The sequence below is a fragment of the Peromyscus eremicus genome, unplaced genomic scaffold, assembly GCF_949786415.1.
Source record: "Peromyscus eremicus unplaced genomic scaffold, PerEre_H2_v1 PerEre#2#unplaced_291, whole genome shotgun sequence".
NCBI lineage: Eukaryota > Metazoa > Chordata > Mammalia > Rodentia > Cricetidae > Peromyscus > Peromyscus eremicus.
Genome location: NW_026734527.1, coordinates 197861 through 269949, shown reverse-complemented (window position 1 = coordinate 269949; position 72089 = coordinate 197861). Strand labels below are relative to the sequence as shown.

Below are 72089 nucleotides of genomic sequence, written 5' to 3'. Positions count from 1 at the left end.
CCAGAACCTGGAAACAACCCCGATACCCTTCAACTGAAGAATGGATAAAGAAACTATGGTACATATACACAATGGATTACTACTCAGCAGAGAAAAACAATGACATCATGAGGTTTGCAGGCAAATGGATGGAACTAGAAAAATCATCCTGAGTGAGGTAACCCAGACTCAGAAAGACAAACATGGTATGAACTCACTCATAAATAGATAGTAGATGTAAAGAAAAGGATAATCAGACTGCAATTCACAGCTCTAGGGAGGCTAGCTAGTAAAGAGTTCTCTAGGAAAGACACAGGGATTGCTAAGCGAGAGAGAAATGGATGAGATCTACATAAGCAAACTCAGGGTGAGGGGAGGTAATGGAGGGCAAGGGTCGTGGGGAGAGAGCTTAGGAGAGCAGGAGGTTCTAGCTGGATCAAGAACAGAGTGGGAGAACAAGGAAAGAGATACCATGATAAATGAAGACACCATGGGAATAGGAAGAATCAGAGTGCTAGAGAGGTCTCCAGAAATTCACAAAGCTGACTCCATTATAGACTACCGGCAATGGTTGAGAGGGTGCCTGAGATGACCTACCCTGGTGATTGGATGGCCAAACACCCTAACTGTCATGATAGAAGCCTCATTCATGACTGATGGAAGCAGATGCAGAGATCCATGACCAAGAACCAGGCAGAGCTCCAGGAGTCCAGTCGATGAGAGAGGAGATGGATCATATGAGCAAGAGATATGGAGACCATGATTGGAAAAAGTACAGAGACAACTAGCCAAACTAGTGGAAACACATGAACTGTGAACCAATAGCTGAGGAGCCCCCATGGAACTGGACTAGGCCCTCTGGATAAGTGAGACAGCTGTTTAGCTTGAATTGTTTAGGGGGCCCCCAGGAAGTGAGACTGGGACCTGTCCTTAGTGCATGAACCAGCTTTCTGGAACCTAGTGCCAGTACTGAGACACTTTGCTCAGCCTTGGTGCAGGGAGGAGGGGATTGGACCTGCCTCAACTGGATGTACCAGGCTCTGCTGACTCCCCAGGGGAGACCTTGCCTTGGAGGAGGTGGGAATGGGGGTGGTTTGGAAGGGAAAGGCTGGAGAGTGGGAAGAGAGAGAATAGAGAATCCGTGGTTGATATGTAAAACGAATACAAAAATCTCTTAATAAAAAGAAAAATAAGTGACATTGTGAAATTTGCAGGCAATCTGAAAACAAAACTGATCTTGAAAAAAAAATCATTCTGATGAGGCAATCAAGACCCAGACAGAATAACATGGTATTTACTCACTTATAAGTGGATATTAGTTGTAACATAAAAAATAATCAGGCTACCATCCACAGACCCATAGATGCTAAGTAACATAGTGAAATTAATGAGGACACAAGGATCTCCCTGTAAAGGGAAAATAGAATAGATTTCACATATTTACTGGCAGTGGGTAGCGTTGGGATCAGTAGTGATCAAGTTGTGGGGAGGAAGGGAGAAAAATGGGAGAAACTACTAGAATTGGGGGCACATTTCAGAAATACTAATACAGTGCCACGAAAACACAATTGAATCTACCAGGGTAATCCTAACAACAACAAACCTGGTGCAATAAGCTGAACATCATGGAAGTAACTAACAATTTCATGAAGAACTCAAGGTTCACTTCCCACGATGGAACCCATGTATTAAGGTATTAACAGGGACGAGAATATGTGGCTAGGGGGTGCATAGACCCAGTGGTAAAACCACTGTATAAATACAAAGACCATCAGTATAATGATATTTGCCTGAATTTTGTGAATGTTGTTGCTTTTATTGGTTAGGTTTTTTCATGGCAGGGTTTCTCTCTGTAGCCTTGGCTGTCCTGGGACTCCCTCTGAAGACAAGGCTGGCTTCAAACTCAAAGGCATCTACCTGACTCTGCCTGCTAAGTGCTGGGATTAAAAGCAAGCACCAGCAAATGCCCAGCCATAATTTTGATCCAATTAAGCAAGTTTTTCTTGTGAGCACAGCAAAGCTGGTCCAGCAGCTGTGTCCCATAATGTGGGGCTTGGGAGAACAGCCACAATACAAATTTCTAGACTCCTTTTATATGGGAAAATCATAATCTTAGGGTTGCCTGAGGAATATGGCAACATAGGAACCTTGAATGCAAAAATATATGAGCAGATAACAGTTTAAAATTAATTGGCAGAACATCTTGATGTTTGGGAAAGGATAGAGGTCAAAATAAAGTCAGAGTGCAGAACAAGTCAAATTCCAGAAACTAGAGAGTTGTATTTTACAGTAAAGAGAAATGAATGTATTTTGATGTATTTTGACATTGCAACAAGATGGCCACCAAAATTAAGATAGAGTCAGGCTGGCTCAGCATGTGGGAAGAACCTAAGACTTATTTAGCTTAAAGGACATAGTAATACTGGTCACTAAACTTTTCTTTATGATGATCAATCAGTATATTTCTCAACCCTCATTAGAGAAGCTTCTTTTTACAGTCTGTACAGAGTGACACAGAGACCCACATTATGCAAGGTACTGAGAATAAGATATGCTGAAGTGTCCAGCTAAAAATAGGACATCTATACAAAACCTCTTCCTAAAAGAGTTAAGGATCATTATGAAAGAAGAGGCAGAAAGCAGGTTAAAGCCTTTCTGGTGATAGAAGATTATGAGGAAACTGGTTTTGTCCAGACAGAACAAAGATCTTACACTTGTTAATTTACTTGTTAGGACCCCATGCACAAAGCCTGTACAAATTAATCTATAAAAATCCCAGTAGAGTGGAGATGTTCAGGAAATCTCACTCTTAGCTGAAAAGCTAATGGTCACAGATGGTTTCTGAGAGAGGATGCGTCAGATTTCTAATTATTAGGGACTACTCATGATTCCATAGATGCCACTCTACTAGACACATAGTACTGTCACTAAGTAGACTTGGTGATTTTTAATTTTTGAGTCTTTTTTCCTTGTGTTAAGGAGCACATGAAAATTGAAAGGAATTGTGTCGTGTGGATAAAAAAGAAACTGGAAGGAGATAGTCATTTGTGGACTTGACTAACAACATATACATGTACAAAACACTCAAATGTTCTAAGTCATAAGTGATATAAATACTCTAAAATTAACTGTGTTGGTTTGTGTTGGAAGAAGTCAGTGAAGTGTGGAATCCATAGAGACACAGAGACTCTAACTTTCTCATGAATCTGAACTCAAAGTTTCTTGCACCTTCCCCAGGTGCCCTGGTCAGCCTTCAGGGATCATGAAAACTCAGTGCCTCTTCAAAACACTTTATCACTTTGGATAAAAATCACTAGGAAATCTAAAGGGCCTTTGCTAATTAACAACCGAAACTTTTTCATAAATGATCTAGATTCCCAAAGCGAGCTCTGTCACTGTCATTGCCAACGCAGTTGAAATGAAAATTGCAGTTCTGGAGGGAGGTGAGGTCACAAAGTCACAGGCCTCTACATCTGCCTTGTTATAACTCTCCCACAATGATGCTTATTAATGAGACTAGATCTGCCAATGAACCCACCATCCTGCAGAGACAAGAAGCTACGTGAGTGCCTTGTATTTCAGTCTGAGTGGCAGAGTCAGCAAAGAAGGAAGGCCTGAGTAAGTGTTCCTGTCCGGTAAGGGGCTGGAGATAGAAACAGATCCATGGAATAGACAAAGAAGGCATAAGAATAATTGCATAGTAAAAGATGAATTAGAAAGATTCAAGCATTCCTAACCATGTCTCTATTTATTTTCTTAATGTAATATAAGTCCCCAACCATGGGTGACTTTGGGTAACAACAGGATAATGCAGCCCATCTGTGAATGTGCTGAAAGTTTGTGGTAATAAGACAATGTGATAATTTGTGGTGGTACTGTGTTCCCCAAAATATTGTGTACCCTAATAAATTTACCTGGGGTCAGAGAACAGAAAAGCCACCAGATACTTAAGATAGGCAGTGATAGCACACGCCTTTAATCCTAGCATTCCAGATGCAGAAATCCATGTGTTCAAGGATACAGCCAAGCATGGTGACTCATCACGCCTTTAATCCCAGAAAGCAAGCCTTTAATCCCAGGGAGTGGTGGTAGAAAGCAGAAAGGTATATAAGGCATGAGGACCAGAGACTAGAAGCATTTGGCTGGTTAAGCATTCAGGCTTTTGAGCAACAATTCAGCTGAGACCCATTCTGGATGAGGACTCAGTGCCCTCCAGTCTGAGGAGACAAGACCAGCTGAGGATCTGGTGAGGTGAGGTAGATGTGGCTTGTTCTGGTTCTCTGATCTTCCAGTTCACCCCAATACCTGGCTCAGGTTTGATTTTATTAATAAGAACTTTTAAGACTCCTGCTACAATAATTCACCTCAGCTAACATGATGTGTAGAATCTCTTTTCAGTATTTTTATTTTACCTGAATTACCTTGGTTTCATGTAAACTTTAGAACGGAAATATAAGAAGCATACATCCCTGGGAAGTGCAGGATATGACTAAGATTGTGAAGTAAAAAGTTTATATGTGGCACTAAATTTATGATCTGGTTATAGAAGCAATAACTGAATCTGTATTGAATGGCCATTGTTAAAATGACTGATTTGAAGACTCTACCTCTTGAATTTGAAAAAGGAAAATGGAAGAGAAGGTCCATTATGAATATCAGACGAAAGCAGCCAGTACAATGTTTATCTTGAGTTATTGCCCCTGGTTTCATCATACTCTATTTTTAATCACAATCCGATGGCATGCCTTCACTCACTGTTTTTTTCATGCTAAAGGAAGACAGAGCCTTGTGTGTGATGTTCCAGGGTTCTGTCAACTAAATTGGCACTAACATTTAGTATGCTATATCTCACTGGCCAATATTTAAGGTTTCATATTATTCAGATTGTACTTTATTATCTCACATGCCACTCCTCTCTTTGAATGCACTATAAATTTTATTGCAATAGATTCATCAATATAAGAATAAGCAAATAAGCCAGACATGTGGTGAAAACCTTTCATCCCAGGGCTTGGGAGGCAGAGGAAGGCATATCTCTGTGAATTTGAACCCAACAGGATTTACATAGTGAGTCTGAGGACAGCCATAGCTATATAGTAATACCCAGCCATGAAAAATTATAAAAAAAAATCAGCAAGTGCATGCTCACATTTAAAAGAAATGTTTAGGAACTTAATGTTCTTCTCATGCTATTATTTGTTAATTACATATTAGTATTTCTTGTCATATTTTGTACAGATTAATAGTGATAGTAATTCCTCTATATTACCTACTAAAGCCTTTACCTGTGTGATGACAAAAATTCATCTGTCTTGTAACATCATAAACAACATGTCTATCTTGTGCTTCTGACATCAAACTGGACTTAGGACAGTTTCCTGTCAGGTCAGACTGTACTGAGAACACTGCACTTTACTCAAAGCTCAGAAGCACTGGAACTTGACATGTCCTATGAGATAAACATTTACGTCAAAGTGAAAAGTTATGCCTGATAAGATTTATATGTCTATCTTTATTTTGTGTGCATGTATGTTTTTGCCTTCATGTAACTGAGCTCTTTGGGTATGCAGTGCCTGCAGAGGCTAGTAGAGCGTGAGGGAACCCCATGGAATTGGAGTTACAGGCACTTGTAAGGCACCATGTAGGTTCAGGGACCCAAAAAAAGAAGCCTTACAGTGACAGCACAGTTTCCTTACCACGGAGCAACCTCTATTCCCCTCAAATGAAAACATATTAAAGCCAAAACATACAACAGAATACCAATATAGTGAAAAAAAATCAATCACATGAGGAACACAAACTGCACAGAATTCTGGAACAGGTTTGAGACCTTGTGGTTCGTTCTTGGCCTTATCCGCACACTTGGTTCAGACAGAGCTGACAGATTCAGGAAGTCTCTCTCTCTTGTCCAGATGGGAGCTCTCTTGTCCAAATTGGAAGTCCGGGGCAGGATGGGAGCTGTGCTCCAGAAGGGAAGTCCAGGGCAAGATGGGAGCTGGGGGCTGGCCTCTAAGTCTCAGGAAGAGGCTTGGGACTCCGGCGGATGGGCATGGGGGCAGGGCGTGGAGACTGCAGGGTCTGCCAGGGGTCTTGGAGAAGGGGATCCTTCCCGGTGGGGCTAGAAGGGAACCTGCCTGGTGGCCAGAACCTGGGGCCAAGTTGGGCAGGTCTTCCCCGGAGTGGCTGGTGCCCAGGGATGGGGTCGGGGCAAGCTAGGGCACTCATCTGTGCTCCAGAAGGGAAGTCCTGGGCAAGATCGAGGCAGGGTTTTTAAAGCAAAAGAGGCTTGGTGGTCTACAGACTACATAGGAACAGACTCAGGATGGTTTATGTGAGTGGCAATCATGTTAGTAATTTTTAAATGGCTAGGGTTAATTGGGGGTTACAGTTATCATTGTTGGACAGCCTTGTGCTGTCCTGTGCTACTGTGGAGGCTGGCTGGCCTTGCATGTACTGACTGTGGGGGCTGACTCAGTGGCCCAGCCTCTGTCCTTGACTCATGCACATAGCTCTAAGTTGGTGAAGGTTCCCAGTCAGTAAACAATTGGCTTCACCTTGAGCAGTCAGAGCAAGTGCAGAAAAGGAGCTACGGCAAAGACTATGTCTTTTGTTGATGGCCCTCTCAGAAACTGCTTGCTCAAGTCTCAGGAAACTGACATTGAGCCTGATCTCTGAGAGAAGACTGAGCAGGCTGTTATGGTGTCTCCTTGGTCCTATCAATTTTTTCCTTAGGAATAGCAACTCAACACTTGCAAACACAGTGTGAATAGTGACTTAGGAAGAGAACCTGGGAATGCCAGGATGACATCTTTAGAGATGAGGGATAGACGGATAAACCAGCCCACACTCTGGGGATCCTGTGCAAGCAGGTTGAAGGCAGTTTTTCTGTCTTCCATAGATTCATTGACAATGGTCATCTGATCTCCTCTAGAGTTCCGTTTCTCCATGCAGTAACAGGAAGCTTGTAATTGTTTTTTCCCTTTACTCTTTGGGGGCCCAGCACCCAGCTCCCAAATAAATACATGGAGACTTATTCTTACTTAAGAATGCTCGGCCTTAGTGTGGCTTGTATTGAGAAGGTTTTCTAACTTAAATTATCCCATTTCTCTTTAACTACGTTGTGCTTCTGGGATTTTTACTTTTCTTTATTCTATATATTTTGCTTTTCTTCTTACTCCCTGGCTGGCTGTGTGACTGTGTGGCTGACCCCTGGAATCCTCCTCTCCATTTCCTTTTCTTGCTCCTCATTCTTCTCTTCTATCAAGCCTGGATTTTCCCTCCTATTTATTCTCTCTGCCTGGCAGCTATGCTTACCCCTCTTCTGCTTAGCTACCTTCTGTTCAGCTCCTTATTAGACTAAGTGAGTGTTTTAGACAGGCAAAGCAAAACAGCTTTACAGAGTTAAACAAATGCAACATAAAAGAGTGCAACATATCTTTGCATCATTAAACAAATATTTCACAGCATAAAGGAATGGAACACATCTTAAACTAATATTCCACAAAAGAAGCCGCTTTTCCCAGAACATGTCCTCAAACAAGTCAAGAGGCCTTTGAAACAAAAGAAATCAGCAACAACTCTAGCACAAGAGAATGCAAGGACACTCTTGCACATCCCACAAGATACATTCTTGGCAATGTTCAGTCGGGAACCTGGACGGCAGAGGGGTGTCTTGTGGGGTTCCCTTCCCAAACACAGTTTCTTAGGCTCTCTTATTTCCACAGGGCATGAAAACAGAGACTATGGCCACAACTCTCTCTGCAATGCTGAAGGAAATGGCTGTGTTAGTAGTCTCATAAATGAGATGGATTCCCTTCTTGTTATCTAGAGAGGGCATTATCCTAAGCCTGAAAATGTGGGTGTTTCTTTTGGAATCCCTCAGGAAGTCAGAAGAGCATGTCAAAATACATCCAGCTGTAAGAAGAGTCCTACTGGGACCATGTATACCAAAATCATGAGATAATATCCACATATGCAGGTCAAAGGTCAATAATCCAGCAAAACCTCAAAACTACAAATTTGAGGAATGTCCCGAAATCTTCAAATATCCCTGTAACCTTTCGGCTCACCACAGAAGACACGGCAATGAGAGGCTATTTGTCACTCCCATTTGTCAGAAAGGCTTCTATCCAGTCTCAGACTTCCGAGTTCATGAGGTCTGACATAACCAGAGAACCCACAAGATCAACCTGAAGGATCACGAGAGGATTCACACAGGAGAGAAGCCCTACATCTGATCCCTGTGTAACTAGAGCTTCCACCAACCATCCACATCCACTGTCAAATGAGGAATTGCCACCAGTCAGACTGAACCATGTACTTCCTCACCAGAGGTTAGCAGGGCTCCAGTTCAGTGTCTCATCTGCACATGAAGAAGCGTGTAGTTTCCAAACAGCAAACAGATGTGACATGTTAACTTCTGGATTGTTCTCTCTATGTGTTGTCACATTCCAGTGCCATGTATAAGTAAAGAAGACGAGTCATTTGTGTGTTCACTAACATTTTTTAACTGTCTTAAGGTATCTTATAATTTGTGCCAGAGATGTATTAAATAAATGGATGGAACTGTAATAGAATTGCCTCTTATGTACATTTTGTGTGGTGTGTATTTGCGATTTTGTGAGTTTTTTTCTGCATTCTTGCAGAATGAGTGGCCAATGGAGGACTTAGTTGTCAGTTTTTTATTTTTGAGACAGGGTCCTTCTTATTTGGAGCTTTGTACACCAGCATATCTGGTACTTCAGATTCCAAACATTCTCTGGTTTCCAGCTCTCATCAGTACAGGGGTTCATGTCAGTGCCCTGCCATTCTATCTGACTCTTTTCTACCCTGTTATGGCCACAAATCCAAGTCTTAGGCCTACATGGTAAATGCATCACTCTTTCAGCCATTTCCAATCCTGTGAGTGCTTACAGTTCAAGAATATACCCCCACCTGTGTGGACAGGGTTCCAAAGTAGTATAAAAATATTCATTCGATTGCAGTGGTTCAGAGCAGTCTACCATACTTACACCATTAACACTATACTCTTCATGAACTCTTCAGAACACCTAGAAATTAGGGAGTAGAGGTGGTTGTATGGAAGCTGGCCAGAGAAGATGATAAATAGATTACAAAATGCAGAGGTTGTCCATGAATAAACACCAAAAACTGCAGTCAAGGAAGGAAAAGGGAATAATAGCTCTATTGAGAAACTGGAACTGTGTACATATTTGAACCCAGCATGCATAGGGTCACTGAGTTGATGGCACCTTAATGTGGACGATTTCATTGAGGAAGCTGAACTGAGTTCCAGTGTCATGTAGAAATGTTGAGGTTGAATTATGACTTTCCCCTGATGTCCCCGGTTCAGCCTTAGAGTAGTAAACCAGGAGGCTTCAATTGTTAAAATCCAGAATTTCCTCAGTTGACATAAATTCCAACAGAATTTATACATTTTCACATTGAAGTTTTTTTACTGTTGGGGTACTTATGGCTGATTTCTCCCCCAGCATTTGCCTTCAAACCCTCTGCCTATGGTGGTGTGTTCTCTAGTCTTTCTTTCCCTGTGAGACTTTGTAAGTTGGGTGATTTAGGCTGCAAGATTTCAACAGTAAAGTTTCATAGGTTGTGGTTGTATGAATATTTTAGTCTTTATAATCTTTTAAGATTCTAGCCTTTTGGTGATTACAGAATTTTGGATTAGGATCATAATGTACCTTATGATTCCAAATAAAGTCACAGCCTAAAGACGGTGGTTAAGTCCTGTACACCTGAACACCAGAGGCCAGAACTCAGCTGATAGCAATGAGGTATCCTGACGGCATGAAGCACTCCCGCCATCTCAGCACTGTTGCTGGAGAATTTCTCTCCAGCTCCCGCCACCAAGTCCCGCCAGTCCCAGAGCCCCACTTATAAAATAAACACACAGACTCTTACATTATTTAAACTGCTTGGCCATTAGCTCAGGCCTGTTATTGTCTAGCTCTTACTCTTATATTTAGCCCATTTCTATTAATCTTTACTTTGCCACATGGCTCGTGGCTTACCGGGATCTTCCCATGCGGCTTGTCATGATGGCGGCTGGCAGTGTCTCTCCCTCAGCCTTCCACTTCCCAGAATTCTTTTCCTTGTCCCGCCTATACTTCCTGCCTAGTCAATGGCCAATCAGTGATTTATTTACTGACCAATCAGCAACACACTTGACATACAGACCATCCCACAGCACTTCCCCTTTTCTTTTCTTAAAAAGGAAGGTTTTAACTTTAACATAGTAAAATTACATATAACAAAACAATTATCAAGCAAGAATTACAGTTACAATATTAAAGAAGAGATCCTATCTATCTTATATTTGTAAGTTTAAGGTTTTATATCTAACTTATCTTTTATTATAACTAAGGAAAATTGTAAGTATCTAGTCTTTAACCACATCAAAGACCTCAGAAGGATATACTACTACCTGAGAAATGGAGAAGGATATAAGCAACTTTTAGGAGTCTTGTAGGGTAGACAGAGACAGCTGGCAGCCTGGACAGTCATTCAAAGTTCTCTTGTAAGGTTGGGGCATCTGTCTTCAGCCCACAGGCCTAGAGTCTCTTATTCACTTTTCTCTGTGTCCTGTAGAATGTCTGGCAGTTTTCTCTGCAAAGCAGGAACCTGAAGGACCATTTTGTCAAGCAAAGTTCAGTGGTCACCTTTGTATGGGTCCTGCATGTCCAGTTGATCAGGCAGTCCAGGCAAGAACAGTTTCTTGCCCAAATGGCTATTTTTGTCAAGGTGAAGATAAACTCCGTATGGAGTGTCTTCGATGCCCATCCTCCTCTCTGAAGTAAATCGGTGCTGTCAGGAGCAGACATGTCTCACTGTCCAGAAAGTCTAAATTTTTAAAACATTTTAAATGCCATATTCTGTAGGTCTTTGAAGTGTTTGAAGACTACCTATCTATCTGAAATATAACTATGTATACCTAGAAGACTTAACTAACATGGCTACAAATATGATTATCATAGATGACTGTGTTAATCTATTTTTTAATTATCCATTATAATTTTAAATGAGTTACATAAACATAATACCTCAAACAAGAATAGAAATATATATACAGTATAACAAAATTAAGTTTAAACTTGTATCAATAAACTAAAATCTATAGCAATGTAAAACATTTTAAACAAGTTGTTACTCTTTAAAAGTAGGTTCATTATTCTACCCTTTCATCCTATCATATCTAAACTATCCCCCTTTTTGTTTTAGAAAGAGATTGTATTTATAATCAACCTGATTTAAATAAAAATATTGTTTTTTCTCTGTCCCACACCAGAGGGCTCTTCTGATTTGGGACACAAGAATCTCTTAACCATTTTTTTTTGAGCAATATGTCTGGGTTTAGAGGGGGAGTGAGCCAATTCCATCTCTAAAGCCAGCTTGGTATATTTGGGAATTTGGGCGTAGCTTCTCTTACTACTTCCTGCTGGAGGGGGGCGCTGTATCTTCTGGAGACAGAAAGAAAATTTTAGGATCATGGAGTAGTCCGTGAGGCTGTATATCTGAGCCAGTTGACTTGAAACCATTCTGGATGTTGAATCATCTGGGCCATGGTGTCATTGGAGACCTTTCAGGGGGTCTTGGCTGGTCAAACCTGATGTATCTTAATCTGGAACAAATCCATAGTCTCTGGCTTTCTGTGGAAACAAGAGCAGAGACTCTTTTCCAAAGCAACATATCCTTATATCCAAATTTTGAAGTCAAGGTATCTTTAAAATATACATTTTGGCATAACTCAACAGCTTTTACAATCAAATGTTTTTCTGCAGTTATGAATATCAAAGAGAACGTAATCCAGATTCTCTGTGTGGTAGTCATCTTTACGTGGCTTATTTTTTTATATTAGCTTGAGCCTATTCCTTTTAAACTGCAGCCTTCTAAGCCTGAAACGGCGCAGTGGCTGCTGGCTCCGCCCACTTCAGCTTCCCAACATGGCGGCGGTCCGCTTTCCGCCAGCTCTGGGAGCCATAACTCTCAGAAATAGTGGGTCTACACTTTTACCAAAGTAGCGTGTAGCCCAGAAACTTCTTTTTTTTGTTTTGTACTAGCAAAGGCTAAATCCACCACATAGCTTAATGTGTTACTTGCAGAGGCCTCATTCCTACCATACTGCAGGTCGAGAGTGCACACTAGGAACCCGCCAGTAGCTCAAACCGGCAGCTGCCGCTTATTTGAGAGAGACAATTAGGAAGCTGTTTTTAGGTCCGTTTTAGAATCTTTTTTCTAAGTTTTTAGGTGGAAACTCTTGCCACCACGTTGGACGCCATTTGTTGCTGGAGAATTTCTCTCCAGCTCCCGCCACCAAGTCCCGCCAGTCCCAGAGCCCACTTATAAAATAAACACACAGACTCTTACATTATTTAAACTGCTTGGCCATTAGCTCAGGCCTGTTATTGTCTAGCTCTTACTCTTATATTTAGCCCATTTCTATTAATCTTTACTTTGTCATGATGGCGGCTGGCAGTGTCTCTCCCTCAGCCTTCCACTTCCCAGAATTCTTTTCCTTGTCCCGCCTATACTTCCTGCCTAGCCAATGGCCAATCAGTGATTTATTTACTGACCAATCAGCAACACACTTGACATACAGACCATCCCACAGCACAGCACCTGGGAAGTGTGAGCTGAGGGATCAGATATTCAACCATTCTCTGCTACAAAGTGTGTCCAAGGCAACCCTGGCCTACCTTAGGGCATTTCTAGAGAACAACAAAATGTGGTTGGTTACTAAAGTAGAGGATGTGCAGTCGCAAGGGCTTGGGAATGTGAGGGTGGATTTAGAGGACTTCAAAGGACAAGTAAATGGTGAACATATTAAAAGTGCATTGTATTCACATATGGTACTCTCAAAGATTTCATTAAAATGCTTTGTTAAAAAACTATAACAATAATCATTATTCTCCCTTAGTGTGTGCAGAGAAACATGCAGACAAACAATTAATTTAAAGGAACTTCAGAGCAAAATAAGCCTAAATAAAGAGCCATGCATTGCCTATCTATATAAATTACTTCATTCGTGAAATAGAGTACAGCATAGTTCAAAAGTGATGAATGACATTTGCATAGAGAAATTAATCTAACTTTTAGCAAAAGTCTCTTGAAGAGAGATTTCTCATAATCTTTATGAGATAATCTCATAAAGATAATCCACTGCCTCTCCTTCCTTTACACCTATTCGTTCAGTTGTTTTTCAGAGTTTAAAATTATCTGTTAAGGATGTCTGGGCATTAGAAAAGGATCTCAACTCATCCTATTGAAAAGACCAAGCAGATGCCATAGTGGGCTGCTCAGTCTTCTGTAGCAGGAATCTTAAATGTTCTCGCCAGTTCCTTTGCTGATCCTGTTTCCTCAGACTGGAAGCCTAGGAGTCCTCATATCAGAATGGCTCTTAGTTGAACCGTGCTGCTCCGAAACCTGAAAGCTTAACCAGCCCGATGCTTCTAGTTTCTGGTCCTCACACCTTATATACATTTCTGCTTTCTGCCATTACTCCCTGGGATTAAAGGTTCACTTTCTGGGATTAAAGGTGTGTGTCAACATGCTTGGCTGTATCCTTGAACACATGGATTTCTGTCTCTGGAATGCTAGGATTAAAGGTGTGTGCTACCACTGCCTATCCTAAGTATCTAGTGGCTTTTCTGTTATCTGACCCCAGATATGTTTATTAGGGTACACAATATTTTGAGGAACACAATACCACCATAGTCTTCTCTCAGAGATCAGGCCTCAATGTCAGTTTCATGAACTGAGCTATTAGTTTCTGGGAGGGCCATGAAAAAAGACAGTTAATCACTGATGCCCCTGCCAGCAGGACCAGGAGATAGGACACACCAAGTCTGTGCCACTGAGCCAGCCCCTACAGTCAGCACTTGCTAGGCCAGCCAGTCTCCACAGCAGCTCAGGGACAAAACATGGGACTGGTCATGTCTGCTCAGAAATGGGTAACTGTAACCCCAAACTAACCCTAGCCAATTAAAGTTACTAGCATAACTGTCCCTCACATAAACCAATCCCAAGTCTGTTCCTATGTAGTCTGAAGACCAGAAGAACCCCTTGCTTTACCCCTATGAAAACCCTGCCCTATTGCTACTCTGGGTCTCTCCTGCTCTGCTACATCAGACAGACAGTGACGCCAGGGTATACCCAACAACAGTAAAAAGACTTTGCTTTCTTTTTTATTTTTTATCAGATTTGGTCTCTTGGTGGTCTTTGGGGATTCTGGGTACAACACTACATTCAGCAACTTCATATTCTTCACATTGGCTCTTTGCATGTTCTGCATCCCTTGAGAAACTGCTGACTCACAGAGATGTTTTCTCCCAAAGTCCTCCTAATTGCTTCACTGGATTTGCTCTTTTGATTTGTACACATTTGAACTGACACCTAATTGGTGGAGAGTCATTTAAAATTTCCTCATTTCTTTATGTACATGATATTATGGATTCACAGTTGAGTTGAAATCCACTTCTGTAGTAGGAGAGGGGACCAGGGAATAAGAAAGCGATAAATCAGGGCCAGAGTGTCATCTCAACACAGGACAGACTCAGCGGTTCAGCTCAGCAATTGCTACTGTGGCATCCCACAGTATGCAGGTAAGAATTACTTTCATATGTACATATAGATAAAGATAAACTTGAGATTTTTCAGGGTAGGGTGAATTGACTATATTGCTGTGATTGGAGTTGAGTTTAAAAATGTTTTAACAGGAACTGTCTGGTATTTACTACTAGATGTAGAATGAACTGTATCCATCCTTTCTGGTGAAAATCTAATTATTCCCACCAGATCCCAAAGGTAATCCTTAATACCTTTGCACCTTAAAGTACAATCTTCTAATCTTCTCTTCATTTGTTCTTTGTTTTTTTTTTATTTATTTAATCCTTCATTCTTCCTTCCATTTTCAATATACTTTTGATAGATTTGTTAAATTTCCATGAGTAACCAAGGAGCTATTTGTGAGTGATTGTTGCCAGTAGAGGTCAAATCAATTGTCTTCAATCTAGTGGACCATTGGCACTGGAATGAGACAGAGGGCAGGAGGCAAGCAGGAGAGTCTGAGACACAACATAGAAAAACCAGAGGCTGAAGCAGGTTCATTTCTGTTGGGAGAGAGTGGCATATATTTTCTCTTTGGAAAACATGAAATTGATAGACATGAGATGAAGACTGTGATCTGCGGAGGAATTGAAATTGGGTGGCCCAAAAGAGCAAGGTGATTTTTGGTCTCTCTTCATTTTTCATTTGATTACTTTTTTCTTTCCTTTGTTTAATTTTCTATCTTTGATTTTGTTGTTGCAATATGTTTACTTTCAGTCCACTCTTCTTATACATTCACAAAGTCATTGTGAATGGCCATTCACTACAATTCTATGGCTTCTACTCCTCGGATCTGGGGTTGAATATTGCCTCCCTCCTTCAGGCATCCTTTTTGTTTGTTTTTCTCTTTAATTCTGGTTTGCAAGACTTTCTATCTCTGAAACCCCAGCTAGAATTCACTCTGCAGTCTGAGATGGCCTCAACTCAGATATGCACCTGCTTGTGTTTATTTAGTGCTGGGATTAAAGGTGTGTGTAGAGATTAAAGGCACCTGACTTTCTCCAAGCATTGGAATTGTAAGGCTGAATTGTGTCCCCTGCAATTCTCATGAGGGAAGTGAATAGTGAAACACAGGGGTATGTTTATGATTCTCTGGGAACAAATGTTTTCATAGGAGTGTTTCTTCTGGCCAACATTGCTTTAATTACTTAAAACCCAGAATATTATCAACAAGCTGAAGATTCAATCATATTCACAAGTTTTGGTTAATCAATTTGCAAACTTTGATCATTTTTTCCTATTATGTGGATTTTTTTATTCTCCCAGAAGAACTGAGGCTTGAGGTTTAAACATTCACAATTTTAGTATTATGGTTTTAAAGGACTTCAGAAATATTACTCACTGAGCTTTAAGGCTTCTTTGGGATAATTGCATTTGGGGTTCTGTCAATTTGTTGGGATTCAGCACATTTTAATATAAGGCTACAGTCTTTGGGCATAAGACCTCAACAATTTGTTGAATTGTTTCCCCTGAGGAAACAATTCAACTTCTACTTCTAAGTCTGAGTCCAGTCAAAAATAAATCTTTAAGGGTAACAAATAAATGATCATACCTTAAAAAACTAAAACAAACAAACAAACAAACAAACAAAAAACATCAGAACAGCAGCAACAACAAGACAGTATAGAACAGACAAAAAACCAAAATGGATTCTTGAAGTAGTGAGACAGCTCTGGGCCCCCAGCACTGAGTACTTTGAAGCCATAGAATTGTAGTGCAAAATCATTGTCTACAACCTAATGATTTTGTGAGTAGACCTGGCTAACAAGGCAGCCATTTGCAAAAACAAGCAAACACCAACAAATTAGAAAAGCAAAGAAAAAAAGACAGGAAAATGTAGACAAATTTCTAAACAGTCTTAATAAATAAGAAACACAGAGCCAAATACTGGGGTAATAACCGAAGAGATCAGAGAATTAGTGAAGAACCACTGACTACCCTTTAGCTTACCATCAAGTTGTAGTTTCCTACACCAGAGAGCTTCATCCTGCCTAACCTGAGCTTGTATTACTTTCCTATTCTGCCTTCTCATTGACTCTAAGACCAGCCACATGTCTTCCTAGTCACTGCCTGTCTATACAGACATCCAGGTCTCTATGGTTGATACTGGGATTAAAGGCTTGTGTCACCAGGCTTGACTGTGTCCTTGACCACACAAAGACTCTGCCTGCCATGTCATCGGATTAAAGGCTTGGTCTACTACTGCCTGATTTCTGTTCCAGGTTCCCTATAACCTCTGATCTCCATGCAAACTTTATCTATTAACATACAAATAAAATCACTTTTCAGCACAATTAAAATATCACCATAGGAAAATATTCATTTTGTATATACATTTTAATTCCACCCTAAACTACAATCCTCCTCACATACCTATGGTACATCATGTAAAACAAATCAAACACCTTCACTTTGTCCCTAGAGATGAGCCCAAAAAAGGCTCTCTTTTCTTTGTTGTGCTTCAGACACCTCATAGGCTCTTCTCCCTGTGTGTCTCATTCTACTGCCAAGGCTTTACCTTGTTCACTACACCATTTGAATTCCAAACCCTCTGGATATCAGAAATTTTTAACCAGTTTGGAATGATCTGTATGTCAGAAGTCATAGTAGGTGAATGACAATCTTTATAATTCCTTTCAGCGTGTTACTGTCTCCTTTCACTGTAGTGACTGACTATGCTTGCTTTGGATGTGTTCTCCTTCCATGGCATAATCCATGATTGCATAGAGATGCAGAGCTGGGGGTTGAGGGAGGATTCCATGTGTAATTCAATCAGAGGGGCAAGTGTCTTTCCCATTTGGTTAGCTTGTTTTTTTTCTGCTCCAGTGAGGCTTTTCACTGGTCTTCATATACTACCAGGCTGTTCTGGGACTGGAGACCCTTCAGTCCACTTACTGAATGCTAGGATGAAAGTGTTGACTGCCACACCCACAAGCAGGAGGTGTGGTCCAATCTTATTATCAAATGATTGGCATCTCAGATTGAATCACTGAAGCCAGGCACTATAAAAGGAAGTCAACTTGAACAGAACCTCAGATGAAGAAGAGCAGTGACCTGGAGACACATCGGCTCCTAGTGCCAGCTGGAATCACTGGAGAAATTCACTGTAGAGACAAGTAACTGTAGAATAGGAACATTTGACTTCTTTGTTGCTTGAGTATGTGTGTTTTGTGAATATTTGTGGGGTTTGCGAGATGCTGCTTCACAATTTTGGGAGATCTCAAAGATGTAGTGTGGTCCTTTCGACCTTTCTGATTAAGGGTTTAACCATTAAAATTCTGAAGGATAGCAATATGCTTTTTTTATAGACTTGTCTTGGCTGTCCTGTGAGTTAAAGGTTGTTAGTCATTCAGTTTCAAAGTTTTTCTTATGAAAGTTTAGCTTTGTGGCTCTTTAGAATGGGAGACAAGGGTGAATCTTAATATTTGAAGTTCAGCAACTACAACTTCACCTTTTTTTTATTAATTTTTATTTTGCAATACAATTCAGTTCTACATATCAGCCACAGATTCCCTTGTTCTCCCCCCTCCCTCCCCTCACCTTCCCCCCAGACCGCCCCCCCCCATTCCAATCTCCTCCAGGGCAAAGCCTTCCCCACAGACTGAGATCAACCTGGTGGACTCAGTCCAGGTAGGTCCAGTCCCCTCCTCCCAGGCCGAGCCAAGGGACCCTGCATAGGCCCCAGGTTTCAAACAGCTGACTCATGCAGTGAGCACAGGACCCGGTGCCACTGCCTGGATGCCTCCCAAACAGATCAGGCCAATCAACTGTCTCACCCACTCAGAGGGCCTGATCCAGTTGGTGACCCCTCAGCCATTGGTTCATATTTCATGTGTTTCCGTTTGTTTGGCTATTTGTCTCTGTGCTTTATCCGACCTTGGTCTCAACAATTCTCGCTCATATAAACCCTCCTCATTCTCGCTAATTGGACTCCCAGAGATCCACCTGGGGCCTAGTCATGGATCTACTCATATCACCAGGCAGGCTACCTGGAAAACAAGACCCCAAGAAAGACACAGGGATCGCCCAATTACAGAGAAATGGAATGAGATCTACATGAGCAGCCTGGACATGAGTAGGGGTAGTGAAGGGCGAGGGTCGAGGCAAAGAGAGCTTGGGTGAGTGGGAGATCTCAGCTGGATCAACAACAGAGAGGGAGAACAAGGAATAGGAGACCATGGTAAATGAAGCCCACATGAGAATAGGAAGAAGCAAAGTGCTAGAGAGGTCCACAGAAATCCACAAAGATACCCCCACAACAGACTGCTGGCAATGGTCGAGAGACAGCCCGAACTGACCTACTCTGGTGATGGGATGGCCAAACACCCTAATTGTTGTGCTAGAAACCTCATCCAACTACTGAGGGATCTGGATGCAGAGATCAACTTCACGTTTTATAGGGAAGGAACAGATAGCCCTGTGCTACTGAACACCTTGCTGTTCTCTTCCTTCAGGTCATCCCATCTTCAACCCAGGTTGTTTCTCTCTGATGAGTCATGGACTGTTACACTCACATCTACATCTCTTTGTTCTGGTCTCTAGAATAAATTGTGTAGGACTCTGTTGAAGTATTTAGTGTCAAGAAATAATGGAACTGTGGTTATTGGAATGTATCTGGGACCCATAAACTCATAGGGAGTGGCACTCTTAGGAGGTGTGGCCTTGTTGTAGAAGACTGAATGAAACACGCCTTTAATCCAGACCGTGATGTGGAGGGCACACCTTTAGTGTGGACCACACCATCTGGAGTAATTGAGTCACTATTGAGGTTGGATTTGAGGTCTTTTTCTCAAGCTTCAATCAATGTGTAAGAGTGTATCTGTTGATGTACTGTGTATCAGTCTCAGCTCTAGCACCACCTCTGACTTTCTGAGGCCATGCTCCCCAAAATGAGGGACTGAACCTCTTAACTGTAAGTGAGCCACCAAAATGAAATATTTCCTTTATTAGAGTTGCTGTGGTTATGGTGTCTTTCACAGCAATAGTAAATCCTCAATAAGATAGAAACCATCTGTGATAAGACTCTTAGTTGTTGTTATTTAATTATGTCAAGTTTAATTTATAGCTTTAACATATTCACAACTTTCTTAAATAGATCATCAAGTCACAAGAGAGATACTTGACTGAGAAAGTTGAATTTTTTGAGGAGTCTCAACAGAATGGCTTCCCAGCACAACAACTCCTTTAAACCCCAGTCACCAGAAAGTGGCCTTGTATTAGACAACAGGAACTTCCTTCCAAGCCAGGATACTTCTCTACAGTGGGAAGAAGATATCTGTAACTTCTCAACTGCTCAGCTCAACTTTCCCACAAATGACAATGGTTACTGTGCAAAGCAGGAACTGCAAGCAATGTGGAAGTGGTTTACCTCCTGGTTGAAGCCAGAAAAGCATAGCAAGGAGCAGATGATTTCTCAGCTGGTCTTGGCTGAGTTTCTCAAAACTGGGCACTACAAGGACAAGACTGTCTTGAAAGAGAAGTGGAAATCAAATGGCAGAAACCTGGGGAGATTCATGGAGGATCTGACTGATGAGTGCTTGAAGCCTCCCATCATGGTGAGTACCTTGGTTGAGAGATGGTTAAGTTATCAATCAAGACAGTCATTTATATTTGGTGAAAAGTAAGAAGATGTAGTTATTTTATATGTGAGTCTGTCTCACTCCAACAATTATTTACAATGGAGATTATTTACTACTGTAAATGTGATATAAATTTAATGAGAATTTAAGTTTAAGAAGCTCATGGCTCTTTTGACTGATACAATTATATTTAGATTCTTTACATGGTGATAGAGAGACTGGGAGATGATATTTGAGCAAAGCTTGTAAGGGTTTAGAATAGAGACCCTGGCTGGGATTGGAAGATGGCTCATTTAGGTAGGTGATTTTATATTGGAATTATGAGTATTTAGTTGGAATTGCAGCACACACTTAAAATTCTGGCTCTCAGACCTAGTATGTTATTCCAGGACCTGGGCTGTGGAAACTGGGGATCTAATTGGCTTAATGGTTTTCTAAATTGTCTACTACATGCTATTAAGTTCCTATGTAAAAAACTGAATGTGCAGGAATGTAGAATATGATTTCTGATGCTGAAATGTGGCTATTAAATGAGCATTCAACACCAACACACCCCTAAGAAAAGTCCTGATGAATAATAAAGGGCTGCAATTCAAAGTTTTAGAACTGAAATTCTTAATTTGGATGAAACTACATTGAAACTTCTTTAAATGTCTAGGTTTGCATAATTCTCAGTTATTCTCAGAAATGGTCAATGTGGTGACATTTTTCAATCATTCCATACATCCATTTCTTTTTTTTTTTTTTTGTTTTGTTTTTCGAGACAGGGTTTCTCTGTGTAGCTTTGCGCCTTTCCTGGAACTCACTTGGTAGTCCAGGCTGGCCTCGAACTCACAGAGATTCACCTGGCTCTGCCTCCCGAGTGCTGGGATTAAAGGCGTGCGCCACCACCGCCCGGCCCATACATCCATTTCTAAATGTCATGGTTGAAATAACTTCTTATTGCCTTAAACTTTTAAATTTGGATATTAGTTGGCTTGTTTCGTTGCTTCTTTAGGTTTTTTTTTTTCCCATTTGGGACTGACTTTTGTTCAACTGGCTTGAGTAGGATTCAGAGGAATTATGTTTTCCCAGCACTTCAAGTACTGGATTAAAGCTGTCCACCACCACACCCTGATTTTTATTTCAGGTTTTTACTCTAAGCACAAGTTGTCATTTCAGTTTGTTTTATCCCACATTTCACTCCTTTGATTTTGTTTTAAACTGATCATTTCATGAATGAAACTGAATTCCAAATAAAATGCTGGCAGCTTCCTAACAGCAGAGACAGCATGTTTAGGTGGAGACAATATATGTGTTACAAGGGTTTCAGTCAGATGTGTGTTGTACTAAGGACTTAATAATAGAAAAAAACACCCCTTAGAAATAGAGCTATGGTACTAGGGGCATCATCAACCAAGGGTTTTTATCTAGAGTTAGTAGTTAAATTTAGCAACCAAAAATATAGGTATTGGAAATACAACCCACTCCCACAGCAAAGTGAAGTGACAGTGGAAGAGATAGGGACCACTGACAGACTAATGGCCGGAAGTGGGGGATGGGAAATCCTCAGCTATCTGGGAATGAAAATGTCAGAGTCATGCGCATGAAAGCAGAAAGTTACAATTGCCAATATGACACCAGGACACCAAAAGGACATCAATTACACAGTTACTGTAGACATCCTAAGAATTTCAGAAAAAAAACTAACTATTACTAATCAAAGGCTGAATAAGGAGCTTCTAGCATAGCAGCCATCTTTCAGACAAAGAATACAGAAATGTTAAGGGTTCTGGGCACTGATTAATAACTATAGATCCTGGGTGCAAGAGAAGGAGAAAAAATAAGGAGCTACAAATTAAGGAGACACAGAGAAACAATAGCCATACAACTCTTTGTTAAACAAAAAAAATTATTAGAACAGATAACACCCATCAATTAACAGAAGAGGCCCTAGAGGTGCAAGGCCCACAGGCAAGTCTATGTCAGAATTTTTACAGGCTCCTTTGGGTCTTCTCGATCTCCAGACTACCTCCCTCCTTGATATGTCCTACCTAGCCTTGGTGTCTTCTCAGTAAACCAGCTATTTCATTATAGTTGCCCTAGATTGGGTGGAATGGGGACAGTCCTTGGAAAAAAATGAGAAGCCTTTTTTGATGGAGTAAGTCTCTATTTTCTGGATTGGAACAGGAATACCTTTCCTTGTTCAATGCATTGACCAGGTGAAGAATATGTTGTGGCTAGACATTGCAGAACCCTAACCTTACCTTTTCCCTTGGTACAGTGACTCAACACTTGCAAATACATTGTGAATAAGGACTTTAGAGAACATAACTTGTGAATGACAGAATAACACCATTAGAGATGAGAGATAGACAAATGACCTAACTCATAGTTCAGTGATCCCGTGCAATCAGGTAGAGGACAGGTTTTCACTCATCCACAAATCCACAGATTCATTGGCAATGGTCCTCTGGCTTTGTTTATAGGTTCACACCTCCATGCAGGGGCAGGAAGCCCTCTTTTCTAAGAACATGTCTTTAGAAGAAACCATCAACCTTCTGAAAGAGCAGCAATCAGCAAGAAGTTCAATACAAGAGAGTGCAAAGACACCCTTGCCAATCCCCGAAGACATGTTATTGACAACAGGTAAGTGTCAGGAAGCTGCACAGAGGAAGGGTGTTGTGTCGGGATCTTTTCTTGGGCACATTTTCATAGACTGTCTTATTTCCACAGGACATGAAGACTGGGAAGATAGCCAAAACAATGGCTGGAGCAATAGTGATGTAAATGATGGGGATAGTAGTCCTGGAAATGAGATGGACTCCCTTTCCCTTATCCAACATTTTGATTTTAATGAACCTAAAGACAGAAGTGTTTCTGATGGAAATCCTCTGGATTTAAGCAGAACAAGTCAAGTCACCTCTAGGTACCAGGAAGAATTTCATAGAGGAACTTCTTCTGAAGATGTCCCTATGGAGGTACAACCAGAGATTACTTCCAGTCCAGAGCAGACAGAAGACTGCCAGAATCCTGATGCAAGCTCCACACGTGTGGGTCGTCAAAAGAGACCCCTCAGAGACTCAAAGACATACAAATGAGAGGAATGTCCCAGAACCTTTAAATATCCCAGTAGACTTGCTGCCCACCAGAGAATACACAAGAAGCAAAAGTTATTTGTCTGTAAAACATGTCATAAGGGCTTCTATACTCGCTCAGACCTGAGAGTACATAAGGTCATACACCAGGAAAATAAACCTTTCGAATGTAGTACATGTGGAAAGTCTTTCAGCAATTAAACCAATCTGAAAGCTCATGAGAGGATTCACACAGGAGAGAAGCCCTACACCTGCTCCCTGTGTAACCGTAGCTTCCGCCAGTCATCCACATACCACCATCACCGGAGGAATTGCCACAAAGCAGACTGAACTGAGTACCTTCCTCACCAGATAATAGCAGGGCTCCAGCTTACTGTTTCATATGTAGATGAAGAAGCATGTAGCTTCTAAACAGCAAGTATCCTTTGAAGACATGATTTGTAACTTCTGGATTGTTCCATCTGTCTATTTGGATAAAGAAGATGAGTCTGTTTTATGTTAAGTAATATTTTTATAAAGCCTTAAATAGCTTATAATTTCTGCCTGATATATATTAAATAAATGAATGGAAATGTAATACGATTGCCTCTCATGTATATTTTGTGTGGCCTGTGCTTGTGATTTTGTGAGTTTTTAATCTGCTTTTTTTCTTTTTTGCCTCAGGTCCACAGCACAGCTGTACAATAGAGGACTGTGTTGTCAGTTCTTTCTTTTTGCCTTGTTTGAGACTGTGTCTATCTTGTTAGGAGCTTTGTACATAAGTATGTCTGGTACTACAGATTCCAAACATTCTCTGCTCTGCAGCCCTTATCTCTACAGGTTCATGTCAGTGCCCTGCCATTCTCTCTGACTTTGGTACCCCATTAAAGTTTCAATCCCAAGTCTCAGGCTTGCAATATAAATGCATTGCCCTCTCAGCCATCTCCCATGCTATGAGTGATTACTGCTTAACGTTCAAGAATGTGCCCCCACAGGTTGGACAGGGTCCTGATGTAGAGTAAAAAGCTTCAGTTGCTAACAGTGGCTCAAACGAGCCATCTTTATCAGTTCCCTTATAGTCCCACTGTAATCTTCATAGCTCTATCCACAGGTCCCTAGAAACTTATGGAATAAAGGAGGCTGTGTATGCTGACCTCATATAATGACAAATAGAAGGCAATTGGCAAATGTTTTCAACGAATGAACTCTAAAAAATACCTTACAGAAAGGAAAAAGGACTAATATGTATATTGTAAAACAGGATTCTGTGCAGAGTTGAAGACAAGCACAGGCTGATTGAGATGTTGGCATCTGTGTATGTGTTGGTGATTTCCAGGTTGAAGCCTAGCTGAGTTCAAGTAACCTGTAGACATGTTGTGGCAAACCATGATATCCCCCTGATGTACGTAGTACAGCCTTACAGCTAGCCACCAGGAGCCTTCAATTTATAAAATACAGAATGAGCTGACATGAATACCAATATAGTTTATACATTTTGTTATTGAAGTTCTTTTTTTTTGTTTTTATTTTTTCAAGACAGGGTTTCTCCATGTAGTTTTTGTGCCTGTCCTGGATCTTGCTCTGTAGACCAGGCTGGACTCAAACTCAAAGGGATTTGCCTGGCTCTGCCTCCCGCTGTGCTGGGATTAAAGGGGTATGCCATCTCCACCTGTCCACTTTGAAGTTCTTATTTTTGGCACACCTTGTGGCTGATCCTTTCCCCAGCATTTGGCTTTCTGATCCCTTTCCTTATGATATGTTCCCCAGTCTTTTTATTTTCCTCATGAGACTTGTAGATTGGGGGGATTTAGTCTCTCAAGATTTTAGTATTGAAGATTCCTGGATTGTGATGGTGGGGATTTCTTAGCCTTTTCATCTTTAGAGATTGTAGCCTTTGAGGGATTAGAGAATTTTGGAATAGAACCACAGTTTTCCATATGTTTCTAAACAAGGTCATATCCTAGGTTTGGGGGTTAAGACCTGTACACGTGAGTGTCAGAAAACAGAATTCAGCTAATAACAATGAGATATCTTGATGGCATGGAGCATTCCTGCATCATAGCACCTGGGAGATGTGGTCAGGAGGATCATAAGTTCAGTCCTTCTTTGGTAGATAGTGTGTTCCATGCCACCCTTGCCTACATGAGAGCTTTTCTAAAGACAACAAAATGAAAAAATCACACACACCAAGTAAAATCAAAGGTTCAGTTTTTGATGCCCATGGTGGCATATGTGTGCAATCCAACATTAAAATGCACTTGTTCTCAACCTGTGGGTCTCAACTGCTTTGGAGGCCAAGCGACCCGTACACAGACATCCTATATCCTGCAATAAGCTATTTATATTACAATTCATCAAAGTATCAAAATTACAATTATGAAGATGCAACAAAAATAATTTTATGTTTGGCTGTCCCCACAACATGAGTAATTGCAATAGCAAATTAGTGTATTATGAGTAAGATAGAGAATCAGTGTTCAAGCAGTTTAGGCAGAAGAATCCAAATCACAGTGCTAGTGGGGACACATGCCCTAATCCTGTGTAATTAAACAAACAATAATGTTTGTCAAGAAATATACAGGTGGACAATAAGACTATCTCAGAAAGACCTTTTTAGGGTGAAAAATCAAACTCATTAATCTGGCCACGTTTTTCTTCCATAAGTTCTTGTAATCATAAAACATTTACAGGGATACATATGTAAAAATTTTTAAGGACAAATCACACAAGAACTTCTTTGTAACATAAAGTATATCAGAAAAACCATGCTGATTCCACAAACTGGGATTCAGAAGGAAGACTTAGTTCATTTTTAAGAAAATCTTAACTCTCATAGACATGAAGTATCAAATATTGATGAAATCCCATTGGATCTCAGAAAGCAAGGTGTTTATTGTTCCAACCTGTAGTTTATTGCCTCTCATAGGTAAACACTGCAATTCAAGTGACATGACTGGTTTGACAATGTTGTGAAATCATGGATGGAAAAGGGTCACCTGAAGAAAACAGTCAGCCCCACACAGGAAAATATTACATTTTATTTCACGTGAAATCAAGGAACAACGAGGAATCAGAATAAAATATGAACTACTAAGTGTAGGAAAAGAAAAAAAGAGAAGGAGAGGGGTACATAGATGAGATTATGAAGGATAAATATGACACAAGCACATAACACACCGGTATGAAAGTATCACAGTGCAACACCTTAGTTTGCACTATAAATATAAGTTTTAAATAAAAAGTGATTAAAAGTTGTCAGCACAGCCCTTTAGCCCATTTGTTTCATTTTACTACCATGACTGTCTCCATGACTCCAGCTCCTACATTCCATGTCTGTATCATCTATTTTCTAGAAGGTTCATCAGAATACCTTCATTATGTAATATTATGTTCTTTACGTATATTCATATCCTTTTTCCTGAGTGGTTATATTAATAACATACCTAATTTGTGATAACTTTTCCTAGGAGTTAATTTCTCTTTTTTGTACAAAGAAGAGCACAGTTTTGTCTGGGGTCCTCAGGTCTCCTAGAGGATGCACACCCCAATAACCCAGAATTCCCATTGATCAGCTAGTAGCTCCATCCTCTCCTGGATGAGGGGAAACAAGTTCACAGATGTAACTTCATGAGGAGACCTTCAAATTCTTACTTTAGTGCCATTTTTAATTTATTCATTTGTTTATTTAATAATTTATTTTTCCAGCCTTATCACAGATTTTCTCCATATCTCCTCTCCTCCCAGTCCTTTCCCCCAAACTCCCCTCTCCCTCCCAATCCACTTCTCCTCCTTTTTTCTCTTCCAGAAAGCTTTAGTGAGATTCTGAAGAAACATTGATATATTGTTTTCTAAATGACAACATAAAACCATGAGTACCATCATCGAATCTGCTTAGAGGGTCTGTATCTACACTTTTAAATTTGTTCATTTTAATATCTCATTTGTAGTTTTACTTCCACATGTACATTTCACAAAAAGCATAGTTTTCCTTATTGTTGTTTTTATGGAGCTGAATCTTGTTTTAAATCTCTTCTGATATACTTTTTAGACTCTGGTCTAATGCATTATCTGTGAGCTTTCTATGCATATTACAGAAATTATGACTTGGTCCTCCAGTTCCAGAACATCCGAGAATTTTATTTTCATTTTGTTGTTTATTCTGGTGGGTAGTTCGTCTTATCTTATTACTGTGTCTTATTTCCTTAAATTACAATTTGGAAGTATACATGCTATAAAAAGGAAGGTTGATAAATGCTACAGGTAGTCTTGGCTTAGATTTTTCACGAGAAGGCTTAGTTTGCTTTTGGCATTTGTGATTATTGGGGAAATGTGAAAGGTGCTAAGAAATGAGATAATGTCATCACATAGATATAAATATTCTGGGTTTGACAAGGCAACTGTGGTTACATGGTGTAATGCTATTTCTGGTAGAAAATGCATAGTAAGTTTTTTGTGTGGCATATGCTGTAAACCATACTAGGTATGAATCCTAGGAAACTGCATTTGAGGCAAGCATTCTGCCTCCAGAATGTCCCCACAGCCAAAACCAGTTTTATCTAGCATGGGAATATGAGTAAAACTGGATGGGAAAACTCTTATTAACTTTTCCAATTTTCCAATGGGCTTGAAATCATCTCATACCTTAATATCTTTTAAAATTCAACTATATAGAAAAAATAATAAATCTTCTCTATTTTTGTTCCATACAAAATACTGAAATACTGCTACAAATTTAGAGGAAGCGTTTTCAAAAGGAGGAATGGTATAAAAGCTTTCTGGAAGACACACACACACACACACACACACACACACACACACACACACACACACACTACTCCATATCCTAGAAAGCAGCAAAGGCATATGAATCTAGAAACAAGGGAAAGCATTCAATAGATGTGTTATTTCTCTTTTTTGTTACTGTGGCAAAATGCCCAACAAAGGCAACTCAAATAAGGAAAGGTTTGTTCACAACACATTCTGAAGGCACAGTCCATCATGGGAAGGGAGTAGCAGTGAGGGCAGACGGAGTTGTGATGAGAGAGCATAAGGTGTATGTTAAAGCTGAGTTTACAGTCAGCAATAGGGATGAGTGTTTGTACTCAGTTTTGTTTTTTCCTTTGGCCCATTTAATTATGACTTTACATCAGCCTGTGGGATGGTATCACCCAGATCTAGAGTGAGTCTTCTGCCCTCAGTTGGAGCACTCTGAAACACCCTTACAGTCATATCAACAGTGAAGTGTAATGATAAGAGGTCCATATTACCCAGGGGAGACCTTGCCTTGGAGGAGGTGGGGATGTGGGATGGATTGGGGGGGAGTCCTGGGGGTGGGAGGGGAGAGGATGGGGGAATCTGTGGCTGATATGTGAAATTAAGTTAATTATAAAATAAAAAAATACATAAGAAATCTTTAAAAAAGAAGTCCATATTACCAATTTTTAAATTGGATTGTTTGGTATTTTGATGTGTAGTTTCTTGAATTCTTTATATATTTTGGAGATCAGTCCTCTGTCAGATGTGGGGTTGGTGAAGATCTTTTCCCATTCTGTAGGCTGTCGTTTTGTGTTATTTACATTGTCCTTTGCCTTATAGAAGCTTCTCAGTTTCAGGAGGTCCCATTTATTAATAGCTGCTCCCAGTCTGTGCTACTGGTCTTACATTTAAGAAGTGGTCTCCTGTGCAAATGAGTTCAAGACTACTTCTTACTTTCTCTTCTATCAGGTTCAGTGTAACTGGATTTATGTTGAGGTCTTTGATTCACTTGGACTTGAGCTTTGTGCATGGACACAGGCATCAATCTATTTGCAGTATTCTACATGTTGACATCCACTTATGTTAGCACCATTTGTTAAAGATGCATTTTTTTCCATTGTACAGTTTTGGCTACTTTGTCAAAACTCAGGTGTTCATAGGTATGTGAATTAATATCACTGTCTTCAATTTGATTTCATTAATACACATGTCGGTTTTTATGCCAGTACCAAGCTGTTTTTATTACTCTAGTTATACAGTAGAGCTTGAAGTCAGGGATGGTGATGTCTCCTGAGGTTGCTTTATTGTATAGGATTGTTTTCGCTATCCTAGGATTTTTGGTTTTCCATATGAAGTTGAGTATTGTTCTTTCCAAGTCTGTGAAAAATTGTGTTGAGATTTTGATGGGGATTTCATTGAATCTGTAGATTGCTTTTGGTAAGATTGTCATTTATACTATGTTAATCCTAGATATTCATGAGTGTGAGAGATCTTTCCATTTTCTGATATCTTCTTCAACTTCTTTCTTCAGACCCTTAAAGTTCTTGTCATACAGGTCTTTAACTTGCTTAGTTAGTGTTACCTCAAGGTATATTTATTATTTGTGGCTATTATAAAGAGTGATGTTTCTTTGATTTCTTTCTCAGTCTGTTTATCATTTGTATATAGGAGAGACGCTTATTTTTTTAAGTTAATCTTATATCCTGTCACATTACTGAAAGTGTTTATCAGCTGTAGGATTTTCCTGGTAGAATTTTTGGGATCACTTATGTATACTGTCATATCATCTGAAAATAGTGAAAGTTTGGTTTCTTCCTTTCCAATGTGTATCTCCTTGATCTCCTTTTGTTGTCTTATTGCTCCAGCTAGAACTTCAACTACTATATTGAATAAATATGGGAAGAGTGGACAGCCTTGTCTTATTCCTGATTAATTTGATGTTGGCTATCAGCTTGCAACAAATTGCCTTTATTATGTTTAGGTGCGTTCCTTGTATTCCTGATCTCTCTATGACCTTATCATGAAGAGTTGTTGGATTTTGTCAAAGGCTATTTCAGTGTCTAATGAGATGATCATGTGTTTTTTTTTGTTTGTTTTCAGTTTGTGTGGTGTATTTATCGCATTGACAGATTTTCATATTTTGAACCATCCTTGCATCTCTGGGATGAAGCCTGCTTGGTCATGGTGGATAATTGTTTTGATGTGTTCTTGGAGTCTGTTTACCAATATTTTATTGAATATTTTTGCATCAATGTTTATGAATGAGATTGTTCTGTAGTTGTCTTTCTTTGTTGCATCTTTGTATGGTTTGTGTGTCAGGCTAACTTGTAACAAAAAAAGAGTTTAGTAATGTTCCTTCTGTTTCTATTGTGTGGGACAATTTGAAGAGTATTGGTATTAGCTCTTCTTTGAAATTGTGGTAGAATTCTGCACTGAAACCATCTGGTCCTGGGCTTTTTTTTGGGGGGGGGGAGACTTTTAATGACTGTTTCTATTTCCTTAGGGGTTATAGGTCTATTTAAATTGTTTATCTAGTCTTGATTTAATTTTAGTATGTTGTTAACTATCCAGAAAATTGTACATTTCTTTTAGATTTTTCAATTTTATGGAGTACAGGTTTTTGAAGTATGGCATGATGATTCTTTGGCGTTCTTCATTGTCTTTTGTTATGTCTGCCTTTTCATTTCTGATTTTGTTAATTTGGATGTTCTCTCTCTGTTTTTTGGTTAATTTGTATAAGGGCTTATTTAGCTTGTTGATCTTCTCAAAGAACCAACCCTTTGTTTCATTGATTCTTTGTATTGTTATTTTTCTTTCTTTCTTTTTTTTTTTTAGTTCATCATGCTGTTTAATCTAGCACATTGCCTAGAAAGGCTTGTACAAATACTCCTCCAGCATGTCTCCTAGAGACCATTTCACCCACTGCTCTGTTTGGCCGCTAGCCTCTCGTCCCTCTCTTCAGCAATGGTGAGGCGGATTCCTTTTCCTCGGGGAAGAGAAATCCATGGTTTGTTGCCCTTGCCAGTAACAAAAATGTTGGAAAGCCGGGTGGCAAAGCTGTTGCCATTGGCATCTTTCACATGACCCACATCAAAAGAGCCGGTATGTCTTTCTCTGTTTGTGATCACACCAATTCTTCCCAAGTTAGCACCTCCAGTCACCATACACAGGTTACCGGTGTCGAACTTGATGAAGTCGGTTATTTTGCCTGTATCCAAATCAATCTGAATGGTGTCATTCACCTTGATGAGGGGATCAGGGTAGTGAATAGTGAGAGCATCATGGGTCACCAGATGTGGGATTCTTTTTGTGCCCACAAAGATCTTTCTCACTTTGCATAACTTGTACTTGGCCTCCTCAGGTGTTATACGACGAACAGCAAATCGACCCTTGGTGTCATAGGTCAGACGGAAGTTCTCTCCAGTCTTGTCAATGGTGATGACATCCATAAACCCAGCAGGGTAGGTTCTATCAGTCCTGACTTTGCCATCAGTCTTAATGAAGCGCTGCATGCAAATCTTTTTCACTTCATCTCCAGTCAGGGCATACTTAAGTCTGTTGCTTAGAAAAATGATCAGAGGCAGACATTCCCTCAACTTGTGAGAGCCAGTGGATGGACGAGGAGCAAACACGCCGGTCAATTTATCCAGCATCCAATGTTTTGGAGCTGCTACATGCTTCAGATGTTTCTTGGGACCAAAAGCCATGGCTGCGCTGGGAACGGAAAGAGCGTTATCTTTATTTCTATTGTATTGATTTTAGCCCCCAATTTGATTATTGCCTGGCATCTATTCCTTTCACATGATAATAGGCACCTCAACAATTTTTTGAGTGTCTTTAGGGCAAAATAATATTGAGATGTTGAAGTATCTAGAACGCTGGGTGACAGGGAAAGGCTCTCCAGGGGCAAGATCATGCCACTTGCTTGTACTTTAACAGCGACAAAACCCTTTTCATTCTGCATGATTCTCTGCCATACCCTTTGTGCTCCAAGGAAAGACAGAAAAGTTTCAGTCCTGATTCCTAATTTCTCTCTCTCTCTCTCTCTCTCTCTCTCTCACACACACACACACACACACACACACACACACACACACACACACACACACATTTTGTTTTCTGACAGGAATTCAGGACCAAGGTGTTTAAAAGTTCCTTAAGACCCTTGTGGAGGTGCTGTCATGTGTCTAGGGTTGAGCTGGAAATCACCTCTCCTCTGGGATAGAGCACCAGGAGATCATGAACATTTAAATGAGGGAGAATATCTCATCACAGTTACAGCAGAGTCTCACTTCTCACGGTGATGCACACCATCGTGCTACCATCCAGCACTGAGGTGAGTGACCAGAGCTAAAGACATTAGAAAGCACTCCTCGGAGATGCCATGCTCATTTTCTTGAAATCACCTTACTTTCTTCACTAGTGCCCCTCTTTATCTTAGTTGTACTTAATATCTACATTAAGAATTATTTCAACCGCTCTGCTGAAAGGAAGGAAGATGGGAGGGGAGGAAGGAAGTAGGAAAGAAAAGAAGGAAGGAGGGAAGAAAAGAAGGAGAAAAGGAGGGTTGACGAACAGATACAGTAATAGATAGAAAAAAAGTTGATTAAAAAACCAGACATGGTAGGGGAAAGGGACTCTGGTATTGGTTTTGAAAGTGGGAACTTGAAAAGGCTTTTGGATAAAATTGGAGCTATTTTCAACTCAAAGTAAAGTAGATGGTCTCGAATTCTCCCTAGGATGTGTAAACCCTTTTCTTCCAAAAGCTGTTACCAAGTTTCTCTTATCATTGATATCACCTCCTTCCATGCTTCTATCTATACTTAGTCAGCCTCTGTCTCTGTCTCTGCCTCCATCTCCATCTCCTTCACCCTTTCTCTATCTTTTTCTGAATGTCTCCTCTAAGTTTTCAGTTTTTTGTTTTGTTTTGGTTTGATTTGGGTTCTGGTTTTTCATGATAAGGTTTTCTTTCTTTCTTTTTTATGTTTGTAGCTGTGAGCTTATTTTAATTTTTTATTAAGAAATATTTTATTCATTTGAAATACTGACCACAGGCCTCCCTCTCTTCCCTCCTCCTGCCCCCTCAGTCCTCACCCCCAACCAATACCCAAGTCCTTCCTTGGACAAGGTCAAAAGCAAGAGAGTTTTGTAGCTTGATCTGCTTAAGGGGCCCCCTGGCAGTAGGAAAGGATCCATCTCTGGTGCATGAGCTGCCTTTTTGGAGCACATTAACTGTGTTGGGACTCTTTGGACAGCCGTGATGTTGTGGTGGGGGGTTGGCGGTGGGGAGGGAGTGTTGGATCTGTCACAACTAAAGATAGCATTTCTTTGTGTAGTCCTGGCTGTCCTAGAACTGTCTTTGTAGACCAGGTTGTCCTCAAAACTGTCATTATTATATGGCATAATTTACACTGAAAGCATAATCTTTTTAATTTAGCTTAGATTTTTATTATCATATATAGTATCAGCTTTCATTATGACATTTTCAAACAAGTTTATTTTTGATTCTCCTCTTCTCTTCTGCTCCTCCAATATCCTCTGAACCCTCTACATATTCCTTAGAATCCTTTTCACTTTAATGACACAATTGTCCTGTTTCCCCTCCTCTTCATTCTCCAATAGTTCCCTTTTCCTCATCTTTTGATCTCCTTTCTGCTTGCATAGCACATAACCACTTTTCTATATAGTTCCAGAAAATTTCATGATTTCATTTTCCTTTACAGATGAACAAAATTCTAGAGAGTAGAGATACCACATTTCTAGTGTCTGCAGATGAACATCTAGGATGGACATCATTTCCTTACTATTGTGAGTACTGTAGCAGCTTAGGTGGATGTGCAAGCATCTCTGTGGTAGGACGTAGAGACCTTTGGGTGTATGCCCAGAAATTACATAGCTGTGTTATATTATAGTCCTACTTTTATTTTATTGAAAATCTTTGTATTTATCTCTATACTGAATGCAGTACTTTACCCTCCTACAAATATAGAGTGAGGATTCCTTTTCCACATCATCAGCATTAGTTGTTGTCTCTTCTCTTGTTAATCTTTTGAGGGGTACAATGGAGTCTCTAAGTATTTGTAGTTTGCATTTCTCTGGTAGCCAAGTGTGTTGAACACGTTTTTTCTTTAAAAAATTATTCATTTTACATACCAACCACAGATCCTGCTCTCATCCCTCCTTCTGCTGCCCTCATCCTCCCCTCCTCATCTACCTATCCCATCCCCTCCTCCAAAAAGATAAGACCTCCCATTCTGTCTCCACTGAATGTACCAGGCTTTGCTGAATATTTTCAAAAAGCTTTTACTTGGTAAATGTGTGGTTTTTCTTTAAAGAACTTCTTGTCCATTTCATTAACCTGTTTGTTGACTAGAAAGTTTGTGGAGTGACTGTTTAATCTTTTTTTCCTTTATACATTCTATGTTTTAAGCCACTGAGTGAAATACAGAAGTCAATGATTTTCTTCCATTCTGTAGATTATATCTCCACTTAGCTGGTAGTAACCTTTAATGTGCAGAAAGCATTTAAATTTCTGCAATTCCATGCATTTATTCTTGGTGCATTTCCTGCACTCATTAGCCTTGTTGCCTTTACCTATATCTTATATTACTAACATTTTTTCTCTGAGAGTTTTAGTATTTCAGCTTTTGAGTAATTTATCACTATTTTTTTCTGCAGGGTGAGGGGATATAAACATAGGCCCATTCTTTTACAGGTGGATATCAATTTACACATACTCATGCTGGGTCAGCATGTCTGACAACTAACTGAGTCACACCGAACATTCAAGAAAGAAGTGACTGTGTCTTTCTGAGATTCTTCATGAGAACAGCTGAGACTTAGCAGGGCAATGGTAGGGAATACCAGATCTCTCATTTATCACTCTTACTCAACACTAGTCATTCCCTGTGTGGCTTTGTATCCGCTCATGTCCCCAGATCCTTGAACAGCATTTGCCATTAAGAACAACAAAAGTTGATGACACAACACATTGGAGATCCAATGGATCTTGATAGTTATTTTCTAATTTTGTAGAAGAATAACAACACTAAATTTATAGCTTCTACATTTTACTTACCTATGCATTCTACACTAAGGTTCTTTTCCTCTATATGCTCAGCAACTTTATCTCCTACATTTATTTATGTTTACCTCTTTTAATTATACCTGTTTATACAGTATGTGATGATCTGTCATTGAAACATCAACGTGTATCCCCTCACTGTATTTTCTTAATTACTGGTGATGATGAGCCTCATTTTGAAACAAGCTGGACATTTCTGAAATGATTTTAGGAATTTTAACAAAGTCTGGAACGCATTTTTGTTTCTTTTATATTTTAGTTTTTTTCAAGCTTAGTTTCAAATATTCATTTTATGGTAGAGTGAGTAGTCATTGATTAAGAGTACATACTACTGTTAACTTGAATGTGTGTTCAGTTCCTAGCTCCTACCAGTGGCTCACACCTGTCTACAAATCCAGCTGTAGAAGATGCCAAGTCTCTGGTCTCTGTTGTCACTCACACTCATTTGGGGGCTCCCAACACACATATAATTAAAACAAGACAAATCTTAAAATGAAATATTCTTTAAATATTATGAATATTTAATCAATCATTGTAAATATGATTTTCAGTGTTTTCTGTTGTTTCTCTGGGTGAAATTTGAAATCTGTTTCATGTGAGTTTCAGGAATAATAGCACGTTTTAAAAATTTGTTCTTTGAAATTAACCCAAAATCATTGTGTTTAGTCAAAAACAATGAATACATTAGTATTCTAATTAATTCATTTACTTTAGATTTTTAAGAATGGTTTCTCTGTGTGTGGAGTTCACTCTCTTGGAACTGCCTCTATGGACTGGATTAGCTGCAAATTTATAGATCTGTCTGCCTCTGTCTCTTGAGTTCTAAAATTAAAGGTGCTACCATCATGTCCAGGGAAAACATACATCTTTAGTAAACATATTAATATTTCCCCTTACAATAACAGAGAAAATCTCATTTTATAAAGAAAACACTTTTTAACATTCTTTTTCAATGAGATAGCTATGTAAATTCAATAAAGTGGTGAATGTTGTATTTAAGCTAACTTCATGAAATAATGTACACTCATAATGTGTTTCTAGAGTCTATTAACTGGGATACCTTTATTTACCTTTTTCATAGGAATGAAAATGACTCCTGCAAACTTGGCAATGGGAATTTTCCTCTTCTCTCAGATTACAGTGAGCATGCTTGGCAATTCCTCAATACTATTTTACTATGTCATTTTGATATTCACTGGAAAGCATTTAATGCCCAAAGACCTGATCCTAGAGCACTTGACTTTTGCCAACTGCTTGTCTCTCATCACAAAAGGCATTCCACAGACAATGGCACACTTTGGATTCAAGGATTTCCTGGATGATGTTGGATGTAAATTGATATTGTATGTTTATCGAGTAATGAGAGGGATGTCCCTGTATGTCATGTGCCTATTGAGTAGCTTCCAAGCAATCACAATCAGCCCCAACAACTCCAGGTGGCACAAGTTTAAACATAGAACCACCAAGTACATTGGTCCCTCCTGCTCTCTCAGCTGGCTTGTGCACATGCTGTTAAACATCTTGACTCCAGCAAGAGTATTAGGCCCCGTTTACAGGAAAAATATGACTAACTTGGTGAGTAATGGATACTGCTCATGGTTTGTTTCCGGCAGTGTGGCAGTTGCACTGTATATGTTCTTACTGTGCTTCTCTGATGGCCTGTGTCTGGGTCTCATGGCCTGCTCGAGTGTCTCCATGGTGAGTCTCCTCTACCGACATAAGAGACAAGTCAAGCATATCCACAGTGCTCACCACTTTCTGAAAGTCTCACCTGAGGACAGAGCCACCCAAACTATCCTCATCCTGGTGTGCACATTTGCCATCTCTTACTCGGTGTCATCCATTCGGCTTGTCTTTAGGACCTCCTCCAAAGGTCCAATGCTATGGGTAGAAAGTGTATTTCTATATCTAGAAATTTGCTTTCCCATAGTTTGCCCCTTTGTCCTCATCAGCAATATCAAGTCTATTTCTAGCCTGTTTTTACCCTGCTGTGGTAAGAGTTAGCTCCCTCCAAGTCTTTCATGAGCCCTGTTTGTTTGTCTTTTCATATATATTTGCATATTTTTTCTTATCTTTTGTGTAATGCTAAGACGGCAATTTGAAGATATTGAGCATCATGTACCTGTTTCCTATGTCAGATGGTCTGATCAATAGTCATTTTATTATAGCATTTTCTTACAGAATTTTCTATTCAATAATGAGAATTGTTCATACACATGGAATCATCATATTATACAAATTACTAGGTGACAATTGGCAAAGTATAGGTCAACATGAAAAAAATATGTATGGGAATCCTGATCTTATCTGAAGTATCAGGAACAGATTTTCAGTTCTTATGGGTGTGGATGAGGTGTTTTTATTTTGCATGCATTCGTATTTTTTCCAACATGTATGTCTATGTACCACATGCAAACCTGCAGAGGTCAGAAGAGGGTGTTCAACCATTAAAGACTGGAGTTACCGGTGATTTTGAGCCACCATTGAGTGCTGGACATAGAGCCTGTGTCCTCTGGAAGAGCAATCAGTGCTCTTAAGCACCAAGCCATCTCTCCAGCCCTGAGAAGTTTCATTACAGTTTTTTTTATTTTGTGTAGCTGTGTGTGCCTCAGCACATGTATGTTACCATGTGAATCCTACTGCCCACAGAGGCAAGGAGAGCATGCTGGATTCTCTGGAAGTTGAATTACAGGTAGTAGGAGTCACTCAATGTGATTGGTGGAAACTAAACTCAGTTCCTCTAGATGTTCTCTAAATGCTCTTTAACCACTGAACCAGCCCTCCAGGTCCATACTGGTTTTTTTTTCTTCTCATATGTCGAAACTATAATCCTTCAAGTATCATCATCACTAGTTTGAAAGTGTTGTAGAAAAATGGAGCGAACAGAATTCACCTTAAGAAAATTAGCCTCAGAAATGCAAATATTACATTTTCTTTCATGTGAAGTCAAGGAACCAAAAGGAGTCAGAGTGAAATATGAACTACTGAGAAGAGGAAAAGAACCAGAGAGCAGGAAACGGGGACACAGTCGAGACAGTGAAGAATGAATAGGACACAAACAACTAATGCACATGTGTGAAAATATCATGATGCAATCTATTGCTCTGTACAATTAAGACATGCTTTAAAATAAAAAAAAATAATTAAAGCCTGTCTCCACCACCCTGTGTCACATTTGGTTCATTTTATTCACATGACTATCTCCATGACTCTAGCTGCTCCATGCCATGTTCTATAACATCCACTTTCTAGAAGGTTCATGAAAATGTTTTATTTGTGTATAATTCTATTTGTTACTCAAACTCATTTCTTCATGAAAATATTCCTCTAACCTCCAGCTTTTCCCTGTGGAGTAAAATTAATAATATACTTTTTTATACTAATTTTCCTTGGAGAAAATTTCTCTTTTTCTGCAAAGAAAAGATGGGTGTAGCCTGGGTCTTCTGGTCCCTAGAGAATGTACACCCCAATCACCCAAGTCCTTCCCACTGGGGGATAAAAGCTTCATCTTCTCATGGCGTGGGGGCGCTACATGTTAACACATGGAAAAAATAAAAATAAAATAAAAATAAGAAAAACAAAACAAAACAAGCCAGGCGGCGGTGGTGGTGCATGCCTTTAATTCCAGCACTCGGGAGGCAGAGGCAGGCGGTTCTTTGTGAGTTCAAGGCCAGCCTGGTCTACAGAGAGAGAGATCCAGGATAGGCGCAAAGATACATAGAGAAACCCTGTCCCAAAAAATCAAAATCCAAAAACCAAATACCAAAAACAAAACAAAACAAAACAAAACAAAACAACAACAACAACAACAAATACATGGACATGGGGCAGAGACTTTCAATCCTGAGTTTAACACCATTGTTAACAGGCATTGACATATTATTTCTAAATAACAGTGACACCACCAAACCATAAGTGCCCTCCTTGAGTCTGTTTAGACAGTCTGTTTCTACATGTTTAAGTTTCTTTCATTCAGATAGCTCATCTTTAGTTTTTCTTCCATTTGCCTATTTCAAGAAACAGGACAATTTTCCTTAGTTGTGTTTGTCTGAAACTGAGCATTTTTAAATCTTCTCTGATTTAATTCTTAATCTCTTTTCTAATGCATTATCTGTGAGCTTTCTCTGCATCTTACAGAAATTACCATTTGATCTTCCAACCCCAAAACATCTGAAAATTTTATTCTCATTTTGTTGTTTCTTCTAGTCAGTAGTTTGTCTTATCACTGTATCTTATTTCCATAAAACACAATTTGGATGTGAACATGCTCTAAAGAAGGAAGGTTACTAAATGCTACAGTTAGTCTTGGCTTAGATATTTCAGGAGAGTGCTTTTTTTCTGCTACCACAAGGAGGAAACTTTTTGATTATTGGGAAAATGTGAAAGGTGTTAAGAGATGGGACCATGTTGCCACACAGATAGAAATATATGGGGTTTTAGCCGGGCGGTGGTGGCGCACGCCTTTAATCCCAGCACTCGGGAGGCAGAGCCAGGCGGATCTCTGTGAGTTCGAGGCCAGCCTGGGCTACCAAGTGAGTTCCAGGAAAGGCGCAAAGCTACACAGAGAAACCCTGTCTCGAAAAACCAAAAACCAAAAAAAAAAAAAAAAAAAAGAAATATATGGGGTTTCATAATTCAACTGTGGTTACATGGCGCAATACTGTTTCTGGTAGGAAATTTGTCATAAGCTCTTTGTTTGGCATATGTTGTAAACTATGCTACGTCTGGATCCTAGGGCACTGCATTTGCCAGGCAACCATTTTGCCTCCAGTATATCCACTCTCCCAGAAAACAGTCTTATCTTGCATTAGAATATGAGTAAAATTGGATGAGAAAACTTTTTACTAGGTTTGCAATTTTTCTATGAGCTTGAAATTATCTCACATCATAACATTTTTTTAAAAAGACAATTAGCTAAAATAATAAAACTTCTCACTTCTCAGTTTTGCTTCTTTGGAAGTGTTGAATTACGATTAGAAATTTAGAGGAAGGATTTTCAAAATATGGAATTGGAAAAAAATGTTACTTTCAAAAAGCACACACACACACACACACACACACACACACACACACACCATATCCTACAAAGCAGCAAAGACATAGGAACCTAGGAAACAAGGGAAAGCATTTGATGGATGTGTTATTTCTCTTTCTTGTTACTGTGACAAAATGCCAGACAAAGGCAAATCAAATAAGGAAAGATTTGTTCACAGCAGTCTGAAGGCAGAGTCCATTATGGTAAGAGAGTAGCAATGACGGAAGTTGGAGTTGTGGTGAGAGAGCTTAAGGTGTATGTCACTGTTGAGTTTGCATTCAGGCAGTAGTGATAAGAATGGGGTTCCATGGAAATCCCCCAAACAACCTAGGCTGTTACTGACACAAAGATTGTTTTCTTCAAAGTGGCTATGGGGTCCCAGTGCTGAGGACAACACCCACACAAATCAGTGAACATGGAGAAGGAGAACTGGTGTCTACATGGAGCCTTCACTCCTACATTCTAGTCTCTTTGGAGCAGGAAGGTACTCGGCAGAAAACCAACAGAGAAATGTAAATACCAACCCAGTCACAAAATCTTTGACCTGTAATCTTTCCTGCCTGCGAAATACTCTAGGGCAATTGTGGCACAAATTTGTGAGATTAGCCAACCAACACTTAATATGACGTAAGTTACACTCCATGAGAAAGAAGACCATACCCAACAATGCTTGAGTAAGCAAGAACCAGAGACTAAGTGTTCAGAGAACTAGGGTAAAACTGTTTAAGAAAAAATGTATCAATACAAATGACTCCTAATGATATTCTGCTATTCTCATAGAGATTTTAACACTCAAAAATTTCAGCATTATGGTTTTAGAGGACTTCAGATTTCAGAATTTTTAATCACTGAACTTCATGCCTTTTTTGGTATTATGACATTTAGGGTTCTGTCTTTTGTGCTGAGGTCAAGAAGTTTTTTGAATTGAGACCACAGTCTTTCTGATGAAAACCTCAACATATTAATTTCACAGCATATAATTCAACCAAACAAATAGAGTGCTTTTAGAAAACCAGTCATGGTAGCTGTGGTAGTTTGAATGTAATTGGCCCCCATAATATCATAAGGAGTGGCAGTATTAGGAGCTATGGCTTTGCTGGAGTGGGTATGGTCTCTTGAAGGAAGTGTGTAACTGTGGGTGCAGGCTTTGAGATTTCCTATGCTCAGGATCCTGCCCAGTGTGTCAGTTGACTTCCTATTACCTGCAAGGTGTAGCACTCTCAGCTCCAGTACCATGTCTGCATGCATGCCACCATGCTGTCTGCAGTGATGATGATGGACAGAACCTCTGAAATTGTAAGTGAACCATCCCAATGAAATGTTTTCTTTATAAGAGATGCCATAGTCATGTTGTCCCTTCACAGCAATGAAAACTCTAAGACACAATTTAGTACCAGCGACTGGGGTATTGTGATAAGCCTGACCATGTGTTTATATCGAGTAATATGGACTTGGGGACTATGGACTAGAAAAGCAGTTGAACATTTTTAGTGCTGCTTGATGGGTGATACTTGTAGGATTTTGGAAAAAAAGTGGTACTGTCTGTGACTTGATGGATATGGGGTGTGGGGAGGGATATATCAAGAGATTTCAGAGGAGAAGTATTTTGTTATGTTACCAATGTTCATTCTTGTGACATTTTGGTGGAGAAAGTGGCTGCCTTTTCACTTTATTCAAAGAATCTTCCTGAGGCTCAGTTGAAGAGTTTGGAATTAATTCTGTTGGCAGAAGAAATCTCAAAACAGCACAGTAGACTCTGGTAACTGTAATTAAGATTTATAATGAAAAGGAACAAACTTAGCAGGGTAAAATACAAATGTAAATTTCAAGAAAAAAAAGAACAGCAAGAAGTGGAATGGAGCCAAATCCTGTGTCCAAGGAGATAAATGCCTTGAGAATGGAATAAAGTTAATGGTGACCTCTAGGCAAGATCTCACCCCAGATAAGTTTACAACTTGGAAAAAGGAACTGAAGAAAAGCTTAGTGTCGAATGTGGTGGGGCACACCTTTATTCCCAGCACTGGGAAGGCAGAGACTGGCAGATCATTGAATTTGTGGTCAACCTGGTTTGAAGAACAAGTTTCAGGACAGCTAAGCCCAGGCATTGAAAGATAGAAAGCTGATTTAGATTTTGTTTAATGTGAGTGGGCAGGGAAATGTTCCAAACCAGTAAGGAGCAGAACTTGGCAGCTTCAACCATGGGGTTCTGGCTTTCGAGTTAATGATAGAAGAACTAGAATATGGAATTAGCCTCTGAGCCAAAGGAAAGCTGCTGAGACCAAGCATGTGTCAGGGGTGTACCTGAACGGAGGCCTAGAAAGGCCATTTAGTGAAGGTTTGAAGTGAAAGCCCAAATTGCCTAGGAGAACCCAAGATATTAGAGATGCCAGAGTTGTGGAATACCCACAGAAAGAGCTGCAAAAAGGGAGTGAAACTAGCCCAAATGTAGGAAGTGTGCTGCAGTCAACAAAACTGAACAGAACTGGACATCTGAAGATCATTTCAACATGAGACATGAAGGTGCAGTTTGGAGTTTGCCCAGCTGGATTTTAGTCTTGCTTTGGTCCAGTATTTCCTCACTATGCTCCCTTTCCTATGTTTGGAATGGTAATGTATATTCTGTGCCATTATATTTTGAAAGTATGTGATGTGTTTTTTCTTTTGATTTTATAGAGGATTCCATTTAAGTGATTGTATGAATCTCAGAAGAGACTTTGAATTTTGGACATGTAATCATTGCTGAGACTGTGACAGACTATGAGGACTTTTAAAGTCAGACTAAATGCATTTTGCATTATGATATTATTATGATGCAATGGGGGCCAGAGAGTGTAATGTGGTAGTTTGAATATAATTGTCCCCCATTATCTCATTGGGAGTGGTACTACTAGGAGGTATTGCAAAGTTGGAGTAGGTGTGGCATTGTTGGAGGAAGTGTGACACTGTGGGTGAAGGTTTTGAGTTTTCCTATGCTCAGGATACTTACTGCCCAGTGGATCAGTCATCTTCCTGTTGCCTGTAAGATGCCTGCACTCTCAGCTCCAGTACCACATCTGCCTGCTTGCCTCCATGCTCCCTGTCATCATGATAATAGACTGAACTTCTGAAACTGTAAATGAGCCACCCTAATTAAATGTCTTCTCTGTAAGAGTTGCTGAGGTCATGGTGTCTCTTCACAGTATTAAAAGTTCTAACTAGGACAGTGGCACACACCTTTAATCTGAGCACTCAGGGTACAGAGGCAGGTGAATCTCTGTGAGTATGAAGGCAGTGTGCTTACATAGCAAGTTCCAGGACAGCAGGACTATACAGGGAGATACTGCATCAAAAAGACAAAATGAAACAAAATAGACTAGCAAAAAAGAGGTTGCTTGAAGTAGTGAAACAGGTCTAAAAACCCAGAACTGGGGAGGTAGAAGCCATAGAATTAGAGTCCAAGGTCATTCTCAATTACTTAATGAGTTTGTATGCAGACTGGCTTACAAGACACCTTTATGCAAAAACAAGCAAACACCAAAAAAATAGAAAAGGAAAGAAAAAGATGAAGGAATAAAAAAAATCTATTCATTTTGACTACACAGTTTTATTTTCTCCCAAACTAGAGTGTTCAAGTCATGTCTATCAAACATTATGTTTTCCCAAAATGAAACAGTCACCTCTCTCTGTCTACACTGCTGAGCCTGGTCCAGCCTGTCTTTTCTATGTAGGGCTGCAGACACCTCCTAGGAACTGCCTTCTGTCTAATTCCACTGCCCTAGGTTTTCCCCTGTTCATTGCAGCATTTGGGATCAAAACTATGGAAATCAGGAACTTCTAACAGGTTTGGAATGAACACTATATGAGAGCACAGGATCAGCATTCCTGGGAGATGGAAGTCAGTCTTGATGCTCCCTAAGTGTGGTACTGTCCCCTTTCACTACAATGACTTGCAGTGCTTGCTTAGGATGTGATCTCCTTCCAGAGAAGCCTCAAGCATTGAATGAGAGACACATAGCTGGGCCTGAGTTAGGATTCCATCTGTGACTGAATCATCTGGAAAGGTTAATTTCCCCTGTTTTGTTTCCTTGCTTGATTTTGCTTCTGTTATTTATGCATCTGTCAGGTAACAATGAAACCAACCATAACGGTTAATTTTTAGTTATTTTTTTTTACTTTAATCACGTGTCTCTTCTCTTTTTAATTCATAGCTTTTATACATCCACAAATTGTTGAAACCGATCCTTAAGTCACAAGGCAGATACGGAACTGTCATGGTTGACTCTTTCTGAGGATCCTCACCAGAATGGCTTCACTGTTCAAAAAACCTTTTAAGCCAGAGTCACCAGCACATGACCTTGAATTAGACAATGCAGAGTTCATTCCAAGCCAGTCTGGAGAAGAAATCTCTGACTCCTCAGGCACACAGCTCAACTTTCCCCCAAATAATCGGGCAAAGCAGGGCCTGCAAAGATCCTGGGAGATGTTTCCCTCATGGTTGTAGCCAGAAAAGCAGAGCAAGCAGCAGGTGATTTCTCAACTGGTCTTGGAGTTTTTTCCCCAAAACTATAAATTATAAGGAAAAATTTGCCTTGAAAGAAACGTGGGTATCAAGTGGCAGAAACCCTGGGAGTTTCACGGAAGGTCTCTTTGATGAGTGTTAGAGCCTCCTGTCAAGGTGATTTCCTGGGGTGAGAGATGGCTAACTCAGGAAGACAGTCATTTTGAGAAGAAGTACTGAGAAGGTGTTGTAGTTTTTATTATTCATGAGAAAGTACTGCCCCCAATAAAAACCTTACCAGGGAGAATACCAAGTGCCCTAAATTAGCATAAATATAGCAAAATAAACCCTTTGCTGGTTTGAGGGACACACTTGAATGTAACTTATTTACATGGTGACAGAGAGACTGGGGGATTAATCTTTGGGAACTAAAGGCTTTAGAGGAGATACCCTGGTCTTAGAGACGGCTCAGTCAGGGAGGTGCTTACAATGTAATCATGAGGTCTGAGGTGGAACCTCAGCACACACTTAAAAATATGGTTTGAGACACTAGCATGTGATTCCAATACATGGGATGCAGAAACTGGGGATCAAAGTTGTTACATGTCTTTCCAAATTTGCTAGTACATGTCATTAAAGCACTGTGTCTACAAAGCTGAGTTGGCAGAATGACAGAGTAAGGTTTTTGCTATTGTAATCTGGCTTTCCCATGCATACACAGCAGTGACACACACATAAGAAATGCCTTCAGGATTACTGGTGCTTCAGTGCAAATTGCAAATGTGGAAAGAAGTAATAGGATATAACATAGTGGTAATCATACTGGATGCTATTTGGGGTTCTATATTTTCATACTTGTCAGTCATTGACTGAGTGCCACCATTTTCTTGCCTTTGTATCTAGTGGCTGTTTTGTCTCTGACCCACGATAAGTTTATTAGGGTGCACAATATTTTGGGGAACACAATACCACCAACAGCCTTAAGTTCTCAATGGCCAAGGTATTAAAAAATATTTGAACACTCCATGCACATATTCCTAGATGTCATTGCACAAATCACTTCTGAGAGTTATGATGTTTTTGTTTAAATATTTGGGTGTTTTTTTTTTTTTTTTTTTGGTCATTTGTTATTTGAGACATGGTTACATTGTGTAGCCCTGGATGGCCAGAAACTCAAGGAAATTATACATCCTCTGCTTCCCAAGTACTAGAATTGTCAATGCTGACCACCACTCACTGATGTTTGAGGTTCTTACTCTATACACAAATTCTCACTTCACAGTTTGTTTAATTCCACATTTATACTCCTTACAGCTTTGGCTTTGTTTTAAATTGAGAATTTCATGACTGAACCCAATTCCAAGTACACTGCTACCATAATGTCCAGTCATGTTCCTAAGAGCAGATGCAGTGTGCATCTGTGGAGACAATGTATGTGAGGTATGTGAGGGAGGATCAGATGAAGTTAGGCCCATGTGGTAAACAGAGGCTAGCCCCTAAAAGAAAGGCTAATCATCCTTCAATGTCTTGACTAGTTGAAGACAACATTGTGGCCTGAGCTCACAAGAAACTAACTTTGTTTTTTTCCCCCCTTAGGAACAGTGACTCAACACTTGCAAACACAGTGTGAATAGTGACTTTAGGGAAGAGATCTGGGGATGCCAGGATGACACCATTAGAGATGAGGGATAGACAGATGAACCAGCCCACAGTCGGGGGATCCTGTGCAAGCAGGTTGAGGTCAGGGATTCTGTCTTCCACAGATTCATTGAAAATGGTCATCTCGCCTCCATTACAGGTTCATTTCTCCATGCAGGGACGGGAAGCCTGTAATTGGTTTTCTCTTTACTCTTTAGGGGCCCAGCACCCAGCTCCTAATTAAATACATGGAGGCTTATTCTTCCTTATGAGTGCCTGACCTTAGAGTGGCTTGTTTCAAGACAGCTTTTCTAACTTCAATTATCTAGTTTCTCTTAAACTACATTATGACTCTGCTTTTTACCTTCCTTTATTCTATATATCATTCTTTCTTTCTTAATTCCTGGCTTTCTGTGTGGCTGCCCCTGGCATCCTTCTTTCTTTCTCCTTTTCTCACTCCTCGTTTTTCAATTCTATTGATCCTAGATTTCTCTTCCTATTTATCTCTCTGCCTGGGGCAGCCATGCCTATTCTTTTTTTATGCATAGGTACTGGCCATTCAGCTCTTTATTAGAACAACCGGTGTTTTAGACAGTAAAATAACACAGCTTTACAGAGTTAAACACAGGCAACATAAAAGAATGCAACACATCTTTGCATCATTAAACAAATATTCCACAGCACAGACAAATGTAACACATCTCAAACTAATATTCCACAACAGAATCCCTTTTTTCTCAGAACATGTACTCAAAGAAGTCAAAAAGCTTTTGAAACAACAGAAATCAGCAACAACTCCAGCACAAGAGAATGCAAGGACACCCTTGCCGATCCCACAAGATACATTCTTGGCAACAGTTCAGTAGGGAAACTGGACGGCAGAGGGGTATTTTGAGGGTATCCCTTCCCAAGCACAGTTTCATAGACTCTCTTATTTCCCCTGGGCATGAAAAGAGAGATGATGGCCACCACTCTCTCTGGAATACTGAAAGATATGGTCGTGTTCATATTCTCAAATGTGATTGGCTCCCTTCTCATTATCCAGAGAAGGCAGTATCCTGAGCCTGAAGATGTTGATTTTTCTTTTGGAACACCTCAGGATGTCAGAAGAGCAATTCAAGGCACCTCCAGCTATAAGAAGAGTCCCTATGGGTCCCTGTATACCAGAACCATGAGAAAATTTCCACATGTGCAGGCCAAAGCTAAAGACTCCACAGAAATCTCAAACCTTACAAATACGAGGAATGTCCCCAAATCTTCAAATATCCCTGTGACCTTTCAGTCCATCACAGAAGACACAGAAATGAGAGACCATTTGGCTGTCCCATTTGTCAGAATGGTTTCTATCAAGGCTCAGACTTCTGAGTTAATGAGATCTGACATAACCAGAGAAGCCTTTCTCATGCAACACAAGTGGAAGGTCCTTCAGACACAAGACCAACCTGCAGGCTCACTAGAGGATTCACACAGGAGAAAAGCCCTACACCTGCTGTCTGTGTAACTGTAGCTTCTGCCAGTCATCCACATACCACCATCACCTGAGGAATAGCCACAAATCAGACTGAACTGTGTACCTTCCTCATTAGAGGCTAGCAGGTCTGACTCCTGCCTCAGTGTCTCATCTGCACATCAAGAAGCATGTACTTCTAACTAGCACTTAGCCAGTGAAAATTTGTCATTTAACTTCTGTGTTGTTCCATCTGTTGTCGCTTCCAAGTGGCATGTGAGGGTAAAGAAAATGAGTGATTTGACAGTTTGTTCACTAAAATTTACCAAATGCCTAAATATTGACTGTTATCTGCTGTGGGATGGTCTGTATGTCAAGTGTGTTGCTGATTGGTCAATAAATAAATCACTGATTGGCCAATGGCCAGGCAGGAAGTGTAGGCGGGACAAGGAGGAGAATAAAGCTGGGAAGTGGAAGGCTGAGTCAGAGAGACACTGCCAGCCGCCACGATGAGAAACAGCATGTGAAGATGCCGGTAAGCCACGAGCCATGTGGCAAGGTATAGATTTATAGAAATGGATTAATTTAAGCTGAAAAAAAGTTAGCAAGAAGCCTGCCACGGCCATACAGTTTGTAACCAATATAAGTCTCTGTGTTTACTTGGTTGTGTCTAAGCAGCTGTGGGACTGACAGGTGAGAGAGATTTGTCCTGACTGTGGGCCAGGCAGGAAAACTCTAGCTACAGTTATCTTAATTCTCAGTAAATCAATGTTGATGCTTCTGTTTATCTCCTGTGTGTTATGTTTCATATGTGTATGTGTGTGCCCTATGCGTAAGTGGGTACCTCTGTGTAGGGCTGTTGGGCCTTACCTTCCACCTTATTTGAGACAGACTCTCTTCTATGATTTGAACCCCAGGTGAGGTGGCTCAGAAGCTCACAGAGATCCTCTTGTCTTCATTCTCCAACCTCTTAGGACCTCATATGACAGATGTCTCTGCCTCTGGATCTGCCTTTCAATTTTTTTTATTTCACTTTATTTTATTTCATGTGTCTGTGCTTGAGTGTATATATGTGTATATATGTGAAGAATCTCCTACATGTCAGAAGGGGCATCAGATCCCCGGGATCTGGAATCACAAACTCTTATGAGCTGTTCTATCTGAGCTTGGAAGTGAACCTTGGTCATCTGCAAAGGTGGGAAAGGCTCTTAACCACTGAGCCATCACTGCAACCCTTGAAAATGTGTTCTAATGTTGTTCTTTAGATACAAACTCAGGTCATTGGATTTCTACATCAAACACTATTATCCACTGAAATATTGTCCCATCTCTTGAATGCTTCTCCTTTGATATGTTAATAGGCACTTCAGGTAGGCATTTTTCCTGACTGTCTTTGCATCCTAACAGTTTTGAGTTGTGGATACTATCTAGGATACAAGGTGATAGGAAAAGTCCCTCTTAGGCAAGGTTATGCAGCTTGCCTCTACTTTAATAACAATGGGGCTCTGTTCCTTCTGCATGCCTCTCTGCCATGTGCTTTGTGCCCAAAGGACTGACAGAAAAGTTCCCATTCTAATTCCTAATTGCTTCCTTGGAGTTGCTCATTTTTTTTTTTTTGTGACATGACCAAGGTGTTTGAAAGTTACTTCAGACCCTTGTGGAAATGCTGTCATCATGAGTCTAGAAGTGAGTTGAAAATCACCAATCTTCTGGGAAAGAGCACCAAGAGATCATGAACCTTTAAATCAGGGAAAGTGCCCCATCCCAGTTATAGCAGAGTCTCACTTCTCATGGCAACACCTACCATCATGGTGTCACCGAGGACTAAGGTGAGTGACCAGAGAATAGGCACAGCAAGAACTAAAGACATTAGAAAGCACGCCTTGGAGAAGCCATGCTTGTTATTGGATAAGTTTTATTCGCTAGCTCAGTACCTATCTTAATTGTGCTTGTACTTAATAAATCTTTATTAAAATAATTTTTCAACAGCTCTGCTAAAAGGAAAGAAAGGAAGAGGTGAGGAAGGAAAGAAGATAGAAAGGAAGGAAGAAAGGAGGGAAGGAAAGAAGAAAAGAAAGAAAGAAGGAAGTTAAGATATAAAGGAATAGGTGGGGTAGGGGAAACTCTGGTATTGGTATAAGAACAGGGAATTTGAATGGGTTTTTAGATAAAATTGGGGCTATTTCTATCTCAGGGCAGAGTCAACTGTCTTCAGTCCTCTCTAAGGTGTGTGAACCCTGTTCCTCCCATGAGTCCATCATAGTAGAAATATCTTAGTAAAGTATCTCCTAGTGATATCACCTCATTTCATCTCTCTAGCTTCGCTTGGTCACCTCTGTCTCTATCTCTCCTCTCTGGCTCTAGCTCCATCTCCCTCATCATCTCTCTATCTCTTTCTGCGTGTCTCTTCCTAAGTTTTAGATTTAAAGAGAAGATTTACTTGGATTCTTCTTTTTGTTTACTGATAATGTTGGGGAATCTCAACCAGGGCATTTTGCCAACTGGACAAGCCATGAGCTATATCCCCATCTCATTCTAAATGGCTTGAAGTACTTTTAATCTTTTCATTCCTATTATGAATCTATTTATATATTTCTGGAAAATGCTATATTCTATTTTTATATCTGAATAGCTAGATTATAGGAATGGGTAAATTTTTATCAATGATAAAATTATAGGGTGACTATTCTACTAGGAAAGATGAATTTTATGGAAGCTTGAAAATTAAGAGTTAAAAATGGAATGAATTACAAGTAAGGAATAGATGCATCCTAGGAATATTATTTATTTCTTGGTATTTTAGCTATTCTTAAACATGAAACTTGTTTTCCTGATTCCGTATCTACGTTTCACTAAATAAACCCCCAAACTGGTTGTTATGTGGTTCCAGCTCACGTGTTCTCTGCAAGAACATAATGATAAAGTACTCTTGTCATGTGAAGAATTAGGCCTGTTCTCTTCTGGAAAAGATACACAGGTATGTTTGGCTTTCTTTATTTCTCTTGTCTTGTCACTGTCTAGAGTTTCAAAGCTATCATATATCTCCTCATGTCATGTAATTCTGTGAATAAGTTAATCTCAAACCAAGATAACAGCATCAAAATTCTGTCATATTATATATACCTATCTAATACTCTTCTAATTCTTGCTTGTAGACAAAAGGCAAGTTTATCAATGATGCTAAGCTTTATAACACTGACCTATGTGTCCAAGTCAGTATCATCTTAATTGACTGTCATCCCCTTAGCTTTGCAGTACACAACATTGCAAGAATTTCTCATTTATTGACCACAGTGCCTTTACTTTTTAAATTAGAATCAAGTTTTAACTACAAACATTTATCATATTAACCATTGTCAGTGTATAGTGCAGTCATGTGAAAAATGATCCTATTGCTATGCAGCTGATTTCCAGAACATTTCATCACAAACCCAAAATTCTGTGCCCAAGAAACAAACACTCATCACCTTCTCATTGCATCCCTGTCAATCATCACTCTAATGTCTTTTAAATTTTCATCACATGATTCTGGGACTGTTGGGAAGGAATTTACACATCGCACAGCATGCATGTGTGGAGGTTAGAAGATGTTTGGGGAGCTGGTTCTCTCCTTTCATCATGTGGTTTAATTTTTAAATATTTTAATTAACAAACATAGTACTTGATGTCATTATGGCATTTTCAAGCAAATTTATTGATTATCCTCTTCCACTTTCCTTGTCCATTTCCTCCAAATCCACTGGCACCTCTCTCTAAGTTTATAATTCTTTTCACTTTAATGACACATTTGTCCTATTTCCTCCCCCTTGACTCCTCAATACCACTTTCTTCTCCATCTTTTGACTTCCTTTCTGGAAGCATATCCTATAAACACATACTCTCAACACTTCCGTACATGTGGACATTGTTATCCATGTCCCTCTTGAGAAGGAACATGTGGTTTTTTTTTCCTGTGTCTCTGTCACCTTCTTGACTTCTTTGTAAGTTTTTCCTGAGCATTTCCTGATTTCATTCTCCTTTACAGATGAATAGAATTCCACTGTGTATATATAGGAAACTTCCATTATCTACTGATGAATTTCTGGATGGACATAATTTCCTTGTTGTTGTGAATAATTCAACAGTTTACATAGATTTACAAACTTCTCTTGGGTAGGACATAGAATCCTTTGGGTACATGCTCCAAAATTATACAACTATGTTACCTAGTAATTCTATTTTAGTATATTGAGAAAGCTTTGTATTTATTTTTATAATGAACACAATACATTCTATCCCATCAATATAGAATGCAGAATCCTTTTTCCCACATTGTCAGTATTTGTTGTTGTCTATTTTCTTCATGTTAATCATTTAAAGGTTGTAGCTAAAGTTTTTCTGCCTGGCCCACAGTCAGGGCAAATCTCTCTCACCTGCCAGTCCCACAGCCGTTCAGACCCAACCAAGTAAACACAGAGACTTATATTGGTTACAAACTGTATGGCCATGGCAGGCTTCTTGCTAACTTTTCTTACAGCTTAAATTAATCCATTTCCATTAATCTGTACCTTGCCACATGGCTCGTGGCTTACCAGCATCTTCACATGCTGTTTCTCATCGTGGTGGCTGGAAGTGTCTCTCTGCCTCAGCCTTCCACTTCCCAGTTCTATTTTCCTCCTTGTCCCGCCTACACTTTTTGCCTAGCCAATGGCCAATCAGTGTTTTATTTATTGACTAATTAGAGCAACACATTTGTCTTACAGAACTGCAATGGAGTCTCAAAATATTTGTAATTTGAATTTCTCTGATAGCTAAATATATTGAACACTTTTAAAATTCATTAACCCCCATGGGTATCTTCTCACTGCCCATTTCATTAACCTGTTTGATGACTGGGAAGTTTGTGAAGGGACTATTTAATCTTTATTTTCCATTATACATTCTAGGTAAAAATATCCTGAGTGAAATACTTAAGTCAATGATTTTGTACTGTTCTGTAGGATATATCTCCACTCAGTTGGTAGTTTCCTTAATGTGCAGAAAGTTTTTAATTTCACTAATTTCCACTCATTAATTCTTTGAGCATTTCCTGAATTGCTGATCCTTGTTGTCTTTACATACATATTATATTACTAACATTTTCTTATGAAAGTTTTAGTATTTCACCTTTTGAATAATTTAACATTAATTTTTGTGTATTGTAGGGTATATAATGATACCATGGTTCTTATGCAAATGGATATACATTTTATGCAAAGCCATTCATGGTCAGAAGGTCTGACCATTGAGTCACACAAAACATTCACGAAAGAAGTGACTGTATCTTCCTGAGAACAGTTGAGTTTCTGGAGGGAAATGGTATAGAATGTCAAACCCTTCTTTTATCCCTCTTACTCAACACTGGCCACTCTCTGTGGGGCTTTGCATCTGCTCATGTTCCCTGATCCTTGTACAGCATTGGTCATTATTAATAAAAACAGTTGATGACCCAACACATGGGAGATGCAGTAACACTCCAATTGGAACTTGGTAATGATTTGTAAATTTTGTTGAAGAAAACCAAGACTAATTTGTAAGTCTTCTACAACATTCTACTTTCCTATGGAGCAGAAACAAGGGTTCTTATTTCACCTATGTTAGGCAGCTTTAACTCCTGCTTTTATTTATGTTAATTTGTTTTGATTAATAACTGTTTATACTGTATGTGATGATAGCTTGTTGCAACTTTGCTTGACAGCACCTCATTGTATTCCCTTAATTATTGGTGGTGTTGGGCCTCATTTTGCATACATTTTTTAACATTTCTCAATTGCTGTAGGAAATTTATCCAGGTCTGGAACCCATCTCTCATTTGTTTTATATTTAAGATTTTTCAAACTTAGTTTTAAATATTCTTTTTAGGGTACAGAGATGAGTCAGTGTTTCAAAGTGCATACTAAACTTACTTTGAATTTGCGTCCAGTTACTGGCTCCTACCAGTGGCTCACAACCATCTATAAATCCATTTGCCTGAGAGCCCATGCTTCAGGCCCCTGCTGGGATTCATATTCATAGGCAGCCACCCCCAGCACACACACAATTAACACTAAAAGTATATCTTAAAATAAAATATTCTTTATATTCTGAATATTTAATCCCTCATTCGAAATATGATTTTCACACATTTTCTCTTGGTTTTCACAATGAATTTTGTGTTTTGGTCATGTGAATTTCAGAAATTATGGGATGTTTTAAAAATTCTTTCTTTGAAAATTGAACCTAAATCACTGTGTTTAGTCAAAAGCAAAGAAAACATTAGTTCCTGGGGAAGGTCTTTTTGAGACAGTTTAACTTTGTGTAGCGCTGGCTGTCCTCGAAGTCACTCTGTAGATCAGGTGAGCCTCAAATTCACATATATGTCTGCCTCTCTTTATTGCTATTTTGAATGTCATGTGGCACCTGGTCCTGTGAAAACATTAATCTTCAGTAAACATATTCAAAACTTTCCATTTAAAGAGTGCAGATATGTCCTTCAATAAAAAATAAAGTTTTAGAAATTCTTCTTTAATGAGAGAGCTATGTAAATACAGCAAACTGATAAATATATTATTTTAGCTAACATCATGAAATAATGCAATCCATAGTATATTTCCAGGGTCCGTTGACCATAATAAATTTATTTACAGTTTTAATCGGAATGAAAATGTCTTCTGACAACTTGGCAATGGGAATTTTCCTCTTTTCCCTGATTACAGTGGGAGTGCTTGGAAATTCCTCAATACTATTTTATTATCTCATTTTGATTCTCAATGGAAGGCATTTAATGCCAAAAGACCTGATTATAGAACACTTGACTTTAGCCAACTGCTTGTCTCTCATCTTAAGAGGCATTCCACGGACATTGTCAGATTTTGGATTTAAATATTTCCTAGATGATGTTGGATGTAAATTGATAGTGTACATTTACCGCATAATGAGGGGGGTGTCCCTGTATGCCATGTGCCTACTGAGTTGCTTCCAAGCGATCACAATCAACCCCAGCAACTCCAGGTGGATGACTCTTAAACACAGAGTGACCAAGTACATTGGTCCCTCCTGCTCAGTAGGCTGGCTTGTGCATCTGTTCCTAAACATCTTGACTCTAACTAGAGTATCAGGCCCTATTTACAACAAAAATGCAACTAGCAGGATGAAATATGGGTACTGCTCATGGTTTACTTTTGACAATGTGGCAACCGGACTGTATGTGTTCTTACTGTGTTTCTTTGATGGCCTGTGTCTGGGTGTCATGGCCTGCTCAAGTGTCTCCATGGTGAGTCTCCTCTACAGACATAAGAGACAAGTCAAGTACATTCACAGTGCTCAGAACTTTCTGAAAGTCTCACCTGAGGACAGAGCTGCTCAAACCATCCTCACCCTGGTGTGCATATTTGTCATCTCTTACTCATTCTCATCCATTGTGGTCATCTTTGCAACCTACTCCAAAGGTCCAATGCTATGGGGAGTAAGTGTATTTCTATTTCTAGAAATATGCTTTCCCATAGTATGCCCCTTTGTTCTCATCAGCAATATCAAGTCTAGTTCCAGCATATTTTTACCCTGCTGTGGTAGGAAAACGTTTCTTCCAAGTTCAACATGAGCTCTGCTTATCTGCCTTTGCTTATATATTGGCATATTCTTTTATCTGTTGTAGATTGATAAGACTCTTGTTTGAAAATATTGAGCATCCTCCTGCATCCATCTCCTTCAGCAGAGCTAATTGGTGTGTGCCACAACAACTGGCAATAAAACTCCAGTCCATGTGGATGAAAGACCTCAACATAAAATCTGATACAATGAACATTGAAAATGAGGAGTAGCATTAAACTCATTGACACAGGGACAACATCCTGAACAGAACAGGGAGAGTGCAAGCACTAAGATCAACAATTAATAAATGAGACCTCTTGAATGTAAAAAAAACTTCTGTAAGACAAAGGACACCACAATAGGACAAAATGACAGCCCACAGAATGGGAAAAGATTTTCACCCATTCCACATGTGATAAAGGGCTACTATTCAAAATATATAAGTAACTCAAGGAACTATACATGAATAAACCAAACAATCTAATTTAAAAATAAGGTACAGATCTAAACAGAGAATTCTCAATAGAGGAGTTTCAAATGGCTAAGAAACACTTAAAGAAATGTTCAACATCCTTAGCCATGTTGAAATGCAAGTCAAAACTACTTTAAGATTCCATCTTACACCTGTAAGAATGGCTAAAATAAAAAACACAAGTGACAACTCATGCTTGTAAGGATGTGGAGCAAGAGGAAACCTTCCTCCATTGCTGGTGGGGGTACAAACTTCTATAGTCACTATGGAAATCAGAGTTGCAATTCCTCAGATAACTTTTAATGGATCCACCTCAAGATGCAGCTGTACCACTCTTGGACATATAACCAAAGTATGCTCCAAAAAGACACTTGATCAAGTATTTTCTTAGTAACTTTATTTATAATAACCAGAAACTAGAAATGGCCTAGATGACCCCCAACTGCAGAAAGTATAAAGAAAACGTAATGCATTTAATGGAGTAGTATCAGTGGTTTAAAAAAATGGTGTCATGAAATTTGCAAGCAAATGGATAGAACTTAAACAATCATCTTGAGTGACAAAACCTGTTGAAGAATATTTGTTTAGCCATGCAAAGATGTGTTGCATTTTTATGTTGCAGAATATTTGTTTAACTATGTAAAGATGTATTGCATTTGCTTAATTATGTAAAGATATGTTGCTGTTTAACTTGCTTGCCTAAGGGACCTGATTGGTCTAATAACAAACTAAATAGCCAAGAGTGGGGAGGAGGTATAGGTAGAAATTCTGAGCAGAGAGCATAAGTAGAAAAAGGAACTTAGGTTCCAGAGAGTAAGAAAAAGGAAAAGGAGATGACAGAGAGATGGCACAGTCAAGCCAGCCAGACAAAGAGGAAACAGGTAAATAGGACATACAGAATGAAAGAAAGGTAAAAAGCCCTAAAGCAAAATTTAAATGAATAGATACAACTTAAATTAATTTAAAAGAGTTAGTGAGTCAGGGCTAAGCTAAGACAGATCGTTCATAATTAATAATAAGTCTCTGTATCTTTGTTGGGAAGCTGGTTGGCAACTCAAAGAAAATGCCAACTCCAGTAACCCATAGGCAGAAAGTCAACCATGGTATGTGCTCATTGAAAAGTGGATATTAGCTGTAAAGTAAAGGATAACCATGCTACAATCCACAGACCCAGAGATGCTAAGGAACAAAGAGGGCTCAAGTGGAGATGCATGGAACTCCTTGGGATGGGAAATCAAATAGATTTTTCAGATGGAATGAGGGTGGGTAGGGATGGAAATTGGTGGTAGCAGGTGTAGGTGGAGGGATAGAGGGAAAGAATATGGGGAGAAATGAGTGAAATTAGATAGCATTTGGTGAGCAATGTGGATACCTAGTGCAGTGGAAACTTCCTGCAATATACAAAGGTAACCCTAATGAGGATGCCTACTAATGGAGAATATGGAGCCTGAACTTTGGTAACTAAGCAAGGAGTTCCCTGAGATCTGAGGAGAGGGACAAGAGGAAAAGTGGAAAGCAGAGGGGTCGAAGACACTGGGAGTGCATGGCCTGAGAAACCAACTAAGCAAAGCTCATGGAGGCTCACAGACACTGAAGCTGCAATTGTGGAACCTGCATGGGTCTGGGTTAGGTCCTCTGCATAAATAGTATGGTTGTCGGCTTGGGGTTTTGAGGGACTCCTGAGAGTGGGACTGGGGATGTCTCTGACTCTTTTGCCTACTCTTGGTCCCCTTTTCCACCGAGTTGCCTTGTCTATCCTTGATGTGAGGGTTTGTGCCTGGTCTTATTGTATCTTATTGTGTTGTATTCAGTTGATGTTACTGGGATATACTCTATAATAGAAGAATAAGTATGAAATTTTTAAAAAGGAAGGAAATATTGAGCACCCTAAAACTGACCCTGTGTCATGTGGTGTTATCATTACACATCTTATTATAACATTTTTCTAATGTAATTTACTATACAATAATGAGAGTTTTCCAAATATTTAGAATCATCATATTTTACAAATTATTATGTGACAATAGTCAAATTAGAGATGAACATGAGGTTATAAATAAATCTAGGAGACCAGAAATTACCTTCACACTTAAGAAAGACTTCTGCTCAGGTATGTGTGAGTGTGTGCAGGGGTAAGAGGGTCATATTTTTATTTTATCTGTATGGGTATTTTTCCTGCAAGGATGGCTGTGCACCACATACATCAAGTACCTGGAGAGGTCAGAAGGACACTGGACCCCTTAGGACTGGAGTTACATATGGTTTTGAGCCACCATTGAGTGCTAGAAATAAAGCCTGAATCCTCTGGAGGAGCAAGTGCTGCTCTTAACCACCAAGCCATTTCTACAGCCCCAAGATGTTTATATCTTAATTTTTCATATTTTGTGTAGGTGTGTGTGCCTCTGTGTATGTATGTGTGCCACATGCATGTCATGCCTGCTGCCTATGGAGGTGATTTGAATGCTCTGCTACTGGAGTTACATGCAGTTGTGAGCGACTCAAGGTGACTGCTGGGAACTGAACTCAGTTCCTCTGGAAGTTCAGTAAGAGCTTTACCCACCGAGCCAGCTGTCCAGTGTCAGACTATGGTTTATTGCTTCTCATATGCTGACATTACAATCCCTCATGTGTCATCACTGGTCTGAAAATGCTGCAGAAAAATGGATGGAAACAGAATGAACCTTGATAAAATACCCAATAAAGTAAATACTGCATTTTCTTTCATGTGAAACCAAGGAACAAAAAGGAATTAGAGTAAAATATGAACTACTGAGAAGAGAAGAACAAGAGAGAAGAAAAGGGGGAAACAGATGAGACGATGAAGGATAAATATGATACAAGCACATAATATGCATGTATGAAAGTATCACAATGCAATACTTTACTATGTACTATTAATATGTGGTTAAAATAAAAAAAGTTATCAAAACCTACCACCATAGCCCTGTGGACTATTTGGTTCATTTTACTCACTTCCTTTCTCCATGAATCTAGCTGCTACATGTCAGGTTCTGTAACATTCTCTTTCTAGAAGATTCATCACATGTTTAAGTTGTGTATAATTTTATTCTTTACATATATTTATTTCTTCAAAAAGTATACCTCTGGACTTCTGCTTTCTCATGAGGAGATACATTACTAACATAACTAATCTAAAATAACTTTTCCTAAGAGAAAATGTTGCTTTTTCTGCCAAGAAATGGGTCTAGTCTGGAGTCTTCTGGTCCCTAGAGAATGTACACCCCCAAATCCAAGTCCTTTCTACCTCGGGATAAAAGCTCCATCTTCTCCATGGTGTGTGTGGATGGCTACATGTTAACACATGGAATTTGTGGGGAGCCCTTTAATCCTGACTTTAGCACCATTATTGACAGGCATTGACATATTATTTCTAAATAACAGTGACACACCAAGCCATGATTACCCTCCTTGAGTCTGTTTAGACAGTCTGTTTCTACATTTTTAAGTTTATTTCATTCAGATATCTCATCTTCAGTTTTATTTACCCTTGTAAATTTCACAAAACAGGACAATTTTCCTCATTTGCATTTGTAGGAAATTGACCATTTTAAAATCTTCTCTGATTTAATTATTTGGCTTTGGTCTAATGCATTATCTGTGAACTTCCTCTGCATATTACAGAATTCATCACTTGGACCTCCAGCTCTAATACATCTGAGAATTTCATCCTCATTTTGTGTTTCCTCTGGGTAGTAGTTTGTATTATCTTATTACTGTATCTTAATTCTGTAAAATATAATTTGTATGTGAATATGCTCTAAAGAAGGAAGGTTGCTAAATGCTGCAGTTAATCGTACCTTAGGTTTTTCATAAAAGTATTTTTTTCTGCCACAAATGGAACCATTATGATAAAAATGTTAAAGATGATAAGACATTTGATAATATTGCTACATAAGTAATCCAGGTTTGATAATACAACTGGGTTATTATGAGGTAATGTGTGTTTCAGGTAGGATTGTATAGTAAGTCCTCTGAATGTTTAATTGGGGTTATCCTATACAGAGTATTATGCTCATTTCAGAAGCCACAGGTTGACAACTAAAACACCAGTCTGAGATGCCTCTCTGTGAATTGTTTTTTTTTTTTTTTGAGTGTCCTGGAGAACCCCAAACAATACATAGCTCTTGGTTGCCATCAAAAACTTTATAGCAGGAACTTTTTCCTGAAGATACCACACACTTTGGATGTGAACATGAAAAATCCAGTTCATATTGACCAAGATGTTTCATCCTTGAGATGCATTCAGGATGGAGGAAGAAAGTCACCAATAGTCTTATCCAGCTGTGAACACTGTAAACTAAAACAATGATCAACACAGTAAGATACTCCATGGGTACATTGGTGGCACAATTATTATTGGAGTAACCAGCTGCTTTCTGATTGGATTTAGGGCTTGCTCTACAGCTGAGGTTCTCAACCTGTGGTTCGTGACCATCAGAGAACACATATACCAATGTATTAAGAACTGAGACATCACTCTGTAGAAAATTATAGTTATGAAGCAGCAACAAAAATAAATTTATGGTTGGGGATTCCTAAGACCATCTTAAAATGTGTTTTTCGTGCTCACCACAGGTTGAGAACCATTGCTCTATAGGAAGCCTGGCAATGCAAATTGGGCCTGGAATCCATGGCAGGGGACCTCATAGCTCATTGATGAAAACAATGCCGCTATTTTGCTAAAAGGACTTACGTGTCAAATTACCCTCTAAATTCTTATGCCTGTAGCCATAGATTAGTGCAGCACTCAAAACTCATCAGGCAAGTTTCTCTGTTCTGTGAATGTGGTTATCACATTGACCTAAATGCAGAGAATAAATGGCTCTAATAGGAGAAGTCACAAATGTAATATCTGTATGATACTCTTCACTGGAGGGTTCACGCAACTTCGTAGAAAAGGGCATGGAAAAATCGTAAGAGTCTGATGCCATGGAGGATCCCAGAAAAGCAATACCTGCTGGCTATGACAGGACCACTGCACTCAAGAACTCTCAACAGCTGTGGTTGCCTGCATAAGACAGGCACAATCTGGCTACCATTTGCTTTATATCTACTATTCACTTATGAATGAGTACATACCATGTTTGTCCTTCTGGACTAGGCCCTCTGCATAAGCCAGACAGTTGTGTAGCTTGGTCTGCTTAAAGGGCCCCCTGGCAGTATGATCAGGATTCATGCCTGGTGCATGAGCTGGTTTATTAGAGCCCACTACCTATGGTGGGACACCTTACACAGCTTTGAGGGTGGGGGAGGGACTTGGACAGTTCATTGCTTCTAGACAGGGAGAGTCAGTTATCCATGGGGTACATCCCCTACAAACCAAGTTCCAGTGGATGACCTCACACACCAGTGAGTATATGGACCTGCCTGTAGTTAATGTACTAGGCAGTAATGTAACTTTCTAGCATGAGAGAGGGTTTTGTTAAAATCCATCCCTAACTGAGGACATATGGCCCAGATATTAAATAAACAAACAAACAAATAAATAAATAAAATTATTAAGGAAAAAATAGTAACAAGAGTTATGACTCAACATGTGGAAGGTGAAGTGTTGTGGGGGCCTGCATGAGGTTCCTCTGGGAGTTTCCCTAAGACAGAGGCAAAAAATTACTTTTTCAGCTACAAGTGCAGTAACACTACAATGAACAGGGGTGGGGTGTAGGCCATGTGCCTACTGAGTTGCTTCCAAGCAATCACAATCAGTCCTAGCAACTCCAGGTGGATGAAACAAACACAAAGCCACCAAGTACATCGTTCTCTTGTGCTCACTCAGTTGGCTTGTGCACATGCTTTAAAACACTGTGAAACCTACAAAAATGTCAGGTCCTGTTTACACTAAAATGTGACTAACGGGGTGATTCATGAGTGCTGCTCATAGTTTGCTTCGGGAAATGTGGCAGCTGTACTACATATGTTCTTACTGTGCTTCCCTGACAGCCTCTGTCTGGGTCTCACAATCTGCTCAATGGTCTCCATGGCGATTATCGTCTACAGACGTAAGAGACAAGTCAAGCATATTCCCAGTGCTCAGCACTTAATAAAAGTCTCATTTGAGGACAGAGTCACCCAAACTGTCCTCATCCTGGTATACATATTTGTCATCTCTTACTCATTCTCTTCCTTTCTGTCATCTTTTTGGACAAAAAGTCCAACGCTAAGGGGAGTAAGTGTATTTCTATTTCTCGAAATATGCTTTTTCATATTTTACCCCATTGTTGTCATCACCAATATTAAATATAATTCCAGCATACTTTTACCCTGCTGTGGTAAGAGATAGCTTCTTCCAAGTTTGGCATGAGCCCTGCTCATCTGTCTTTACTTATATATTGGCATATTCTTTTATCTGCTGCAGAATACTAAGAATGCAGTTGCAAAGAATCAAGTATTCTGTAAGTGACACCTGTGCCATGTAGTGTGATATCTAGATATTTCATTATAATATTTTCTTACATAATTTACTATTCAACATTGTAGAACCAGCATCATATTATACAGTTATTATGTTATAATATGAATACTATATGTGAACATGAGAAAATGCATGTGAAAGAGCACACATCATTGGAATACTCAGAAAAGATTTCCTGCTTGTTTTGGGGGGAGAGGTGTGCTTATTTTACGTGTATGTGGATTTTTACTGCATATATGTCCATGCATCACATGCACAAAGTACCTGCAGATGTCAGAAAAGGGTATTGAACCCCTTAGCACTTGAGCTACATTTGATTTTGAATCACCATTTAAAGCTCCTGGATACTCTTAACCACCAAGCAACTCTCTAGACCCAACATGTTTTGATCAGATTTTAAAATTTTTATTTCATATATGCACGTGTGTGTGTGTGTGCCTCAGAGTATGTATGTGATCCTCCCTCACTGACCACTGCCCACAGAGGCAAGAAGAGCATGTTGGATCCTCTGGAAAAGGAGTAACATCCAGTTCTGAACCACTGGAACTCATTTCCTCTAGAAGATCACTACATGGTTTTACCCACTGAGCCAGCTCTGCAGCTGTCCTGAAAATGCTATAGAAAAATGGATAGAATTCACCTTAAGAAAATTAGTCAGGCCTGGGTGGGAGTGGCACAGGCCTTTAATCCCAGCACTTGGGAAAGCAGAGGCAGGCAGATCTCTGCGTTTGAGGCCAGCCTGGTCCACAGAGTGAGATCCAGGACAGACAGGACTGTTACATAGAGAAACTCTGTCCCCAAAAAATCACAAAAAAGAAAGAACATAGTAGTTAGCTTCACAAAGCCAAAGGGTACACTTTCTTTCATGTGAAGTCCAAGAACAAAAAGGAATCAGAGTAAAATATGGACTACTGAGAAGAGGATAAGAACCAGAGAGGAGAAAAGAAAGAAGTAGATGAGACAATGACGGGTAAATATAACACAAGCACATAACACACATGTATGAAAGAATCACAATGCGACACCTTAGTATGTAGTATTAATACATGATTAAAACAAAGTAGATAAAACCTGTCACCACAGCCCTGTGGTCTGCTTGGTTCATTTTCCTCATATGCCCATCTCCATGACTTTAGATGCTACATTCCATATGCTCCAACATCTACTTTCTAAAGATTCCCCAAAATGTTTTAGTTGTGTAATTCTATTCTTTATATATATATATATATATATATATATATATATATATTCATTTCTTCAAACAGTAAACATCTAGCCTTCTGCTTTCTCCTGAGAAGTTACCTTACTAACGTAATGAATTTAAAATAACTTTTCCTAGGAGAAAATTTCTTTTTCTGCAAAGAAGAAATGGGTCTAATCTGCTGTCTTCTTGTCCCCAGGGAGTGCACACTCCAATAACCCAAGTCCTTTGCACTGGGGGATAAAAGCTCCATCTTCTCTATGTTGTTGGGTGTTACACGTTAACACATGGACTCGGTAGGGAGACCTTCAGTCCTGACTTTTGTGCCATTAATAACAGGCATTGACATATTATTTCAACATAACATTGACACCCTGAAACCATGAGTACCTCCTCAAGTCTTCTTAGAGTGTCTGAATCTACACTTTAAGTTTTTATTCAATATCTCACCTTTAGTTTCACTTCCATTTGCCCATTTAACAAAATAGGATATTTTTCCTTATTTATGTTTGTAGGAAACTAAGCACTTAAAATCTTAAAGTCTAATGCAATATCTGTGAGCTTTCTCTGCATATCACAGAAATTGTCACTTGGTCCTCCAGTTCCAATACATCTGAGAATTTTATTCTCATTTTGTTGTTTCTTCTGGTCAGTAGTTTGTCTTGTCTTATTACTGTATCTTATTGTATAAAGCAAAATTTGGATGTGAACATGCTCTAAAGAAGGAAGTTTGGTAAATGCTACATTGAATCTTGGTTGGATTTTTCATGAGAGTGTTTTGTTTTCTTCTACCACTAAAGGCACCATTGTGATTATTCTGAAAATGTGAAAGGAGTTAAGAGATGAGATATATTGCTACATAGATAGAAATACTCTGGATTTGATAATTCAACTGTGGTTACTTGGTGTGATACTGTTTCTAGTAGGAAATGTGTAGTAAGCTCTGTGTGACAAATGCGGCAAACAGGACTAGCTAAGGATCTAAGGGACTGCATTTAATAAAGCATCAAAGACATGCAATAAATGGCACACATTTAAACTGTATTTTAATAAGTTTACATTCCCATAAAACTACCCTCAACATCATCATTATAGACCTGACCATTACTCATACATGTACCTTGTGCATTAATATTTCTTTTGTGTCCACCAGACAACCACTGCTTTTTTTCCACTTGACTCTTAATCCATAAAATTTTGTATGATTGAAATCATGAAATGCATTGTAATTTTCTTCTGAGTGCGCTCAAAATTGTATCATGAAATTTATCAGTTATGCTTACATACACACTTAGTTCTTTAGTGCTGAGAAGTGTAGTCCACTATATTTTTAATCATCTATCTTGTCATGAATAATTTGAGTCTTCAGTTTTCATTTATTGACAGTGTAACTACTAGAGGGATTTAAGTACAATTCTTCATATAGATATGTTTGATTTCTCTTAGTACTTCTAAGTGCCAAACGGGTATGGCCTCCCATGGGGAGTCAGTAAAGTTTGGCACATTCAGCTGAGGCTGGTCCAAGCCCCTCCCCCCCTGCATCAAGGCTGTGCAAGGTGTCCTACCATAGACAATGGGCTGCAAAAAGTTGCATAGCTTTGTCTGTTTGTGGGGCCCCTGACAGTGGGAATATAATCTGTCCATGATACATGAACTGGCTCAATGATTAAGAGCACTTGCTGCTCTTTCAAAGAACCTGAGTTGGGTTTCCACACCCAAATTAGAAAACTCACTACCACCTGTAACACCAACTCCAGGAGAACTGATGCCCCTCTGGCCTCCATGGGAACTGTATTCACTTGCATATATCCCCCCCCACATGTACTCATAATTCTAAAAAAATTAATTAGTTTAATTCAAATAGCCACATCTTCATCGACTTCATATATCTTTTACAAAGATAAATACTGTCCAAAAGTTGGCTGATTTTATTAATGAATATTTTGTATCAATCTTGGTGGTACTTGTTATATACAGTTAATGAAGTTTAATGATGATTTCAGTATTCTCAAGTTTTTAAAGTTCTACTCATTAATCTTAACATCTTTGTTATATATATTATACACTGTTCATTGTTGTGGCTATTTTGTATAGAGATATAAATATCTTAGATATAGTATAAACAAACTGTAAAATTTGTTTAATAATGCCTTTGTAAAATATATTCTGATAGGATGCAAAGATTGTTCCAGCAGATGACTTTGAATCAAGCTTCTCATCTTTTTTTTTTTCCGTTTTTTTGAGACAGGGTTTCTCTATGTAGCTTTAAGGCTTTCCTAGATCTCACTCTGTAGACCAGGCTGGCCTCGAACTCACAAAGATCCGCCTGCCTTTGCCTCCTGAGTGCTGGATTAGAGGCGTGCGCCACCGCCGCCGCCGCCGCCGCCGCCGCCGCCGCCGCCGCCGCCGCCGCCGCCCAGCTGCTTTTCATCTATGTTAAAGTCAGAAATAAAACTATACTATTCATGAACATCATAAATGTTCAAAAATAAGCATGAAGTCAATATGACAGGAAATTAAAAATAAAGACAATGTTTATGTTTTAACGATATAAATTTATTTTATATCGTTTAATTTATGTGTGCATGTGTGGGATGACTCATCCACAACAGGCTTGAGGGCCAGCCTGCCCAAACCAGTAAAAAAGATACTTTCTGCTCTCTGTTCCGGGACCCTGAACGGTGGAGGTGGGCCAAGCAGAGCTCCAGAGAACACCGCTGGACTGCGATACACCTTCCCCAGACCCCGCGACCTACCTATCCCTTAATTTAAAAGGGAGCAGCTAGTCCGGTCTCAGTTCCCTAGCTTAGCCCCGAGAGCAGCGAAAGAGGCACTCCCCCGCTTCCTGGGTGCCGGCTCGGCTCCCGCCATCTTGACTCCAGCGAGCTGCAGTCAGCCAAGATCACCAGCAGGCCCTGCTTTGGAGCTGTACCATTGCCACCTGCTGGCTAAGAAGTGCTACTACACCCCCCAAAACCACGAAAGACTTCCATAAATGATCAAAGAGAATATTGGGCTTCTAGACATTTCCATTTGGAAGTTTGTCTTCTTGGCACAAAATGGCCTACTGGGAAAAGAACTGCCCTTGCCTCTACGGCTGACAATACAAATGCAATGCTATCCTTTCTGGACAAGCGGGACACAAGGAAAGTGACCACTGTACTCTGCCAAGACAAGAAAAGTACACTGACTTGGGTTCTTATTTTGTGTGGCTTTCTCAATTAAAAGTAAATAAATAGATCTTGCCCCGGACTTCCCTTCTGAAGCACAGTTTCCACGACCTGCCCCCACGCCCATCCGCCTGAGCCCCAAGCCTCTTCCTGAGACTTAGAGGCCGGCCCCCAGCTCCCATCTGGCCCCGGACTTCCCTTCTGAAGCACAGCTCCCAGCTCCCATCTTGCCCCGGACTTCCCTTCTGAAGCACAGCACAGCACAGCACAGAGAGCTCCCATCTGGACAAGAGAGAAAGACTTCCTGAATCTGTCAGCTCTGTCTGAACCAAGTGTGCGGATAGGGCAAGAACGAACCACAAGGAGATGGGCAGACGTCAAGGCAGAAACACATACAACAAAATGAATAGCAATACAGCATCACCAGGCCCTAGCCCTCCTCCAACACCTAGACCTGAACATCAGAAATTGGAAGAAGCAGAAGAAAATAGCCTTATGAATGACATTATGAAGAAGCTAGAGGCTTGTGTAGAGGAAAAGACAAAAAAATGTGAAGAACACTGTAAACAACTAGAGGAAAGGGCAAACAAATTAGAAGAAATCAATAAAGTCCTGGAAGAAAACAATAAAGTATTGAAAGAAAATCAAGAAAAATCAATGAAACAAATGAAGGAAACAGTCCAAGACCTGAAAAGGGAAATAGAAAAAATGAAGAAGACACAAACAGAGGGAATGCTGGAAATAGAAAATCTGAGAAAACGATTGGGAACTTCAGATGCAAGTATAATCAACAGAATGCAAGAGATGGAAGAGAGGATCTCTAGCGTTGAAGATACAGTAGAAGAAATAGATTCATCAGTCAAAGAAAACACTAAAGCCAACAAAGTCATGAAACAAAATGTCCAAGAAATTTGGGACACCATGAAAAGACCAAACTTATGAATAATAGGGGTAGAAGATGGAGAAGAATACCAACTCAAGGGGACAGAAAATATATTCAACAAGATCATAGAAGAAAACTTTCCCAACTTAAAGAAGGAAATGCCTATGAAGATACAAGAAGCCTATAGAACACCAAACAGACTAGACCCCAAAAAAAAGTCCCCTCGTCACATAATAATTACACAACTAAACGTACAGAATAAAGAAAGAATATTAAGAGCAGCAAAGGAAAAAGGCCAAGTGACATATAAAGGCAAACCCATCAGAATAACACCCGATTTCTCAATGGAGACTTTGAAAGCCAGAAGGACCTGGACAGATGTAATGCAGACACTAAGAGACCATGGATGTCAGCCTAGACTAATATACCCAGCAAAAATTTCAATCATCGTAGATGGAGTGAACAAGACATTCCATGACAAAGCCAGATTTAAACAATATTTATCCACACACCCAGCCCTACAGAAAGCACTAAAAGGAAAATTCCAACCTAAGGAAGTCAGATACACCCTCAAAAACACAGGCAATAGATAAAGCCACAGCAGTAAACCCCAACGAAGAGAAGTACACACACATCACCACCAAACAATAACAGGAATGAACAATCACTGGTCATTAATATCCCTCAATATCAATGGACTTAATTCACCTATAAAAAGACATAGGCTTACAGAATGGATACGAAAGCAGGACCCATCTTTCTGCTGCATACAAGAAACACATCTCAAATTCAAAAATAGACACTATCTAAAAATAAAAGGCTGGGAAAAGACTTTCCAATCAAATGGTCTTAAGAAACAAGCGGGTATAGCCATACTGATATCCAGCAAAAGAGACTTCAAACTAAAAATCAATCAAAAGAGATCAAGAGGGGCATTACATACTCATCACAGGAAAGGTCCACCAAGATGAAGTCTCAATTCTGAACATTTATGCCCCAAACACAAGGGCACCCACATATGTAAAAGAAACATTACTAAAGCTTAAATCACATATAAAACCCCACACATTAATAGTGGGAGACCTCAACACCTCACTTTCACCACTGGACAGATCTCCCAAATTGAAACTTAACAGAGAAATAAAGGACTTAATTGATGTCATGACTCAAATGGACTTAATTGATATCTACAGAACATTCCATCCTAACAAAAAAGAGTATACCTTTTTCTCAGCACCCCATGGAACCTTCTCTAAAATCGACCACATACTTGGCCACAAAACAAATCTCAACAGATACAAAACAATTGGAATAACCTCCTGTGTTCTATCAGACCACCATGGTCTAAAGTTGGATTTCAACAACAACAAAAACTACAGAAAACCTACAATCTCATGGAAACTGAATAATACCCAACGGAATCACCAATAGGTTAAGGAAGAAATAAAGAAAGAAATTAAAGACTTCCTAGAGATCAACGAAAATGAAGACACCACATATTCAAACCTATGGGACACTATGAAAGCAGTACTAAGAGGGAAATTCATAGCACTAAATGCCCACATAAATAAGTTGGAGAAATCTCACACTAGTGACTTAACAGCACACATGAAAGCTCTAGAACAAGAAAAAGCAAAGTCTCCCAGGAAAAATAGACGCCAGGAAATTATCAAAGTGAGAGCTGAAATCAATAAAATAGAAACAAAGAGAACAATACAAAAAATTAATGAAACAAAGAGTTGGTTCTTTGAGAAAATCAACAAGATAGACAAGCCCTTATCCAAACTAACCAAAAGACAGAGAGAGAGCATCCAAATCAACAAAATCAGAAATGAAAAGGGGGACATAACAACAGACATTGAGGAAATCCAGAGAATCATCAGGTCATACTTCAAAAACCTCTATTCCACAAAACTGGAAAACCTAAAAGAAATGGATAATTTTCTGGATAGGTACCACATACCTAAGTTAAATCAAGACCAAATAAATGATTTAAATAGTCCAATAACCCCTAACGAAATAGAAACAGTCATTAAAAGTCTCCCAACCAAAAAAAGCCCAGGACTAGATGGTTTCAGTGCAGAATTCTACCAGACCTTCAAAGAAGAGTTAATACCAATACTCTCTAAATTGTTCCACACAAGAGAAACAGAAGAAACATTACCAAACTCCTTCTATGAGGCTACAATTACCCTGATTCCTAAACCAAACAAGGATACAACAAAGAAAGAGAACTACAGACCGATCTCCCTCATGAACATTGATGCAAAAATACTCAATAAAATACTGGCAAACAGACTCCAAGAACACATCAAAACAATTATCCACCATGATCAAGTAGGATTCATTCCAGGGATGCAAGGATGGTTCAACATACGAAAGTCTGTCAATGTAATACACCATATAAACAAACTCAAAGAAAAAAAACACATGATCATCTCACTAGATGCTGAAAAGGCATTTGACAAAATCCAACACCCCTTCATGATAAAGGTCTTGGAGCAATCAGGAATACAGGGAACATACCTAAACATAATAAAGGCAATTTACAGCAAGCCAACAGCCAACATCAAATTAAATGGAGAGAAACTCAAAGCAATTCCACTAAAATCAGGAATGAGGCAAGGCTGTCCGCTCTCCCCATACTTATTCAATATAGTACTTGAAGTTCTAGCCAGAGCAATAAGACAACATAAGGAGATTAAGGGGATACAAATTGGAAAGGAAGAAGTCAAGCTTTCCCTATTTGCAGAAGACATGATAGTATACTTGAGCAACCCCAAAGATTCCACCAAGGAACTGATACAGCTTATAAACACCTTCAGCAACATAGCAGGATACAAGATCAACTCAAAAAAATCAGTAGCCCTCCTATATACAATAGACAAAGAAGCAGAGAAGGAAATCAGAGATACATCACCGTTTACTATAGCCACAAATGACATAAAATACCTTGGGGTAACACTAACCAAGCAAATGAAGGACCTATATGACAAGAACTTTAAGTCCCTGAAAAAAGAAATTGAAGAAGATGTCAGAAAATGGAAAGATCTCCCATGCTCATGGATAGGCAGGACTAACATAGTAAAAATGGCAATCTTACCAAAAGCAATCTACAGATTCAATGCAATTCCCATCAAAATACCAACAAAATTCTTCACGGACCTGGAAAGAACAATACTCAACTTCATATGGAAAAACAAAAAACTCAGGATAGCCAAAAGAATCCTGTACAATAACACAACCTCTGGAGGCATCACGATCCCTGACTTCAAGCTCTACTATAGAGCTACAGTAATAAAAACAGCTTGGTACTGGCATAAAAAACAACATGTGGACCAATGGAATCGAATTGAAGACCCTGACATTAATCCACACACCTATGAACATATAATTTTTGACAAAGAAGCCAAAAGTGCACAATGGAAAAAAGAAAGCATCTTCAACAAATGGTGCTGGCAAAACTGGATATCAACATGTAGAAGGCTGCAAATAGATCCATATCTATCACCGTGCACAAAACTTAAGTCCAAGTGGATCAAGGACCTCAACATAAATCCAGCTACTCTGAACCTGCTAGAAGAGAAAGTAGGAAGTAGTCTTGAACGCATTGGCATAGGAGACCACTTCCTAAATAGAACACCAGTAGCACAGACACTGAGAGAAACAATCAATAAATGGGACCTCTTGAAACTGAGAAGCTTTTGTAGAGCAAAGGATACGGACAACAAGGCAAAGCGACAGCCTACAGAATGGGAAAAGATCTTCACCAACCCCACATCTGACAAAGGACTGATATCCAGAATATATAAGGAACTCAAGAAATTAGACATCAAAATGCCCAACAGTCCAATTAAGAAATGGGCTATAGAACTAAACAGAGAATTCTCAACAGAGGAAACTCAAATGGCAGAAAGACATTTAAGGAATTGCTCAACATCCCTAATCATCAGGGAAATGTAAATCAAAACAACTCTGAGATACCACCTTACGCCTGTCAGAATGGCTAAGATCAAAAACACTGAAGACACCTTTTGCTGGAGAGAATGTGGAGCTAGGGGAACTCTCCTCCACTGCTGGTGGGAATGCAAGCTTGTACAACCACTTTGGAAATCAATATGGCACTTTCTTAGAAAATTGGGAATCCATCTCCCCCAAGATCCAGCTATACCACTCTTGGGCGTATACCCAAGGAATGCTCAACCACACCACAAGAGCACTTGTTCAGCTATGTTCATATCAGCATTGTTTGTAATAGCCAGAACATGGAAACAACCTAGATGCCCTTCAACTGAAGAATGGATAAACAAAATGTGGTACATATACACAATGGAATACTACTCAGCAGAGAAAAACAATGACATCATGAGGTTTGCAGACAAATGGATGGATCTAGAAAAAATCATCCTGAGTGAGGTAACCCAGACTCAGAAAGACAAACATGATATGTACTCACTCATAGGAGGATACTAGATGTGGAACAAGGATGATTGGACTGCTACTCACATCACCAGGGAGGCTACCTGGAAAACAGGACCCCAAGAAAGACACGGGGATCACCCAATGACAGAGAAATAGAATGAGATCTACATGAACAGCCTGGACATGAATGGGGGTAGTGAAGGGCGAGGGTCGAGGGAAAGAGAGCTTGGGGGAGCAGGAGATCCCAGCTGGATC

The 72089-nt window shown here is 39.5% G+C and overlaps 2 protein-coding genes and 1 pseudogene across 2 annotated transcripts; 2 read left to right on the top strand and 1 right to left on the bottom strand.

Annotated features, from left to right (window-relative positions):
• Window positions 1-30815: 30815 nt before the first annotated feature.
• Window positions 30816-31712, bottom strand: LOC131901755 (small ribosomal subunit protein eS4, X isoform-like). The gene has a single exon (XM_059252837.1). The coding sequence runs from the start codon at window positions 31693-31695 to the stop codon at window positions 30904-30906; it is 792 nt and encodes a 263-aa protein (XP_059108820.1). The 5' UTR covers window positions 31696-31712; the 3' UTR covers window positions 30816-30903.
• A 4389-nt stretch (window positions 31713-36101) lies between these two features.
• LOC131901756 (vomeronasal type-1 receptor 4-like) lies at window positions 36102-37076 on the top strand (annotated as a pseudogene).
• A 17200-nt stretch (window positions 37077-54276) lies between these two features.
• LOC131901763 (vomeronasal type-1 receptor 4-like) lies at window positions 54277-55266 on the top strand. The gene has a single exon (XM_059252841.1). It carries the CDS (start codon window positions 54325-54327, stop codon window positions 55264-55266), a length of 942 nt encoding a protein of 313 aa, XP_059108824.1. The 5' UTR covers window positions 54277-54324.
• Window positions 55267-72089: the final 16823 nt, after the last annotated feature.

Bases quoted from the DNA above. Each gene is read 5' to 3' on its own strand.
- LOC131901755 (XM_059252837.1), bottom strand. From the start codon at position 31,695: ATGGCTTTTGGTCCCAAGAAACATCTGAAGCATGTAGCAGCTCCAAAA.
- LOC131901763 (XM_059252841.1), top strand. From the start codon at position 54,325: ATGAAAATGTCTTCTGACAACTTGGCAATGGGAATTTTCCTCTTTTCC.